Source organism: Mytilus californianus, unplaced genomic scaffold (genome assembly GCF_021869535.1).
Source record: "Mytilus californianus isolate M0D057914Y unplaced genomic scaffold, xbMytCali1.0.p SCAF_8, whole genome shotgun sequence".
Classification (NCBI taxonomy): Eukaryota; Metazoa; Mollusca; class Bivalvia; order Mytilida; family Mytilidae; genus Mytilus; species Mytilus californianus.
The window spans coordinates 29494078-29555025 of record NW_026262734.1 but is presented as its reverse complement, the minus strand read 5'-3'; the positions used below and the strand labels follow the sequence as shown (position 1 = coordinate 29555025).

The following is a 60948-nucleotide window of genomic DNA, read 5'->3' as shown; positions in this document are numbered from 1 at the left end:
TTGAATTTCATAGGGAAATCATCCAAATTCTCTTTTAAACAATTAACTTGAACGGAATCCAATAGTCTTACAGAAACTTTTGCATGATCTGACAATCTAAGTATTGGATCATCAACATGAAAATACAAATCATTTTCTATAAAATCCTAAGATACCAAACAGAGGTCAATTACACTATTATCATTATATTGGTAAGATGTAAATTTACCTTGGTAATCCCGAAATGTTCTACCATTCAATAGAATTCTTTACCTCTGGAACAGGACTTATTATCCTTACTCACTCGTGACTGTATGCTTTATTTTATCCGATTCATACTCCTCAGGTACTGGGACATAATCATTATAATCGTCATCATTATTACTTATTAAATCTTCAAGATTGCTTGTCCTTGTTTTAAAATCCCCTAAAATCATTACTTCACCTTTATCTTGATAAGTTGCTATTTCATCAGAAAGATTAGCCAAAATATCAAAGTCTTTATCTTTTAAAAAAGAAGAATTAATGAGGGGTATGTAAGCAAAACATAAAAATATATAGTCTTCAAAACCAAAAAAAGTGTTATCCAATATTAGCCATTGGTACTCTGAGCATGTATTTTACAGGAATTTTACACCCTTTCTTACATTTTTGTAGATTAATAAGACAATCAGAAAAACAAGCATCTTTAAATTAATTTTAATATTGGGAAATAGAACAAACATGCATTATATAACATCGTGATATATTTTAACAGATGTTTATAATGTATTGATAATATACATGCACTTGAAATGAAATGGGGGAAACACGATAAAAAAAAAGGCAAACAATTGGTGTTATTGCTTTTGATATCCTTTTGGTCTCAATAAATTATTTGAACAATTAAAAAATAAATGTGACCGGAATCGAAAATATATTGTTAATCAAAATCATTTACAGATACTTGAAACTATGCATTTCAATAAGGAAATATAAGCACTACATTCAGATTACTGTGATAAAGTGATCGTTGCACAACTGTTTTGTTTTTGTACAAGTGATGGATATGAAGAGGATTTTTCTTATGTTATTTTATGTATGTAATGGATTCATCTTTCGTGCAAAAAGCTATAAAATTAGTGAAAAGGGTACCGACATGTGCCAGTACTATAGTAAAAATCGTGTCGCAAAATGCAGAAGGTTACATTTATATATTCCTAGTTTAAAGGAATCTGTATTGGCTCTGGAAATAAGAATAAGTTATTTACCCTATATAAGCAGACAAACGTTTCAAAATATTTCATCGAACAAAATCATTCGATTAGCATTTAAGATGAATAATTCTATTCAAGCGATATCAACCGATGCATTTTCAGACCTTAGATATTTGCAGACGTTGGAAGTTTCATTTGAAAGTCAGTTAGATGTATTTAATTTTAAATCATCATTGGGAAGCTTGAACGTATCATTATTAAACGAATTGATTTTAGAAAGTAATGGTTGGACTTCACTACCGGGTAATTTGCTTGATAATTTAAGTGGAGCTAACTTGACAGTATTGTCCTTAAATGAAAATGATTTTGAAATAATGAATGCTTCAATATTTAAACCAATATTTGGATTGAAAAAGTTTTTTTGCGTAGAGTGCTCTTTAGCATATTTCAAGGTAGACGGATTGATGAAGGTGGAATCAATTGACTTGACCGGTAATAATATCTTCGAAGTACCAAATTTTTGTGACAATTCAGGAAAACATAGTCTGGCTCCGGTGTTAAAAAAACTGATACTTACAGACAATGCAATAAGACTTATTTTGCCATCTTCATTTAAATGCTTATTAAGTCTTCAAAGTTTAATTCTCGACGGAAACAGAATGAAAGAGCTAAAGAAAAACAGTTTTTCTATCTTGCCCAGTTTGATTAGATTATCTATTACACATATTCCAAGAATGGAAATTATTCGACAAAAAACTTTTAACAGTTCTTCCCTTCGCAGTTTACAACTTAGCCAAAACGGTTTTCGCTTTGATCACGTCCATGATTTGAATTATTTCCGGGGCCTATTTATAAACACATACAATTTGGAAAAATTGGATTTGAGTAAGAATTACTTGCCTCATGAACCGCAACATACTCTGGCGATGTTTTCCCCGTTGAAACAGTTAAGAACATTAAATATCGCAACTACTGGAATTGCAACGATCCCTGAAGGACTATTCCAAAATATGCCTTATTTGCAAAAGTTATTTCTGATTGGCAACAAAATAGCAAGATGGAACCCATCTACATTTAACAATATGACGAACTTACGAAAATTGCATTTGGACGGAAATCAAATTCACATTATAAACAGGACGTCATTTCCAACAATGATGTTAAATAAACTGGAAACATTTGAAATTTCCAACAATCCATTTTGGTGTACATGTGATCAAAGATGGTTTTTAGATAAGTTGCGATCAACAAACATTACTAAAAAGATGCCAAATTGGCCTACATATTACTCTTGTGCATATCCGGAGAATCTAAGGCATTCGTCACTTTCGAGTTATAGACCAACTGATGCAGAATGTGAAATTAGTTATTTTACATCCATTATTATAATAGCTGTTTGCTCTGTTTTGATACTTGTATTTTTCTTAGCGCTAATATTGTATAGATGTCACATAAACATTAAGAACTTACTTTATTTTGTTCGTGTTCATCACCGCATTAAAAAGGGTTATTTGAAACTGATGTCTTGCAACGATTTCGATTTTGACGCTTTTGTCGTGTATTGCGATTCCGATCGACAATGGGTTCATAGTAACTTGATAAAAAGATTGGAAGATAATGGATTAAAGATTTGTATCCACCATCGAGATTTCGAAGTTGGAGAACCAATCATAAATAATATTGAGAAATTTATGAACAAAAGTTGGAAAATTATCGTTGTTATGTCTAATGATTTCGCCAAAAGTGAATGGTGTCAATGGGAAGTGAACTTAGCTCTAGAAAGAAGACGTCGCCAAGGCATGAATGCGTTAGTCTTAATCATGTATCGTCAAATTGACTCAAAACACATGACAAGTGGGCTCAGAACACTTCTTAACACAACGCCACATTTAATATTTACAGAAGGTTTAGGTGAACGTATGTTTTGGAATGCAATTGTTAACGATATTAACAAGTCTTTGATGTTACCACCAGCGGCCATTTTATGAAACAGCTAAAGGCGTTTACAAAGCGATGTATATTTCAAATAGGGCATGTTTGAGTTTTATATGAATTTTAGTTGAAACTTTCTTCTTTCAGTCATTATTGTACATTTGTAGCTTTACAGAAACATATATAATAGTTATCTCGTTGTTTATATCCTTATATATAGCACTATCATTATAGTTTCCATATTTGTAATTATTCATCGTTAATAACGAGACGAAAGATGCAAAGGGGATAATCAAAACTTACAAGTCGAAGATCTCTGACAACACCGTGGCAAAAATAAGCGAAAAAACGACGAAAAAACAAACAAGTCCACAAAACCATACACAGAAAACTAAAACTGAACCACTCAAATCCCACTAAAACCGGGGGCTCCGTAAGAGTTGTCAGGTTCTGCTCCACGTGTAACATCCGTTCTGGTACTTCTTTACAATATATTGATAAGTTATATCAAGTGATTGAGTAACTATATAAAAAATAAGATATGCTTCTTTACAGCTGTATTGCCCACTCGGTATCCTCTCTGTCTTTTTGCATGAGAATATTAAAGTTAAAAATTTATAGACCAAATGTCATTGTAAGGGAAAACAAATATATCATATCATTTCAGCTTACAGTTCAAGCTGAATTTATACTTTTTATTTGAAATATAATCGTAGTATTGATACTTTTCTATTATTTCCAAAATAAATTAACCGTTTTATTGAATTATGATGTATTCCTGATGATCTAAAATCATCATGAAAGGGCAATATAACTCTATGTAATGCGGTACGTTAACCTATAGATGTTAAATTCTATGTCATTTGGTCTCTGGTTGAGTGTTGTCTTATTTGCAATCATACCACATTTTCTTATCTTTATATTAACTGACAGTTTCAGTCATGTTGACATGATTGCCGAGATCTAGTCCTGCTGATCAATTTTCCCTCAAAGTTTCGATCTACATTTGTAACTATTATACTTTCCAAGATAAGAGGTAAAACCTCCAAAAAATGGTAAAAAATCATCTTTAAAAGTTAATAACTCCAATAACGAGTCGACTCGGCTAAAGATTTCATCCATGATATCTTATTTGAAGATCTTGTCTTGCTGATCATTTGTGATTTTAAAGATTCTATCTATCTATTATGGTTTTTAAAATAGTAGAAACAAATGCAAAAAAAAAATGGGAAAAGTTGTCATTAAAGGGCAATAACTCAATAACTTCAATAAGGAGTCGACTGATGATTTCGATTGTGTTTGACTTATTTGTAGATCTTGATAAAGTTTCTATCTATCTATCATAATGTTTAAGACATTAGGGAAAACCGCAACAAAACATCGCCATTTAAGAGCAATAACTCCAATAATTAAGGAGTCGTCTGACGTTTTCATCCATGCTAACTTATTTGTAGATCTTGCAGGGGCGGATCTAGCCATTTATAAAAAAGGGGGGGGGGGGGTTCCTAACCCAGGATAAAGGGGGGTTCCAACTATATGTCCCTATTCAAATGCATTGATCGTCAAAAAAAGGGGGGGTTCCAAACCCCGGGACCCCTCCTCTCCCCCCTGGATCCGCCACTGTATTGTCTTGCTGCTCATTTTCTCTAGTTACAGTTTTAGGTAGTAAGATCTCAACATTCTGAACAATTCTGCCCCATCAGATTTTCTCTTTTCATAAGGTAATAAAACAAATGGCAGTTTACCCCTATCTTCTATGTTTAGCCATGTCGACCATGTTGTTTGGCAGGCTGGTCATCGGACACATTTTTAAACAATATACCCCAATGATGATTGTGAATAAGTTTACTAAAATTTGGCCCAGTAGTTTCAGAGAAGATTTTTGTAAGATATCAGACAAAAATGCAAAACTTTGGTAAAAATCGTCATTTAGGGGCAATAACTCCATTAACGAATTGTCTGACGAATTCGGCCATGTAACATATTTGTAGATCTTGTCTTGCTGATCATTTTTCATTATTAAAGTTTCTCTCTCTCTATTGTAATTTTCAAAATAATACTGAGGCAGAAATGGAAAAATGGTAAAATTTGACATTTAAGGGCCATTATTCACATAAGAAGTCGTCTGACAGTTTCGACGTAAATAGACAGCGAGTAGATGTCAACATCTTGAACATTTCCATCTCTGTCAGATTTTCTCTATTCATAGTTGTTTTCAAGATAATAGACAAAACTTGTAATTTACCTCATGCTCTATGTTAAGCAATGTCGTCAATGTTGGTTGGAAGGCAGGGTCATCGGACTCATTTCAAAACTAGATACCCCAATAATGATTGTGGCCAACTTTTTTTTAATTTGGCCTAGTAGTTGCAGAGAAGATTTTTGTGAAAGTTAATGACGACGACAGACGTCGACGACGGAAGAACGACGACAGACGCCAAGTGATGAGAAAAACTCACTTGGACTTTTGGGCAGGTGAGCATAAAAGTGACTTACCTGGTTCCATGTACTATTTATTTTTTTCGTTTTGAGAAATCAAGTACAAAAAGAAAAAAAAACAAAAAAAAAAAACAAAAAAACGAAAGTGTTTTAGTTTTTCGTAATTGAATTTATAAAACAAAAAACAAAACATCACTTGTATCAAATGTTTCTTTACGATTCGAAGAAGTCGTCAAATAAAAAAAGGGGACATCGTAGTAATATTACCTCGATTACAGTATTCGAGAGTTGATTGTATAGACATATATGAAGAATTTTTGTTTTTCATCAAACACTGGTTTTATTTAACTGAACACTATTGTAGGATCAATGAATTATTGTTAGGTTTTAGTATATATACTCAATTCAGTTAAACTACTCAACAGATCCTATACTCTAAGAGTTAAGCAATTCAATTACCCTGTTATCTTCTTTTCACATCTAACGGTATCTTTCGTATTGAATCGTTACGATCAAATACGAGTTGATCAATTTAGTGAAGAACAATGGCAATTTGACATACCTGATATGAGGGTCTGGATGGGGTCCTTCATTTCTGTATTTTTTAATTTTTTAGGTCTTTTTTCTGTATTCTTTATATTTTTGCCCATTATTCTCTATTTTTTATTTTTTGCCCTATTTTTTTTCTATTCTTTATTTTTTAGGCCATTTATTCTGTACATTTTGTGCATTATTCTTTATTCTGTAAATCCCATCCAGACCCTCTGATATGTGTCAAGAGTTTTTTTTTAAAAGTCGGGTACCAGCATAGCTGGCTTCGGGTGTCAATATGAAAAGTTACATTTGTTGATATTTTTAGAAAGCACTATTGGATCAAATTTTACAAAACCAGTCGTATTTTAACATTTGGGACTGGTCAAAATGTAGGGGGGTTCAAATTTTTCTATAAATTTAAAGCGGGGGGATCAATTTTTTTGCACATGGAAATAAGTAGTTTGCATACTTCAAGGGGGATCAAATATTTTAGGTAAGAAGAGCATTACAACAGTCGAATGAAAATATATTTTTACCACCATTGAACAAATTTATTTCATTACCATATATATGTATAACAATGTTTGCACTATATATGTAACTGATCAAATCAAATTACTGATCACACATCATCATAACCCTCAGGACCTAAAAGCTTATAACAGTTATAATGTCAAACGGGTCAGACTCATCTCTTGAAGATTCAATTTCCTCATCTCCTATACCTTGCATTTCAAGAGCTTCATAAGTGTCTGATTCTGTTTGATTTTGATTTTCATCTGACTTTTCAAGCGCATTAAATTTTGGCATCATGGAAAACTTGCATTTTTTATTGTAAACATTCTTCACCATCTCAACTGCTTCCGTTTCGAAAAAATCTGAAGCAGAGAGTTTTTTTTTGTATAGCTGCCATTTCCTATCTTGGTCGAATTGATTCAACCCCATTTGAAAACAATTATTCCACCTTGATTCTATATTTGACTGGTTATTTCAAGCATTATTGTCAAGTTTTGTTATAATCAACTTAACAGTTTGAGAGAAATTTAGTATAAATTTTAAACGAAATCTACAGCGATTCAAGTTGTGCAAAATTTCTTCAAAATATCCAAATCACGCCACATCATGAAATAATAGTGTTGACCAATAAATTCCCCAATAAATAAAAAAAAAAACCACTGAGTATGGCTTGCTCTACCTACTAATATTCATGGAAGAGCCCTTATCAAAGGCAATTTTCCCTCAAATATGTTTTTGGGACTCAATCCATTGAGAATATTTCATGTTTGCAATATTTCCGTGAAATAGCATGAAACTTGTACATACAAGGTAAGGGTGCATGTGCAGCTTCCCTAAATAGGAGTAATACCACCGTTGTTTTCCTCTATCAGTCTTTTTTTCCTGTTTACAAGCTTTAATTAGTAACCATGTAACCTCAAGTTTCCAAAATATTCTATAACACCAAATGAAAAAAGAACGGTGCTTTGAAACACCAAGGATATAAATAGTATGGGGGGGGGGGGGGGTGTCAAGAAAATCTTATATGTTTGATTTCAAAATGAACAGCCCCTCCTCCCAGGTAAAAAATGAGACTGAAGTCCCTAAAAACAAAGAACGCTAACAAATAAGAGTCAGTATGAGCAGAGACATATATGTCTCTGGTATGAGCCACTTTAAACATAATAAGAAATTTAATTTTAAAGATCTGTGTGATAATCAAAAACTAAATAAAATGAAACTAATGTCAAATTATCTTTATCAAAATGAACTTTTTTCCAATTTTATTCATTTGAAAATTCGCGCTTCCCAATTTTTTTTCATCCGGGAATTTGTTCTAAACTGACGTGTCTTTTGTTTTGGTATAACCGGAAGTTGACAAGTAAACACCTTTGGCAGTATCATCTGGCAGACAAGAACCTTTCCCTTTTCAAAATTTCAACAGTTTTAGGAGAAATGTACGTATTTTTGCTTAGTTTGGGTCATATGCAACTTTCGTAGTTTACCTTTAGTTTATAAATCATTTTGCATTTTAAATGTATTCCCCCAGATCTAAACTGAAAGTTCCGACTTAAAGTTACGATGATGCAAGAGTGTTTGTTTACCGAAAGTTACATTGTAAAACGACCTATCTGTCTGTACTACATAATTCACTAAAATTCCCAAAAATAAACAATTTCAATTCGGTCATCAATGATCATGATGATTTGACATCTTTGACATATATGGGCAGTTGTTTCATATATAGTTTATGACATTATGTTATAAATCACCTAGTCGAAATTATAGACAACTTTTGAGTTCGTTGCATTTCCGTCAAAAACTTTGGTTTTAGTGAACATCATTCGTGCATTTAGGGGCATCGTCACTTCCTTTCCCATGTTGAGCGAGCGGTTGCAAAAATATGTTGCTATATTGCATGAATTATTCGGCAAATTAAATTCTTATAATTGACAACCAGCACTGCTGTCATTAGGGAATTGTGATTAAGTATATACGGAACAAACATTATTTCTAGTTTATCCTGCACAATGACAATCACTAAGATGCTTGATGAATGTAAATAGTGCAGGGATACAGGCGATCCCCTCTATCTGGTAAATAACGTCATAAAGGCGCACATAATTGACGAATTTTTTCCGGTGAAGCACATAACTTGAAAGTGGTCTATTATGACGTCTTGAAAGGCTATTTTAAGTTTTTGTAGTGATGCCAGTTGTACATGTTGTAGGAAGGTGTCACAGTTATATAGTTAACACATATTTTTACAACTGTCGAACACTACATGTAGCTCTTGGGTCCTTATGATATTTTTTGACAATTGACTATTTCCCTTAAAAATTGCTGCCTAGCGATAACTGTAAAAGCTACTGTATCTAAAGAAACCACAGGGGCAGGGCTTAATTTAGAATGAAATGTGTAATTTGCTCTATACCCAGTGAAAATACAGGGGAAAAAAAACTGTTTTTCTTAGGCATCATGGGCATAGAGGACATTCAAATTTGATTAAGGTCCAAAAATAACATTTCTGAGCCCATGTTTACAAACCTGTTGGTATATTTTGTATTTCCATGAAATAGGTGTCTGTGATGTTGGAATGAAAGACAGCAATAGGATTTTTGCAGAGTTACAAAATGTACCATCATGACCATATTGGCATACAACACTTGACTTTTTGAAATCATACATGAACATTAAGGCTCAATCATCATGATCATGTTAATATTTGTAATCTTTTCTATTTAAACATCAATTTTTAGATACTGGAAATTTGCTATGTACATGTATTTCAACCAGTTTAGAATGTAAAGAAATATTATGTGTGTTCACTTCATGGGAAGGCAAAAACAACTAAACACAAAATTATGACAAAGAAAAAAACAAACTTCAAACAATTCTGGGTCTTTCAGCACCTACCGGTAGTTTGTTAAAAACCAACCATACATGTTAATGCCTTCAAATTACCGGTAATTTTTTGAACAAAATGTGTTTTATCATGTTTATATGAAGTATATATACATGTAGCAAAAAATTGTACGGGAAGAATACTTATGTCCATGCACTGTATATGTATTCTACTGAGAACCAGTTTAAATTATTAAAACATGGGGTCATGGTAAAGTTCATTCTCATGTACTTTTTGTAGTTACAATGTAACAGGATTTAAAAATCAATTTTAATAATGTTTGTTTGTTACTTGTTTTTGAAAGCTAAAAGTAAATCAATTAAATGTATCTAATGTCATTATGATATAGCCAATAGGTACAGTAGTCTCCACCTAATCAGATATCAGCTAAACAAATATATCAGCTATTGTAATATTATTTCAAAACCCCAAACCCTTTCCTATACCAGTCTTAACAATAAGCTTTTGAATCTACAGGCCCGAAGCTGAATTTTACGAAAAATTAAGTTAGATTCTATTGGCCTGTAGATAATTTTTACAGGCCAGACAGCATTTTTACAAGCCTGGGCTGGTGGGTCTGTGGTTGAGCGCAAAGACTGCTATACATGTATGTTTAATGTAAATTTTATTGTGTAATAGAATATCAGATATAAGAATTTCTCTAATTCTTCGTCAATTTATCCCTTTCTGCACCCATTGTATAAAAAAAATTTAATCAACGTGTGGTCCGTTTGATCTCAGTTCTTCATTGGTTAAAATCTGATTATGACGTAGAATTTTCTTGCTTTCCTCTGAATTTCCTATTGTGACGGCATGAAAAAAGGCGACCATGCCTGATGACGTCACATAGAAAGAACACATCTCTTTGCAGATCATTCGAAAAGAAGGAATAAATTTGCCTGCGTATTGTTTGAAAATCATTAGAGAAACAGATTCCACCACCAAATCTCGTGTAATACGATATTTATCCACTCTCGACAGTTAAATTTTAAATATTTGAAAATTTAACTGTCTCGAGTGGATAAATATCGTATCACACTCGATGCAGTGGTAGAATCTATATATATCTGCAAATCGGATAGGAATATTCATGAAAATTTGGACAAAACCACAGTGACAATCAGATATTTTTGATGTTTTTTCAATGTATTATGTCTACAATATATACATGTACATGTACGTGAAATATATGCTTATATTGGCTTCCTTGTTTCACAACTTTTTGGGCAAGGTCATGATCTAGAGGTTCATAAATGTATATATATACATGATATATATATATATATATATATACAATGTACATGTATAAACAAGATAAACTAAGATTTGCGGTTGAAGTTGTTGATATGGCAATCTTCTAGATGTACAATTATTGGTTAACATCATAAACATTGATTGTTAGGTTGCAATCTCATTGAGCATGCTGACCTTCACTCAATATTCAGTTGTAAAATATTGGTTGTCAAGTTTAAAAAAATATACATGTACACATGTTTTCTGTCACACGAAGAAAAACATAAGGGCCAGTAGGTCTTATAATTAAGTCATGTAAGTGTAGATGTGTGAAACATTTGTTACATTTTTTTTTGTACTTTAAAAATAGTGCAAGTTGGAAAATGTTAATTTAATAAAAATCAGGTACCGGATTAAGAAAGGGTAGTTCAGGTGACTGAACCACACTTTTTTTTTTTGTCTCATCTGTTAGTTCTGGAGAAGAAAATTGCAATCAAACTTTAAGATTCCTTTGCACATGTACATGTACAGGATTCTACAGTAAGGATGAAACATGTGTTATTATATGAGATTAATATAGTCATGATAGTTGTGTTTCAACTGTTTTTAAATACAGGCAATTTTTAAATCAATAATTCATACAAATGTGTATATAATCTTTGCAATAAAAATTAACCTAAAATATGAACAGGCTCATAAAGAATTCATAAATAGATGATAAAGTAAAACCTGAGTTACAAATATGGAATCAATATAAAGGCTTTGAATTGAAAGAGAAAACATGTAAGGCCAAGAAAAGAAGTATAGTTCCAATTGTATGCTGTTTTCATAGGTTTATTTAAAAAGCAATGACGGTTGATGTTTTAGTAAAACTTTATTATTTATTGTTATTCAATGTATTTACAGCTTGGTCAATCATGTCAATAGAAATGTGAAAAATACCACTTTGAAATTTTAAAATTATTTCCTGATAAATCATATCATCCATTTGACTGTATTTAACTTTTATTTTTCAACAGCCAGTAAGGCATGTAAGGATCAGCACTAAATATATTGAAAAATTAATGCATAACAAATAACAACTTTCACAATTCTGCATGGAAAATTGCTTAATAAAAACTAGCTTTCAAAATTAGTATTGATTTAGCTGTCAATAAATTATTTATTGATTTATTATTTGAATATGTAATAATTACATCATGTACATGTACAGTGTAGGAAAAGGACATTAAACTTACAGTTTGAAATATTTTAGAGGTTAAAAAATAATGTCAAGTTTGATATGAAATAAACAGCTTAACATCAGACAATTCCTAATTTTGGATCTCTGTATTCACTAAATGTATACAAATGCTATTCAAAATAGAATCTTTAAATTTTGGGTGACGTCAACGGTTTTTTAAGCCTAGTTAAAAAACAAAAAACTAGCTTCATTATACATTGTTACATATCTATTATGACATACTAGCCTACTATGCATGCTATATTGTAACATAACAGAGCACAGTTGTGTGAAATTTATTGCTGTTCACTCTAATAAATTGCAGCTTAAATAGTTTTTTGAAAATATGTCATGCATGATTTAATTTAAATAATGATTGAAATATTTAATTGTAGATAAGATGGCTGACTTTGATCCATGTGAGTGTATATGGAATCATGAAAATGCTATGCAAAGACTCATAAATATGGTTTGTACATTATTTAATTATAAAACGAAATTATAATAAAAAATTAAATATTAAAAAGTCAAGTGAACCAAAACCTGCTGGCAGTACATGCTGGTAGAGTCATCAGGATGGATACTGAAGTATGCTGCAGCTGTCTTAAAACATCATAAATCCATAGCTGTAAAAAGACCACAACATCCTGGTTACGACAAGGAAATTCTTTTACATGCTAACCACAATAAAAGAATTTCCTTGTCGTAACCAGGATGTTGTTGTCTTTTTAAATTTACAGTTTGAATTATAAAGCAAGTTTAATATTAGTACATAAATTATGCATGATATGTTCAAATTTGCCTTTTTGCACTAACTTGTTACCTTTATAGAAAATCAAAGTTATTCAAACCAATACTGCAAATAATTTCATTTTAAAAAAAAAAATACAGATTTAGTAAGTAAGTAAGTAAGTAAATTTTATTTAGAGTCGGGCATGATATGTACAATTCAACAAGGTAAACATGAGCTCTGTAGGGCTCTTATCCTACTTGATATTTAAAAACAAATAACAAATTATAAGCACATTTGACAAACTACACATACAAATAAAAACACATGCATAATATAATAGCTAAGCAAACATGCATAAATCAAAGCAAGCAAGCTAAAAAGAAAAGAAAAGCAAATTTTGCTATAACTGTCACAAAGACACAAGCTAAGCAAATAAATAAAACAAAAGCAAACAATAAACAGAACACAGGGCCAGAAGATTCCAGCTGTGAGACAGCAAAGTTATTGTCTACATGAGCTACAGAAGCAGTTTTCTGAAGGACACCATGCTGAAATAAAATGTTTGAACTGTTTCAAAGTTGAGAGGCTCCTTGCATGGTTAGGCAGGGAGTTCCACAACTTTGTGCCTCAAAGCTAAAACTCCTTTACATGAAGTGCTAAAATGCTACTACATGTAGCTTAAAAGTGGTATATATGTCACTTGCTTTCTTACCACTTATAACTAAGAATGTAGACATTAATTCTTATTAATATTTACAGTCATGGCAATGAAAATAAGCATTTGTTAATATGATACTCCTATAACAAACTTAATATAATAATCAATAGTAATAATTTTATTACACCTTTGGTTTAAAGTGCATTGATAGCACATGTTTCATAACGATTAATATTTTTCATACAGTACACCTGTAATAGTTGGTAACAGCACCACAAAGTCAAATGTTTTAGTCAATAAAAAATGAATGATTATACACTGATTGAAAAAAATAAAGACCTTCATGTGGCGTAAATATTTATTAAAAATGAAAATTTCTTGTTAAAAATATAATGTAACATACAGCAAAAATTTTTTTTTTAACTTTTTCAAATATTAGGAATTTTATGCATTTTGAATCTGAGATACATGCACATTGCATGTAGTTTTTAATGTTTATCCAATTAATTATATATTAATTAAACAGAGTTAATAAGTTTCTAGTCAATTTCATTTTCTTAACACTTCTTATATATTTCAGCTAAGAAACACACAGTCATACTGTACAGATAACGAATGTGTAACAGAATGTAAGTAGATATATATGTTTTCCATACTGACTGATTGTACATTGTGTTGTAAGTTAATAAAAAAAGTTGTTATATATTTTATTTTTGGTGTTTTAAAGGGAAATCACACTATTTATACTACTAATAATAATTCATTGAAATTTCGCATGTAGACAGATCATATTTATTAAGATATTTAAGGCGAAAAAAAAATTGGGGTCACCGATGTTGTTTTCGAGATATGACGTCATCAAAACTTAAAGAAACGCGTTATAACGAAATATAGAAATACCGCTCTAAATTGTTAAAAAAAGACAAACTTATTGAAAAACTATGTTTAACTGGAATAACAAAAACAGTCAAATGTAACTTGTACCTTATGAACATTTATTTGACTCGGTTTCCTTATTTTTGAAGACATGTGAACATTTCCCGCCATTTTTAATTGCTATTTATAATAGATTTTTCTTGAAATAAAAAAAAATCTACTGATGTTTTTCCCTTCAAACTTCTGCAAAAGTTGCAGCTTTAGGGAAGATTTTAAAAGCATAAATAAAAAAGGGGGTCACCGATGTTTTAAATCCGCTAAAAAGGAAATAATCTTTATTATTGAATTTTGGCGGGAACTATAACCTTTTAACGTTATAGAACGACGTTGCTGGCATAACAGCATTTCTTGCAACTCTTGGGTTGAATTAAACCTTTTCACTACAAAATATAATATCATTTTTGAACATTTTTAAGGTATTTTGATTATTCATTGATATCTTTATCAATCTATCGAATCGTTAAACATAGATACAATAACAGTTTATTATAAAGTAATTGTCAAAGTTGAAGTCATCGCATTTGTTGTATGGGGAAAACGAATGTTTGCCTCATGCCGTATTATAGAAATAATTTTCGGCTTCCAGATAAAGAATCTTCTACCTCGGAAGACTGAGGGTATCCGGGCTGAAAAGTAACACGTTCCTTTTAGACTGCAGGCAGAATAATTTCGTTACCATAATTTCACTAGCTTGTCCATTCGCACCGGGAAGATAAAACCTGAAATGCCGTGTTAAAAATGCCACAAACTCAGCACTTTAAAAGAAACCTATTTTCGGGAGGAATTTAAAATTGGTTCCGTAATTACACAACGCTTCATAATTTATTCGAACTGTGGAAACCAAATTTTTTTCTGAGTTCTATCATCCCGCACCCATTTTTCATACATCGTTTCATGTTCATTGTACATAATATGTTCAATGTTCATCGCCTGTGTATTAAAACTTTATGTACATGTATTACGTATATTCTATTACCGTTCGATTAATCGCTCAACGTTGGTATGTTATGAGAAATACAATGCATCTGATAATTTAGAGTTAATTGACAATAAAATACACATCGCCATATTGATATCAGGAACATATAATGTTCCCAGTTGATGTATTTAAAAAATCTTTTAATTTGTAATAAACGGATCTAGTTTTTTTTCTTGTTCTGCTACATCTATCCGTGTTTCTGTGGACATGTCGATATATTTTATCTAACTCTAGTTTTTTGTCGAGCCTTCGACTTTAGTCGAAAAAGCGAGACATAGCGATCCTACATTCCGTCGTCGGCGGCAGCGTCGTCCACAAATATTCACTCTGTGGTTAAAGTTTTTGAAGTTTTAATAACTTTCTTAAACTATCCTATTTTTTCCGTATTTTACTTATAAATTGACTTAGTTTTTCTGCTAGGAAACAATACATTCACTCTGTGGTTAAAGTTTTTAAGATTTCAATAACTTTCTTAAACTATCCTGGATATGTACCAAACTTGGACAGAAGCTTGCTTATGATCAAAAGCTTTTATCTCGAAGGAAATTTTGTCAAAATTTTGTACCTGTTTATCCGTATTTTACTTATAAATGGACTTAGTTTTTCTTCCAGTCAACATTACATACAGTATGCAGTTAAAGTTTTTAAAACATTTATTAGATCCATAAACTATCCTAGATTTATACCAAACTTGGACAGAAGCTTCTTACAATCAAAAGATAGTATCGAGAGGAATATTTTTATTGATTTTTTTTCTCATTTTTGTTGAGCCTGCGATTAACAGCAAAAGTAGGCGAGACACTGGGTTCCGTGGAACCCTTACGAATTTTTTTATCAGATGACAAATGAGAGTGTGGATAACATTTGATGTAGAATAAGAGTTCGAGTTCCAGCTAAATTTAGAGTTAAAGTTCCAGTTTTATTTTTTGTTCGAATGTTAATTCGAGTAAGAGTTCTAGTTAAAGCTCGAGTTCCACTTAGAAACTTCCGAGTTATACTGTAAGATAGAATAAATTCTGGTAAGAGTTAAAATTTTGAGATCTGAGATCCGATGAAATTAAAAGAAAGATTGCAGTTTCTAATTTCTGTTGGTGCACCTCTCTTTCTTGAATTGTATATTCTTTTATCACATTTATGTTTCAGTATTGTATAGCCTATATACTTTTTTTTTGCCAAAACTGATTAATGATACTAGGTACATGTAATTGGAAAATAACTGATTGATTGTGTGTGCCACTTTCAGCACTCTGCTATATCATGTTGGCCATTATTTTTTAAAGAACCAAGGTATCAAGAGTAAATCAGCAACCTTTGTATTAAACAAATGGTTGTCCTTTACAGTCATGATCGGAATCTGACAATCTCCCTATATCACTGTTTGTTGACATGCAAGTGATCACATTGAGTGATGTGAACACGAACCAACATCTGAACTACTAGTTTTTGTTTTGTTTTTGTTTTCGTTTTTTTCTTGATTTTTGCAAAACTTTCAGTGGCAAATATTACATGAATGTCAGCACAAAATTTTTTTCTATATGAGATGAATACTCTTTCACAAGACGGACCTTAATGTGATGGTTACAGATTAGCACTCTGAAAGACATGTTACTCTACATAAATACATGTGTGTGTATTAAATATTTCTCTTGTTGGAGTCTTGTAAAGCCAAATATACAGTGTGGATTTTTTGTTGTTGTTGTTGTAGGCAGTACGGTCATCAATAGTACAAAATTAACTAGGCATAGTGTTTGATATTCCCAGATTGCTCTGACGTCTAGCGGCCTTATTTTTTAACTTGCTGGTCGTACAGTTCGCTATAATTGACAGTTTGAAGAAATACTACAAAATATGATTTTTTTTTGTGCCCAAATTATGTAAGCCTGTACAAAGCATTAAAGGAAGATTGAGTATAATGTACTATATAATACGGTGCTAAATTTTCTTTGATTTCGACAGACAGCAACCGATGTAAAATTTTGTATGCTTCTTTTACAGTGATGTTTAACTGGCGTTATTCTTATATAACGTTTGATATTTCAACAAATATAATTACTCTACGAATCACTCGTGTTCATGTGTTTGTGCCCCCATACCCCCCGTCCCCAAAAAAAAAAGAAACAAGAGAGAGAGAGAGAGGCGTTTGACACCAAAGGAACATCGAAACTCATTGTTCTTATTTACATCCCTCTGTTGGACAGAAAACTACAAATTCCGGAAGCTGTACGCTTACATGCTGTTACTCTTGGTATATTGTTATTTTTTCCAGTATATTCCCACATACCGCATCGCGACGATACGCTGCCAACAGTTGGGTTACACTAATGACAGGACAATTGCCCGTATTGACCGGATGAGATATAAATAGTCAGAACTTTTTTGTTATTTGATAGATTATTTTAATATTTAAAGACCTTAGAAATATTAGACTATATTTTATGAATATTTAACAAAAAAAAGTTGACCGGACGGATTCCACACTCACTGATGTACGCTTTACATATATTGAACTGATCGACAAAAAGTGTTTCTAGTAATATCTCTTTTGTTTTACAATATTTTTCATACAACTAAGAAATCTGCGATATTAATAGTTATCTTACATGAAAATTTAAACTTCATAGTAAAACAAAATGTTTTTCTAAAAAAAAAAGTTGACCGGACGGATTTCACATTCGCCGATGTACGCTTTGATTATACTGAAATGATCGACAAAAAGTGTTATAAATATCTCTTTTGTTTTTAAATATTTTTTTTTCTTCGTGAAACTAAGAAATCTGCGAGATCAATAAATATGTTAATATAAGAAAATATAAACTTTCCAGTAAATAAAAAAAGTTTTTCTACAAAATAAAGTTGAGCTGACGGATTTCGCTACAAATAATAAAGACCAGATCAACAAAAAATGTTGATATTTCTCATATCTAACAATATTTTTCGGTGAAATTAATAAACCTTTAAGAAAAATAATTGTATAAATGGTATTGTATGTAAATATTAACTCAATAATAATAATAATAATAATAATAATATCTTTATTTAAAGAGAGTAACTCATTTGAATTAAACCCAATCGTAAGGTTATTCAAGACCATATCAAGACCACTTTCGTCTATTTTTTTGCCATACATTTTGTCCGTTTCGAGTAGCATTTTCATTTTTTGCACTTAAATCAAAACGTCATTCGCTTTCTCTTGATTTAGTGAACGTCCCTTTGAGCGGGCCGCCATTTTAGAAATTAGCAACCTTTACGACGGACTCGAAACGGCGACGTCATAATACGGTCACGACACTATAGTGGCGCTGAGAGCGATGCGTATAAACAATAGTGTGATTTCCCTTTAACGCCACTTTTAAGCACCGCTTTTGGGCTATTTCGAGGCGGCCGGTTTTTATTGGTGGAGGAAGCCAGAGTGCCCGGAGAAAACCACGACCTTCGATAGGAAAACTGACGATCCTAGTCAATTAAAATTGGAGTCGAGTGCACCCGCACAAGCGGGGTTCGAACTCACAACCTCAGTGTTGACTGGCTAGTGATTACAGTAGTAACTACTTAGACCACTCGGCCACCGAGGCCACAGTTGTTATATATAAATCTTTAACTTGAATTAGTCAAGCCAATTAGATGTATAAAAGGTTTATAGATGGTCATCTTATCATTTATTGATTATTAGATTTGAATAAATCTGTTTCATAAATTATATGTGTATATCACTTTTACTTATGCTGTAAACAAAAACAAAACTAAGCTTTAGTCTTCTTAGATAATTGTAGCTAAATAGGGTGAAATTCAAAGAGACATTTTGTGATAAGGACATTCATAATCCCCCCACAACCTGCATACTTTGCATGCATTAAATTGACATAAAATTACCTTAGATAATCCTCAACCCCTGTTAAAAAAATTAAACTTCCCATTCCTTACTCCCACATCCATTTAAATGGAATAGCCCCATGAAAGACAAAACTGAAATTGTTGTGCTCTTGCTCAATTTTTCAAGAATATCAGATTATTACATGGCATTTTTCATATTAGATGTATTATCAGCCCAAGGTTCAATATCAGCCCATTCCTTACTCCCACATCCATTTCAATGGAATAGCCCCAAGAAAGACAAAACTGAAATAATTGTGCTCTTGCTCAATTTTTCAAGAATATCAGATTATTACATGGCATTTTTCATATTAGATGTATTATCAACCCAAGGTTCAATATCAGCCCAAGAGCCGTAGGCTCGAGTGCTGAAATTGACCAAGGGCTGATAATACATCTGGTATGAAGAATGACATGCTGTGATCTTTTTATCATATGCTTCAATAATGGAGAAAAGAAACCGTTCAATATATCGATCCTGTAAGTAATTCTCAAGTAGAAGTTCAAAAAGTAAAAAGTTTACGGACGACGGACGCAAAGTGTAATACATCCGATATGAAATCTTTCTACCATATATATGCCTCAACAGAGGAGAAAAACAACAGTATAATATTATATAATATTTGTTTATATGACAATAAAAAAAAATCAACAAAACATAATGAAAAATGACATGTAATGATCTTTTTGTCATTTACTTCAGCAAAAACTTTAAAAAATGCATTTATTGTAGCATTTGCATTTTACATAATATTTTTTCCTGTTTCCAAATATTCCTAATATTTGTTTTGTGCCCTACTTTGTTATGTTTTTCACTGAAAACGTACCATTGAGGTGTTTTTTCCGGAATTTGCCGAGTGACGCCGAAATGCCATGCGATAACGTTATGGAAAGGCATGCGATAATATCCGGAAGCAGTTGATAATTTTTTCATATCAGCCCATTTTGGAAAATATGGAATTCACGTAAATTTAATGCTATTATCATACTGTAAAAATTATTAGTTATTTACTCTATGTATATGATAAAAAGAGTTTTTGAAATTTACATTGTTTTTTTTTGTTGGAGCTATTACATTTATTGACATCAAATCCGTTATCAACTCAATTTTTGTTTTGTATTATAAAACAATATACAATGTATACACATTGATATACTAGACAATGTGATTTCTGTTAAAAAACATAGAGTCATGTAAACAACAAGTAAACATTAGTAAAAAAAATAATAGACTTTAAATGTGTTTAAAATAAAATTTTATAGCTTGCTATGCTGTGTGAGTTTTTGTCATTGTTGAAGGCTGTACGGTGACCTATAGTTGTTAACTTTTACATCATTTGGTCTCTGGTAGATAGTTGTCTTATAGGCAATTGTGGCTCATCTTATTTTTATATTGTAGTGCCAGGAGCAGACAGTGCCCCCGATGGAGGGTTCAGCACTATGATGTTAATGATGATGGGGTGGATGGTTGTTGCCACAGCTTTATATCTCCTCCGTCCCAGAAGTCTCAGACAAAGAGGTGATATGAAACCAGAGAGGAATAATGTAAGCTATCAAATGGCATTATATATAAACCAGGTCACAAGTTTGGTCAAAAGAAATATTAACCATGTCGTTTGGGGGGAGGGGGAAGTCAGTTCAGGCGACCATAGAAAAGAAATATGGTTATCAATTCATGACTCAAAATCACTATATATATATATGCACACATGAAAAAACCCCAATAGCAAACGAACAGCTCAGTTTTTGCTGTTCTCCATATCTACGTGTCCAATTACAATTACCTGTATTAATATACTAAAAATTCATAAAAACAATAACAGAATTATAAAAAATATTGAACAGTACCGAATCCCTGCCAAAAATATCCAACTGGCGAGCTTTTACTGGACTGATCCTTGAAGATCCTTTTCAGAGACATCATGCCCTACTCTTACAGCCTTGAGATTTTTTTGTCTTCATGCACATGTTTCTGAATAGATTAATGATGATACAATGTAATCAGAACTGTTGTTGTTTTTCATTTCAGGACCCCAGTCCTCCACCTCCAGGACCATCAGTTTCATAGATAGTAAAGGATCATTAAATCTCCACGGACCAGTGCAAAAAAAGGACATTCTACTGTGATCACGGAATAAAATATAAACAATTTTCTACTTATATTATTAACGGTGAAATTGACCTTTTCCTTGAAGACCACTAGTTTTTAAATATTGACTCTTTTAAATTCCTTTTTAATATACTCGGGTTAAATTATGAATAAAAAAGATCATTCTTAACAGGAATTATCAAAGCAGGATATGAAGATAATTTAGTTCATAAATTTCAATATTTATATATATGTATATCTGATCTATTTTTGACTCCGATATCTATCCTGTTTAGTGCATTCCTTGTCATACATTTTTAATACTGCACAAAATAAACAATATCTTTTTTATGAACAATTACCATAGTAGCTTGTTATATTTTTTGTAAGGTTATGAGCATATTCACATTTCCTGTATCTAAATATAGAAAATAAATATAAAGCATTAAAAGTGCTAGAGCTTTTAGTAAGTACTTCATGACTGTAATACTGGTATAAATGAGGTCAAATTTGATAACTGGAATTTTCTATACATAGTGACTGTTATAAAGGTATCAAGGTATATTTCATTACAAGATCCTATGAATGTGAGTTCTAACATGAAATTGGCAGAGTGTTACTATTACTGTATAACCTGCCTTGCCTACATTATGAGAGGAATAATTTTTATTTTACTAAATATGGATTTGAAATTATATTTATCTGAAAACTGGTTATCATAAAACTATTTCTGGAATATCCATTGCAATGTTTTGTACATATATTTATGTAAAGTTTTGAATATATGTAAATAATAGCAGTTAGCTGTTTATTTAATATTTTTGTACACAAGAAACATAAATGATTTTTGTGAGACCCAGTTAGTAACCCTGTAATGTAGATTTGCCAAGGTAGTAGAAAAAACCAGTTCAATGCCATGTAATATCTTTGTTAATACCTGGATTTTATATATGATGATGGCTGATACTTTATTTTGTCCGGGTAGATTACTGAAATGAACGGACTTACTGGATGAACAAAATAACCTGACTCTATATGGTATTGCAGACATAGGTCTTTTGGCTTGATAATTCAGGAGTAAACAACGTTTAGGTCTTTGTAGACATTTCCTCAAAAACAAAACAAACTACATCTCTTAATGTCTTCTGTTGGGTTTGCTGTATTATTGACCTATGCCCTATATCTCCTTTTGTTTAAACTTATATTGTTTTTTTCTGCTGTATTTTGTGTCTCGTGTATATTTCCCTTTTGGAAGAAATGGGTTTTTTTTTATGCAGAGTATTTACCGGGAAGACCTGTATTTGTAAACATTTATATATGAACCGAGAGTAACATAACTAAAAGTCTATATAACATTAGGAATCTTATTGTTGATATTGTTGTTAAACCTTTGTACATGTAATACCTTGTTATAATTATTAATGATGATGGGATTTTAGTTCATTATCTCACAACGGTTATCCCGATTCAAAATCTGCGGAGACATGCAAATCCAAAGGAGCAAATAATGAAACATTTGCATCATTATATATGGAGTAAAATGTGGATCCTTTCCCATGGTGAATAATTCTTCTGGGAATCAGATCCAGATTTTACTTATCCACAGTTACAAACTTTTCATTAATTGCCCCTTGGTTTCGGATCGGGATACCCGGTATGTATCTTAATTGGATATTTTTTTGTGGAAAGCTATTCACAAATTTCACAATAGCTGTGGGTATCAACCAGTGCTTTGTGATTGATCATCCACAATACAGGGCTTATAGAGTGACCATTGGATGAAGTGGTTAATGAAAATGAAAATATTGTAACAAAGTATTACATTTGTTATTGTTGCTTGTTATTTTATTTTTTCCTATGCATATATGGTTGTACATCCATTAGGGTTTTTTTTATCGAAAAGTGTATTTCTTTATTGTTTGATGTTGTCATTTTAGAAAAAAATTGTCTTTGGAGTTGTCTTGTAGCAAAGTTCAATCATAAGTTTTGTTGAAATTATGAAAATAAATCGACTGAACTTTTCTTTGAATGTAATGACGGAAATTTTGTATTTCAAATGTGTTGTTATGCATTTTCATGTACTGCTACTGTCGTACTACAAAAGAGTAACCAATAGAATTTGAAGAATTTCAAAATTAATATTCTAGTCATATGAACGTTTTACATTTGTATTAAGCTTTCAGCCTTTTTGAAAAGTTCAAGTATTTTACCCTTGTAAAAAACCATTTAGAATGAACTAAATATAAAAGTGTAATTTTTTTTGGTGTTATTTCGTTACTTCTTTGCCAATGGTATCATGATTTCACGATTTATTTGTTTATGTTGGATAATTATTTTTATTACATTGTTGCTATTTTAGTTTAAAGATTATACATTGCATTCATGTTAAATCATCTAATGAAAGTTTTGGACATAACAGAGAAAAGCTTTTAGGGTTTTCCATTAAAACTTGTAAAGTGAAGAGAAGACACTTTAAAATTGATATATCAAATATTTACTCAAAAGACAAAAGCCATACCTGGCAAGCTTTTATAGTTCACACAAAGTAACCCTTGCTGATGTCAAGTGAAAACAGTGAAGCAGGACTATTGTTGTAGATTTGGGATTTACTTTTAACCCTGTCAAATAAAATCTGTTATATTTGAAAGTGAATCACTCATAATCACCAGCTTTCACTGAAAAATCACCACGAAGAGTGACTTTTGAGTGAATCATCTTTTGTGAACCGTTTGTGCGATTCCCTAATTTACGAAGAGTTTCTTTGGAGACTTTACTTGTTTTAATATAACAGTCTTAATGTGTAACACCATTATATTGTCATTGTTATTATAATTGTTAACTGTTGGGAAACCATGGGAATGTAACTGAGCTAGTGTTTGGTTTGAAAAAATACAATTTTAATAAAATCATTGGCTTTAGGCTTTTTTCATCACAGGTCAAGTTTATAAGGAATTCATTTTTCAATTAATTGTTAAAGAAGTTGGTCAAAGTATACAAATTTAGATTTTTCTTCATTTTGACTTTGTTGAGAGATGATTTTAATTTTCATCAATAAAAGGGGCTTTGAAAGCACTTGTTATGATATAGCCCTTTTTTTCGCTTATGTGGCGTCAAGCAAATAACATCAACCCTATGAAAGTAAATATTATTGTGAAGTTATTTTGATGGGCATACAGCTAACTGTACAAATTTGACAAAAGTTCTCTTTCCAAAAGCAAAATTGAGGAGGCAAACACATAAAAGAAGTTTAGGCTATAATCCTATTTATGCTTATTGATATGTTTTGTTCTTTGTGACATTGTAAAGAGCAGTATTACGCCTAAATTTAATTTGGTGATAATTAATTTTCTTGCAAGTGGTTTATTTCAATCTAATATAATGAAGAGCTGTTTAAAAAAATGTTTAAACAAAAAATTTTTTCGGTGGAAATTTGCTGTTCACCTTAGATTTCAATAGCTCTACATAATATTCAAATTTAACTGACTAGTTGCAAAAAATCAGTTAACACCTGTTAAAGTTTGGATGTAATTTTAACTTTTAAGTTATGGTCAGTTGCCAAGAAACTGTTTTAAGAGACCACTAAGGAAAGATACTGATGTTTGAAATGTATTTTTTTTTTCATAATATTTTCATACTCTGTGATATTATAAATTTCTGATTCTCATGTCATCAATAAAATGGATGTGGGAAAAAATATTATTGTTTTTTTTCAATTGAATACATTACAACTATACAAGGGATAAACATCAATAATACGTCACACAACAATTAAAGACATCAAATAAAAAACTACAAAAGGCCATCAGTAATATGCAGGTGTCCATGCTATAAAATAAGATCAAATGGATTCATGGCATGACAAGTTCAGAGGAAATGACGCAAGATTGATAAATTGATATAAAATATGACACATTCAAGTGTTTGCATTTACTAAGACATACCTTATATTTTTATAAATACCTTAATTTTGTGCCTTTGAATGATGACCGTAAGCTAATAAGAAAGAAAGGATATGGGGTATCCATCCATGATACAAAATTAGTACATGCACAGCAAAAAACAAAAAAAGCAAAGGACAAGCTATGTTATTGCTGTTTTTCATCTCAAAGTCACAGTAAGGCCTTCAATGCGGAGCAAAAAACTCTCACCTAACTGCAAGTTTAAGATGGCTCCTAGCACTGATTTGAGCAGAATTCTTTGCAAACTGACAATCACGCCACAACTATGAATTGAAGAACAAAGCCATGGAGTAACATCAATAAAATAAATCTGGCAAAGAAATCAAACATGTACTGTCATAATTTAGCCCAACAATCACACTGAAGTGTTAAAAAAACAGACATTCACAGGGCACATCAAGATATATGTTAGATAACTTGGAAGGAAATAACATGTATAGGGTAAATAATTCGAGTAGGCCATGTAAGATGTAACATCACTAACTCGGACCCGGACAAAAACAACATACCAGAAAATAGAACTGGTATATATTTAAAACTAAATAGTTCCCATGCATAGGTGAAAATATCAAACTATGTAGAATATATTTTGTTAATTTTGGTATAAAATGAAAGGTGATCCTTGTAGAACACCTTTTGACTGATAATTTTGAATACTGTAAATTCAGAAATTATTGCGTGCATTTATTATTGCGATTTTGTTATTTTGACAAAAATGCAATTTTTATTTTTGCCATATTGAGAAAAATCATGTTTAATTCATATAAAAAATTTCAAAATGCGAGTTTAAATTATTGCGATTATTTCCCTGTCGCATTTTTCGCAATAATGAAAACATCGCAATAATTTCTGAATTTACAGTAATACAAAAATGTGTGAATGAATTCTAAAATTAAGGGCATATACTGCCTGTTTCTCAGATATAAGGTACCTGGTTTGGTGTATCAATAGTTATGATAACTAGTACCCTCTGATATGTAAATAACGGTATGTTGACCCTGTCCCCCATAAATATTTGCCTAACTTTCTGTTTCCGACATCAAATGTTTTCTGTTGTGAAGCAGAAAAGTCGTGGGAAACCTTTAATTTCCTTCAATGGCAGACAACCTCAAAAGTGATGTACAGAAAGCAACAAAATTCCAGACAAATAACTGTTTATAATGTCCTGACTTTGGACAGGTATGTTATAAGCAACTTACTCCAGGCTAATTTATTTCAATACTCTACATCTAATTTTAGACATGAACTAAATAAGTGACCAGCTGTACGCTTAGTTTTGGAATTTTGTGTTTGTTTCCATTTTAGAGGTTGCAATACATATAAATAAGACTATTGCTTTGAGTTAGACTAAACGTCCTTATAAATAATATTGCGCTAAGGGTACATGCCATGTACATACACATTTCAATAGCTTTTATGGTAATAAGAAGGTTGTAGGTTGCAAGAGGAAATCAAAAGCTTCAAATCCAGCAGTTTTTGTCTCACTTTGATGAAAGTCGCAGAATGCGAGACATAAGGATTACTATCTGACAGAGGCGACAGCATAAACTATTTGTTAATTATAAGCTTAATTTATATTTCAGAAGGGAGAAGTGGATGCTTCATACCTTGTTTGCAGATATCTTATGTTACAAAGTTTCTGTCTGTCATATTTACTCATACATATGTCCATTCATTGTCCTTGACCTCATTTTTATGGTTCAGCCCTCCTTTGAAAAATATTATTGGTTTTTTTTTGTCATATGAATTTCATCTATGAGTAATAGGATAACTATATTTGGTATATGGGTTCCTTGTAACTCTACACATCTGTCAGACAGGGTTCACCTGACCTCGACCTCATTTTATGGATCAGTGATCAAAGTCAAGTTCATGTGGTCAAGTCAGTATCTCAAATACTATAAGCAATAGGTCAATATATTTGGTGTATGGAAGGATTATAACATGTACATGTCTGACTGGCAGGTTTCATCTGACCTAGACCTTATTTTTATGCTTCATTGGTCAATTTCAATTTTTTTTATTTGGTCTATTTGTCAGATACTATAAGCAATAAGTCAACTAAATTTGGTGTATAGAATGATTGTAACATGTATATGACTGTCTGGCAGGATTTATATTACCTTGACCTCATTTTTGTGGTTTTGTCTGTTTATCAAATACTATAAGCAATAGGTCAACTACATTTAGTGTATGGAATGATTGCAAGGTGAATGTGTGTGTCTGGCAGGATTCATCTGACCTTGACCTAATTTACATTAATTATTGATGTTAATTTTATTTGAAACTTATAGTTGAACCTTCACATAACACATTTTCAACATAAATTCAATCATGATAAGTAAAGCAGTCGAGGCATTTCAGTGTGTGCACTCTTGTGTTATATATATGTGTACTGAGGGTGAGGGTTTGGCACCCTGCAAACATGTTTAACTGCACCACATTCTGTATGTGCCTGTCCCATATGAGGAGCCTGAAATTAGGTGGTTGTTTTGTTGCTGTATATCATATAAATTTTTCCTTTATTTTTTTGTACATTAACCAGTAGCACATTAAATTAAATGCGTATTCAGAAAAAGAATGTGCTAGTTCACAAGGTTACAATCAGCAGGAAGACATGTCACCTTACTCAGAGACATTATTCTTACTACGAGCCTATCAGTCCATGCTATTACTCCTTAATGCAGTGCAAAGCAGAGGAGCAGCAAATGCCAATTTTAAAGTCCTTGGTTTGTCCAGATTGGTGATTGAACCCACGAACTCAAGCTCTCAAGTGGAGCAGGCTACCACAAGGCCACCAAGGCAGTCTCTACTACTATGAAAGTGTTTAACAACCTTACCTACCCACGAGTGTCGCACACAGTTGGCATCCAAAACGTCTCGTTTGTTTTTTTGGCAAGCCCACCTTGAACTTGACAAGAGTTTTCAAGAAGAGACTATGGACAATCAGCTCTAAATATTATGGACCTAATGGTAATCTGATTCTAAACTCATAAAGGTAAATTTTATGAAGACTGATTTTCTTAAATTCAGTTTCTGAATTTATATAGGATTGTAATTGAATGTGACATGGCTTTTGTCTTGGTGTGTTCTTTTGAATTCATATCTATATTGACATACATTTTCATAGGCATAGTCATGTGTAGCAATATTGCTTACCTTTAAGGGATCCTGATAATTCAAGATTTCCTAGGAGTTTGCTTTTTTCGAGTACTAAAGAAATTGAAACAAACATCAATCATGTTACATACATTTTAATATAAAAATTATGAACACAAACAAATATCATTAAAACAAAAAAACAAATAATATAAAGCTAAATAGATAACAGTTAACAATGTTTTCAAATATATATATCTTAAAACAAAAAAGAAAATTTTTAAAGGAATTGACAAACAAACAAGAACTACCATCAGAATTTCATACATCTACGAAAAAACAATTTTACTCCCTGTGTAAATTGAAAATATTTCTAGCTTAGTAAATACAATATTTTACATGTTTATTGAAAACATGCCACAAGTTTGGGAAACCATGATTTATCAATTAGTTGGAATTGGATTTGAACAAGATCTCAGAAATTGTGAGTACTCTAGATTGGTGTGTTTATAGCGCCATTCTGATAAGTCAAGTCTTTTCCAACTGATTTTAAATTTGTTCTTCTATTGTGCTGTTACACCACTGTCCCAGATAAGATGTTTAACCCTGCAATATTCTTAATATGCCTGTCCTAACTGTTGAAATCTCTCATGGTTTGCATTTGCTTCTGGTCAAAGCTGATATTTACTAATCCAAATTAGTATGAATAAACAATACATTAAGCTCTAAGCTACAGATGGTATAAAAATCAACAGCTTAAATGTACATATAAAAATCAGAGTTCTCCAAATCTTTTTTCCCTTTAGGTCCTTGAAGAAAATCTGCTGGTCCTCACAATTATTTCTATTGGAAAATGCCAAAATTGTGTTGCTTCTTTGCAAATTTTGGTGGTCTAAACCTTCTGACCACCAGTTTTCAAGAACTCTGAAAAATCATCTCATTTGAAATTCAACATATACATCTCCTTTCAATATTTTTGAATCAATTAAACTTATAGAGCCAGCCTATACCGCATAACAAATTCAAGGAAAGCACTAAGGTAAGGTAATAAGTTAATGGCCTTACACCATTCAAGACTGATTCATGGGTAAACATATTGAAGTACTGTTCTCAATGTTGATAAAGTGGATCCTTCATAACCACTACCAAAATGGTTCCTGAAATAAAATAAAATAGTATAAAGACATGGATCTCCACACAAATATATTAAATATGAAATAAAATTTTTTAAATATTTATCAATTATGGACTTTTGACAAGGTCAATACGTTATATTTGGACCTGTTCAGATTATATTGACCGAGAACGAAGTCTGAGTGTCAATGTAATCTAACAAGTCCATATACCGTATATCGGGTTTTTTTCGCATGTTTTTAATTTTCACTTTGTTCGTGGCACCTAAAGAAACGCAAAAATTTGACTCCACATAAATTTCCCTGCATATTTCTAGATTTATCGCTGTCTAAACGTTTCATACATTATACTGTTAATTGTCGAGTTGACACGAAATTGATACACAAACTCATGTCCCCTTAAAAGTGATATTACAATATCTTTAAAATCAGTCTTTTATGTTTAGGCAGATCACAAAAGTATGCATCATAAATTAAGATTTCTGTTTTCATAATGATTAAATTGACTAATCATACATGTCATCCCATTGTGAAGGTAATTAGCGACGATCAATTGAGTGTTGTCATAACTAAAACATTAAGTGTATTTTAGTTTGAAGTACTTGTATTTATTTGTTATCCCTTCTCTGTCAGTCAACCAAGTTTATGTTGTTTACATCTTTAACAATTCAATACGGTGATTTTTTTCGCGTGTATTTTCCCATTCAGCGAAAATTATACACAGTGAAAATTTAACCTGCCCATTTTGTCATCAAATCGCGAAAAAAAGCTGACGCGAAAAAAAACGATATACGGTATAATGTAATGACTGAGTGAAAGTCTTTAATTTATATATTACATATGTAAACAGAGACTGATGGGAATCGACTTCAATGTTCTTTCTGTGTATTTCACATTGTATTTTGCAAGATTTTTAATATTGACCGTCAATATATAATATAAATAGAAACATAGCGTATTTTACATTGTATTTTGCAAGATTTTTAATATTGAACATCAATATATATATATATATATAAATAGAAATATGGCGTCCATATACTTAAATACCCTTTGAAACACTTGATCATAATAACCAATGAAAAAATAAGAATGCTACACATGCAATACATATTTTATGACAGACACATACAATCACCCCTGTCCCCTAGAGCTTATTATTATAATTGCTAAAATGGATTTTACTTGACTGACAAAATGATATTGACTTATGTGTCATCTTGCAACAACCAGTTTTTTACTGTAAAAAAAAGTGAAAAGCTGACACTGCCAATAGATGCTCCAGAAACTGCACATTTATTGATTTACAATGAAGCTTTGGTCACATAAACTTGAAACATAGATTAAATTATATGGCGAGTAATGATTTTTACTCCTACTTCATGGTTCACTGAACCTGGATATATCATATTGTCAGTGGGTGCAGTGTCCTATCGTCACATCTTCTTGTTCTTATTAGATTAGTTTGTTTACAAACTGTAGTGTTAAAACTACTAGGTTTTGTATTCCCTATAAGTACTGTAAACTCGGAAATTATTGCAATGTTTTTATTAATGCGATAAATGCAACAATATCAGGATTGCAATTATAAAAAAAAACACATTCATAATTACAGTAGTGATATTCCTTCATAAAATCAGTGAATGCATACATTAATTTCTGAATTAACAGTACATTGTATATATTTTTAGTTCAATTATGATAACTAAACTCACCAATGATTTAAATAATGGAACAATTTGTACAAATCTATTCTCTTTCTAAATCCTTCTGCTTGGGGGATTAACTTGTGATAACTGTCAAAGAAGGATGAACCAAAACCTCCAAACATCTTTGATATTGATAAATCAAATTCTGAATGGCCATAATAACTTGCTGGATCAAAGATTACTACAAAATAAAATTATTCATTCAGAGACAAACAAAAGATGATGTGTCATGTGGATTGATTGTTGTTTGCTTTACATCCAGTGGCAAATATTTCATGCATGTTTCAGGACCAGTGTCTTCTGGACACTTTCTTCTTAAATTATAATCATGTCCTCAGAACAAAAATGCAAATGCTGAAATGTCTTGCCTGCTTTACTGATGACTGAATTTTATGTTAAAAGTCTGTGAAATCAAGATCTTACAACAGATATCTTGAAAATTCAATACATCAATGAATCATGAAAACCAGGTCAAGGTTAGCAGAGTAGGTAGATCTTGACATATTTTTTTTAATTTTAGTTTCCGCATAATAAAGACGGAACTGCTTTTTGAAAATAATTGAAATTTTTATTGGATGGCTTTGGAGCACAAAAGACAGATTAAGTTAAAAGAGTTTTCATGGATTTCACTTTTACATTCCAGAGATAGGGTTTTTGATCGTTGGAAATTTTTAAAAAATTTTGGTTTCTGGATAATAAATGGGACCCATTTTTTTAGATTATTTGAAATTTTTATGGAATCTTTTGGACCACTTAAGACAGGATAAGTTAGATTGTCGTCTCCATCATGGCCAAAAAAAACTGTGCTTGAATATTAGAAAACAAATTGAAATTTTAGTTTCTGGATAGTAAATGAGGAACCACTTTATGAAATTAATTGAAATTTTAATGGCATGTGTTGGATGCTAAAGACAGGTTCAGTTAAATTTTTGTTATTTCCACTTTTACTGTTTCATAATCATGGTATTAGATTGTTTAAAAAAAAATACAAAATTTTGTAGTTTCCAAACAATAAATGGAGAACTCAGCTATTTGAAATTGATGAAATTTTTATGGAATTTTTTTCTCTCAGTTGCTGCTGGCAGCGGGTATCTGTAATCAACAGATTACCCCATTAGTTCTTTTGGAATTCCCCGCTTGAGAAATTTAAAAAAATATTATCACAATATAAATAGATTTCTAAATGGTAACCTGGTTCTGAAGATGTTTCCCCAGCATTTCCTCCCCACAGATCACCATGTATCAATGCTGGTTTTATTTCCAATCCTTCAAAAAATTTAGGTAGTTTTGGTATTAGCTGTGACCATAGTTCTCTGGCTTCATTATTTCTATACTGAAACAAATATGTATATGTATAAATAAATATTCAAATAACTTTATTTTGCAACAGTTGATGAAGTATTTCTATTGCAACAATTGTATACCTTGTGAAAATATACACGAAAAGTTTGTTGCTTCCCGATTTTGAACTTTTCTCAAGGGAAAATATGCTGTTCATATAAACATGGTATAAGGCTATAATTATTCAAATAACCAAATTAAGCAACTAAGTGATATACAATCAAGTGGAGTAAACTGTAGTAAACAAGTGTCTTTACTTACATTCTTATTTAACAATTCCATCTGTAAATCAATCTTCCTTGCATACAGCTCCTGGGAAAATACATAATAATCATAATAATGTGATTCAATATCAAAAGATTTCTTTTGGATTTTTTGTGTCATAAGTTGCTGACTATTATATTCATATTGGGCAGTTACAAAATGCATTGTCAATATTTGTTTTTCTAGAAGTTTACTTTTTTTCATACATGAACATGATACATGTATTTGTTTGATAATAAATGTAGTTGACATCTTCCTAACTATATTTGGTCTATATCACAAAAATTAAGCATAAAATCTTTAAAATGTATCTGTAATGATCACAATATATAAGATAAACTGTTATCACAGAGATATGTCTCACCTTTTTGTAATTTTGATAATGCAAATGTTGAAATTAAAATAGCAATACTTTAACATGTAAGTTATGCAAATATTCAAATTCAATGAACCATGACTGAAGGTACATGGCTAAACAATCTCCATGGAATGAGATGTGCCAATGCTAATACAACTGCATACCAAATACCACTGACTTATTATAAGTTGTTCCCTTTAAACAAACCTAAACACAAACATTAACTTGTAAACTATGTAAAAGTTTCAAAGTCAATGAATCATGATCAGGGGTGGGGCTCTATAATCTCCATGGAAACGATATTTGCAAATGCCAATACATTTGCATACCAAATATCATTGACTTAACATTAGCAGTTCATCTTAAACTGATCTAATCACAAACTAATACATGTAAATTATGCAAAAGTTTCAAAGTCAATAGACCATGACTGAGGGGGCGGGGCCAAATATTCTCCATGGAAATGAGATGTGCTAATGCTTATACAACTGAACACAAATTAACATTGGCCTACCACTAATGGTTCCCCTTGAACTGACCTAATCACAAACTAATACATGTTAACTTAGCAAAATTTTCAAAGTCTATAGACCATGACTTAGGGGGCGGAGCCAAATAATCTCCATGGAAATGAGATATGCCAATGCTTATACAACTGCATACCAAATATCATTGACCTACCACTAGTGGTTCCCCATAAATTGACCTAATCACAAACTAATACATGTTAACTATGAAAAGTTTCAAAGTCAATAGACCTTGACTGAGGGGGCGGGGCCAAATAATCTCCATAGTAATGAGATGTGCCAATGCTAATACAACTGCATACCAAATATCATTGACCTACCACTTGTGGTTCCCCATAAATTGACCTAATCACAAACTAATACATGTAAACTATGAAAAGTTTCAAAGTCAATAGACCTTGACTGAGGGGGCAGGGCCAAATAATCTCCATGGTAATGAGATGTGCCAATGCTAATACAACTGCATACCAAATATCATTGACCTACCACTAGTGGATCACCATGAACTATACCTAATCACAAACTAATACATTGTTGACGCCGTCGCTGACGCCGGAAACAGCATACCTATGTCTCGCTTTTTGACTCCGTCAAGGCGAGACAAAAACTACATGTGTTATACCCTTATGCTCTTTTCAGAGCCATGGAGGCCATGTTTGTTGGTTGAGTGGGAGATTCAGGGGGAGTACTGGTAAGGGCATCTGCCCCCTTTGATTGGAAAATATATCTGTTTTTAGCTTAAACATAAACAGTTTTTTGGCTGGCTATGCTTGGCACTATTTCTTCTGTTTTATGCAATAAGGTTCATTCCCTTTCCCAATTCCTGTTAAATATAACTGAAATACTTACTAGCCATGTATCTTTCCACATATTGTCTTGTTTTAAAAAACCACAACATGTGTCTGTATAAAATCCAAATTTATCAATATATTTATAGTATTGACTTCGACCAACAAATTTTTCACCCTTTTTTCCTTTTTCCTCCAATTCTGCATTCAGTAAATGTAACCTTCAATAAACATTAATATTCATGTACAACAAAATCAATTTTTATAATACTAAAGACTTTAAGACTGTCTGTAAAAAAGAAAAACATTATTATGGGTATATACTAAATAAAAATTAGAAATGGTTCTGCTGCTGTACGAAAATGTTAACTGCAAAAATTTAAGTTTATCAGTAAAATACCCTCCAAATAAAATGCACAGCAGGGTGCAGCTTGATACAACCATAGATATAATAGCCATAGATAAAGTACTCAGAATTTGTCACACTGAGCCCCATGTAGTTTCCTTTGAAATATCAAAAGCAGGGCACTGCGCGTAGTGGCCTATGATGTAGATGATATTTGCCGACATCCTCCCAATAGACTAATTAATTATCATAATTATATTTAAATTATCGGGCACTCGTCTTATCAACCGATAATTAATATGTGTTACCTGTCTCAAGTAATAATATGCTGTGACACGGAAGCAATATAAAGCGTCTGGTTGTAAAAGTTGTTCGGATTGTAATTTATTTGGAGAAAATCGGTCAACAAATGAAAAGGTTATGCTGTTGTTGAAATAATAAAATAGAGAAATCATGGAAAATGGACTTAACAGGCATGTAAAATTAAATTGTCATAGCACTTGCATCGGTTGCACTTGCAAAATAAGACCTGTATGATTGACAAGAGGAGACATATCATTTACTGATGGTATACGTGGTTAAGAGGTCGAACCTGGTCAAATTTTTCTATGGCGAGTTAAAGAAATTTCTTTTTTATTGAGATTCAAAATAGTGTAATCATACTTTATGCCAGAAAGAAGAAATTATAATTTTTTAGAAAAGAAAAAAGATTTTTACAAGTGTTGAAACTTTCTGTCGTACCACGAAGTTTTAGAAAATAAAGAGAAAAAAAGGAGTACATTATAAACTTATTATAAACACCGTATGGTGAAGAAAACGTATGTAGTGGACACACTGAATACATTAAATAATTGGGAAATAGCTCAATCATGTCTCTGAATTTGTTTCTTCTATATACCTTTCCGCTTACCATTTTTGTGCTTGTTTTGCTATTAAATAGATGGTGGTATAATCTGATTGTCGATTTCATTTTTGAAGTAAACAATATATAGATTAAGCGTTATAATGGCTATGATAAAATGAAAATATAGGAGTTTTGTCCTGTGTCATTCATGGTTTTTTCCTCTTCCTTCTTACAATTGTGTTAGAGGTGTGATTCGTACTATAAATACAGCTATATATCCCTTCCAGTGCGGGACGTTTGCACTTTTACATAGGACGTTTGTGCTTTTTTAAATGGACATTTGCGCTTTTTATAAAGGACATTTGCGCTTTTACAATATTTACTTCTCATGACTTCCCTCCTATTTTATCCGAGCTTTGGACCTGGCAGAGTTAAAAAAAAAAGTCGTTTTTTTATTATGGTTGAAAGTCATTACGTAGCACATTCGTGTGTCTTTAAAAGTCTCCTGATTCACAATTTATTAGATATCGATCGACGGCAATTGCCAATGAAGGCTAATTAACACCAAGTGTGACATGTATATAAAAAGAGGGTGATAAAATTTCGGCAAATATCATCTGCTTTTGATGTGGGTCCAGTACTTTATCTATGGCTATTATATCTATGATACAACCCAGAGGTCGAACCCTGAACAGTTGGGGCAAGTATAGACACAAAATTGAATCTTGCTACAGAATTTGGATTGTGATTAAATATTTGACACAGCAAAGGTATCCGACACAGAATGAATGTGGTCTAAAACATAAAAATTTGAAATTGGACATTTTACCTATTATGGTCCTTTATTTAAAATCTAAATACATGGTTAGATTCAGCATATCAAAGAATCCCAATAATTCAATTTTTGATGAAATCGAACAAAGTTTAATTCTGGACCTTTTGGACCTTAATGTGGACCAACTTGAAAACGGGGCCCAAAAATAAAAATTTAGATACAAAGTTAGATTTTGCATATCAAAGAATCCCAATAATTCAATTTTTGATGAAATCAAACAAAGTTTAATTTTGGACTCTTTGGTCCTCAATGTGGACCAATTTAAAAAACAGGACCTATAATCCAAATCTAAATAGATATAAGATCTAGAAGATGTGGTATGAGTGCCAATGAGACAAATCTCCATCCAAGTCAAAATTTATAAAAGTAAACCATTATAGGTCACAGTACGGTCTTCAACAGGGAGCCTTGGCTCACACCGAACAGTAAGCTATAAAGGGCCCCAAAAATTACTAGTGTAAAACCATTCAAACAGGAAAACCAACGGCCTAATCCATATAAAAAACAAGAAATGAGAAACACTTATGAACCACATCAACAAACAACAACTACTGAACATCAGATTCCTGACTTAGGACAGGTGCAAACAAATGCAGCGGGTTTAAACGTTTTAATGGTACCAAACCTTCACCCTAAATACACAGTTAGATTCAGCATATTAAAGAACCCCAAGACTTCAAGACTTTGAATTAAACCCCATTGAAATTGGTCAAGAAATAAGCAATTTATACAAAGAATTAGAAGAGCATTGATTTGGCCCCTTTCTCCGAAACGATTAGGGCCATAACCCCAAAAATCAATCCCAACTTTCATTTTTTTATATGGAAATTTGTGGTACAATTTCATAGAGATCTATAAACTTATACTCAAGCTATTGTCCAGTAACCAGAAAATCCTTGTTTTTCAGCCCCTAATTCCTAAATGGTTTGGGAAATAACCCCAAAAATTAATCCAAACCTTCTTTTTGAGGTATGTAATCTTGTGGTACAATTTCATAGAGATTCATACACTTATACACAAGTTATTTTCCTGAAACAAAAAAAATGCTTTTTTGGCCCCTTTTTGGCCTCTATTTCCTAAAGAGTTAGAACAATAACCCCCAAAATCAATCCCAACCTTTCTTTTGTGGTATGAAACCTTATAGTATAATTTCATAGAGATCCATAAACTTATAATCAAGTTATTGTCTGGAAAACAAATGTATTTGGACGACGACGAGGTCATATAATATATATGGCCGCAAAATTTTTGCGATCAGATAAAAAGTATATCAGTCATTGTTTCAGATTTGGTGTTTCGTACTGCTTTATTTATTTTGATTCAGGTAAACATGGTAAAGGTTCTTCAAACATTAATGTGATGAATAAATTTAACAGCATGGAACTTAAGGATGGCACTAAATTACTTTCAAAGCCATATTCTTTTGTAATATCTACGTGTATTAAGTACAGAATTTCACTGTATTTGTTTGCGATTTACAAATTCTGTTCCTATTTCCGGTTAATGACAATCACAACTTTTCCCATTTTTTTTTTATGATTCTGGCTTATTTTAACACTTGTTCTGTGTTTTAGAATCATTTACAAACATTTTAAACTTCTACTTGATGATGGAAAACAGGTTTTTCAATGAAAATACCTCAAAACAATCACAAACCTGATTTGAAATTATCTGAGTTTCACTTTAAGTTTTCAACAAATGAAAAACAGTTTTTTTCCTGAATTCTTGTGAAGAAAGGTGTGCCAACAATGTACAAATATATATAATACACAGCCAAATACAATACTATAAAGTGGGAATTTTTCACCAGGTGTTCATTTTTGCTAATTTCGAAATATAGATAAAATCACGAAAATATCCCCTCATGTAAATTTGATTCTTTTAGGTCAATAAGAAGAAAAAAATCGCAGGAACAGATTCTGCCTATGATATCACCAAATTTAAACTCTGTAAAAAACAACCACTTTAAGAAAGGTTTGGAAGAAATAAATGGGGAATGTGTCCATTGGACACAGATGATGCTCCCGGTTGCGATTAGCGTTATAAAGGGACATTACTCAAGAACGGTAAAAGTGGCACTATCCAAATGTGTACTTGGTCTGAGTTTTGTGGTAATAAGCATTATGTATAAGTTTCAGAACATTTGGTTGATGCAAACTTAAGTCAGTGAACAACAAGAATGTGTCCATAGTATACGGATGCCCTACTAGCACTATCATTTTCTATGTTCAGTGGACCATGAAATTGGGGTCAAAACTCTAATTTGGCATGAAAATTAGAAAGATCATATCATAGGGAACATGTGTACTAAGTTTGTACTAAGTTTCAAGTTGATTGGACTTCAATTTCATCAAAAACTACCTTGACCAAAAACTTTAACCTGAAGCGACCAAAACCATTTACCTGAGGCGGGACAGTATCATATTCTATATTCAGTGGACTGTGAAATTGAGGTCAAAATTCTAATTTGGCATTAAAATTGGAAAGATCATATCATAGGGAACATGTGTACTAAGTTTCAAGTTGATTGGACTTCAACTTCATCAAAAACTTTAACCTGAAGCGACCAAAACCATCAACCTGAGGCAGGACAGTATCATATTCTATATTCAGTGGACTGTGAAATTGAGGTCAAAATTCTAATTTGGCATTAAAATTGGAAAGATCATATCGTAGGGAACATGTGTACTAAGTTTCAAGTTGATTGGACTTCAACTTCATCAAAAACTACCTTGACCAAAAACTTTAACCTGAAGCGACCAAAACCATCAACCTGAGGCAGGACAGTATCATATTCTATATTCAGTGGACTGTGAAATTGAGGTCAAAATTCTAATTTGGCATTAAAATTGGAAAGATCATATCGTAGGGAACAAGTGTACTAAGTTTCAAGTTGATTGGACTTCAACTTCATCAAAAACTACCTTGACCAAAAACTTTAACCTGAAGCTGGACTTACGGACAAACGGACGGACTAACCAATGAACAGACAAACGAACTGACGCACAGACTGAAAAACATAATGCCCCTAGGTGGGGCATAAACAAAATATCATATAAAGTTATAAAGGGACATAATTGAAGAACGGTAAAAGTGACACTACCCAAATTTGTACTTGATCTGAGTTTTGTGGTAATAAGTATTGCGTATAAGTTTCATAACATTTGGTTGAGGCAAACTTAAGTTAGAGAACGGAAAAGAAAAATTCAGCAATTTTTCCATTTGTAAAGGGGCATAACTCTAGAACAGTAAAAGTGACACCACCAAAATTCAAACCTGATCTGTGTTTTTTGGTAATAAGCATTGTGTATAAGTTTCAAAACATTTGGTTGAGGCTAATTTAAGTTAAAGAACAGAAATGAAAATTCAGCAATTTTTCCGTTTGTAAAGGGGCATAACTCTAGAACGGTTAAAGTGAAGCCACCAAAATTCAAACTTGATCTGTGTTTTGTGGTAATAAGCATTGTGTATAAGTTTCATAACATTTGGTTGAGGCAAACTAAAGTTAGAGAACGGAAACCAACTTTGGGATGTACGGACGTACGGAGGGACGGACGTATGTACGTACGGACAAGGGTAAAACTTAATGCCCCCTCCGCCACGGCAGGGGCATAAAAATTTGGCATTTTTCTATTTGTAAAGGGGCATAACTCTAGAACAGTAAAAGTGACGCCACCAAAATTCAAATTTGATCTGTGTTTTATGGTAATAAACATTTTGTATAAGTTTCATAACATTTGGTTGAGACAAACTAAAGTTAGAGAACGGAAATGAAAAATTCAGCAATTTTTTCATAATTTGTAAAGGGGCATAACTCTAGAACGGTAAAAGTGACGCCACCAAAATTCAAATTTGATCTGTGTTTTGTTGTAATAAGTATTGTGTATAAGTTTCATATCATTTGGTTGAGGCAAACTAAAGTTAAACAGAAACCAATTTTGGTATGCTACGGCGGGGCATAAAATTGGAGGGACAAGAGCATAGCAACACCTGCTCTGTGGAGGGAAGTGTTAACATTTGATTGTGGTGATTTAAACCCCACTCTGATTGGGGGTATAATAAAGTATTTCTTACCTTGCTAATTGTTCACCTAGTTTAGCTGAATATTTTGACAGTCCATGAATGTCTAGACATTCCATTAGAAATGCAGCCCCACCACTTGGTAAATCAATCACCTGCAAATTAGTGTATGTTATTTTTATAAACTGCATGAATGCTATTCCTTGTGGGCAGAAACAAATAAACTGTTAACACAGTTAATGTCTCGCCTTTTTGTTATTTTGATAGTAAAATGCAAATGTTGAAATTAAAATAGCTTCAACATGTAAGTTATGCAAAATATTCAAAGTCAATGAACCATGACCAAAGTTACAGGGCCAAACAATCTCCATGGAAATGAGATGTGCCAATGCTAATACAACTGCATACTAAATATCATTGACCTACCACTAGGGGTTCCCCATAAACTGACCTAATCACAAACTAATACATGTAAACAAAGCAAAAGTTTCATAGTCAATAGACCATGACTGAGGGAGGGGCCAAATATTCTACATGGAAATGAGATGTGCAAATGCTAATACAACTGCATATGCAATATCTTTGACCTACCACTAGTGGTTCCCAATAAACTGACCTAATCACAAACTAATACATACATGTGAACTAAGCAAAAGTTTCAAAGTTAATAGATCTAGACCATGACTGAGGGAGTGGTGCCAAATAATCTCCATGGTAATGAGATGTGCTAATGCTAATACAACTGCATACCCACTAGTGGTTCCCCATAAACTGACCTAATCACAAACTAAACCATGTAAACTAAGCAAAAACCATGACTGAAGTTACAGGGCCAAACAATCTCCATGGAAATGAGATGTGCCAATGCTAATACAACTGCATACTAATATCATTGACCTACCACTAGGGGTTCCCCATAAACTGACCTAATCACAAACTAATACATGTAAACAAAGCAAAAGTTTCATAGTCAGTAGACCATGACAGAGAGGGTGGGGCCATATAATCTCCATGGAAATAAAATATATGTTAATGCTACTACAACTGCATACCCAATATCATCGACCTTCCACTAGTGGTTCCCCATAAACTGACCAATCACAAACTAATACATGTAAACTAAGCAAAAGTTTCAAAGTCTATAGACCATGACTGAGGATGCAGGGCCAAATAATCTCCATGGCAATGAGATGTGCCAATGCTAATACAACTGCATACCCAATATCACTTTCCACTTGTGGTTCCCCATAAACTGATCTAATCACAAACTAATACATTGTTGACACTGCAGCCGCTGCCGCTGGAAACAGCATACCTATGTCTCATTTATTGACTCCATCAAGGCTAGACAAAAAAGAAATGATGCATTGTTAATGTATTAATGTTTGTTTCCTTGGTGGTAACCACAATAGCTGTATCCCCCAAAAATGTGTTAAAAATAATGATAGAATGCCTTTTATAGAACATGTAGAATCCATCTCATTAACCTGTTATGTTTGTTTGAATTGCTCAACCATTTTTTCATAATACGGAACTATAAACAACTGTCATACAAGTGGGACATTTAGCTGGCTATAAAACCAAGTCTAACCCACCATTTTCTTCAGAAAATGCCTACACCAAGTCAGGAATATGACAATTGTTTTTCACTCCTTCTGTTGATTGATAATGCTTGATTTCGTCAGTTTTTATGGACTTCCCTTTTTTGAATTTACCTTGGAGTTTGGTATTTTTGTTATATTTTTTTCGTAATAATGTTATTTGATTAATAACCAGCAAACACATATGGAATGGCATTTTTGAAATTGCTTGTACAATATAATTTTTTTACCTGCTATTATTAGATGATTTAAGTCAAAGATATCTGGAAGGACACATTAAAAATCCTTAAAATTACAAAGGATGCTCATTTCTTTACTCCAGTATCAAATTATGGAAATTTTTAAAAGCAAACTTGAAGATTTGGTTAGGAAGTTTGGCTGTACCTGTTGAGTTCTAATTTTTACTGCGATGTTGTTTATAAACCCAGAAATTTAGGTATGATCCATGTAAACTAAATGATCCTTTGAATAAACTTTTTTTAAAGGTAATCAATTTAACCATCAGTAAAATCTTTAAATATTATTTTTATTGCTATTAACATTGATTTTGTTTTTGAGAAATGAGAACTTATGATCCTATATCAAATTGATACTGTTTACTTGTATTTTTTTTAATTGAACAAGGTCATGCATTTTTAGATGTTTTACACTAAATCCTTTGGATGTGTAATGATTGACACTTAGTCTGGGAAATCATGATTTATTTGTTAGTTGTAATTGGCTTTGAACTAGCTTTCAGTAACTGGGAATACTCTTATTTTGGTGCTTTGAGTCTATTTTTGCAATGTTATTTATTTTAGTGCATCCTGCCTATCTATTGAGTTAAGCCCATTGCAACTGATTACTAGAGTTTGTTCTTAACCCCTGTCCCAGGTTAGGGAAGGGTTGAGCGCTCACAAACATGTTTAACCTTGCCAAATTCTTTATGTGTCTATCCCATATCAGGAGGCGGTAGTTCAGCGGTTGTCGTCGGTTGATGTCTGTACTATTTGCTTTTCGTAAATTATTTTTTTAAAGATTAGGCCGTTAGTTTTCTCAATTGAATTGTTTCACATTTTCATGTCAGCCTTTTATAGCCAACAATATGGTATGTTTTTTTTTATTATAGAAGGCCTTACGATTGACTATAATTGCTTACATCTACTTCATTTCACTTTTGGTGGATAGTTGTCTCCTTGGCAATAATACCACATGTTCTTATTCTAATATTGAGTTCCTGTATAACACAGAAAGAGGTTTCAACTTTTTGATCCCCAATAGATAACTTTCCATTAAAGCTGTTACTGTATGACATTTTAAGTCTCAACAGATAGACAAAGTGATTACTACAGGGCATCCATTGAACGTCATCAGAGCACTAACTAACTCGGATGGAGAGTTGTCTCATTGGCACTCATACCACATCTTCTTATATCTATATCGTACCCTGATTATTAATAAAATATAGTGTCAATAAATATTACTTTAATTGGTTTTGGCACTCTAACAACTTCCATAGCATGGATAACATCTAAACTAATGAACTCTCCATCAAACATGGTTCGTGCCTACAAGATAAAAAGCTAAATCAGGGAGCATAAGAAGTAGATTCTCATCCTTACAAATCTAAATTTGCTATGATCTAAATTTCAACTTTTTTTGCTTGCAGAAGACTTTTTTTTGTATTCCAATGAAAACTTTTTTGACATAATTCACCAAAACTAGTGATAAAATACTAGAAACATGCAAAAGTTATCCCCTTAGCAGATATAGGTATAAAATGATTCAACTAGAGGCGTCAATGAGATAAAGTAAATCAATAATATGTGAGCTGCGTTGGATAGAAATTGACCTTATGCAAATGAATATCAAGACATATGTTAACTTTTTGGGGGTTGCAAAAATCTCTATGCAAAGTCTATAACTGTTGGAAAATTGAGTTGATATAAGAACCCCTCAAAACAGACCAAAATTCATCTTTTATTTCGTATTTGAATGTTCCAAAATCAATCAAAGTTTTATACATGTACATGTTAACATGCACTTGCATAAGGTCGATTTCTATCCGACGCTGCTCATATTATCTGAATCAAATAAACTTCAATCAATTGAATAAGGGTAAGAAGTACTACTGTACCCTTGACAAATGCATTATCTTGACAAACTGAGCACATATCTTTCATTTTCTTGAGAAATCAGTGGGACTGGGACTATTTTTTTTGTTGGAATTTCTCTCAATCCAATATTTGAGGATCTGGATAGGGGTCCTTTATTTCTTTCTCATTCATTTTTTTTAAATTCTTTTTGCCCATTATTCTCTATACCTTAAATATTAAACAACCTATTATTCACTATCCTTTATATTTTTGGCCCTTTATTCTGCACTTTTTGCCAATTAAACCCCATCCAGACCCTCATACTTTGGTGGTTGATTGAAAAAATTTTCTCAACATTTGTATCCAGGGTTTAAGAAGAAAGTGTATTTCATCATAATAATGCAGAGAATATGTACCACATCACTACACATAATAATGATAATAATAACTAATAATTCAGAAATTTCAAATAAGTTACCTCCAACTTTTTATTTATCTTGACAAATATCCTGTCTCCATTATCTGTTGTTATGGTAACTGCCTCATTAATACATCCACCGCCATGACTACCCTGTATATTTACTTTGGTGTGTAGTTCTTCCTCTATAACATCCTTTAACTCTTTGTTAGACATAACAGTTAAGATCTGTAATTATATAATACAATGTTTATTTAAAAGTTCATAACATAACACTATTGAGTTACAACAAAAAACATAGGTTGTTGTTATTGTAGATAAAAATACATGAGTATGTTCTTTGTTAAGTTGGTGTAAGTTGTTATGAGATGAATGTATACATAGAACGGAAAGTCAAAGAAAAAATATTACAGGACAAATAGTCACAATTCTGTTTTGACATTATTTTTCTTTGAATATTTATTAACAGAAAATTAACATAAATGGAGAATGTGTCCATGGGACACAGATGATGCCCGCACTTGCATATAACATTATAAAGGGGCATAACTTAAGAATGGTAAAAGTGACGCCACCCAAATTAGAACTTGATCTGAGTTTTGTGGTAATTGTGTAAAGGTTTCATAACATTTGGTTGAGTCAAACTAAAGTTAGAGGACAATGGAGGATGGAAACCAATTTCGGGACATACGTACAGACGGACGGACAAGGGTTAACCTTAATGCCCTGTCTGCTACGGCGAGGAAGAGCATAAAAAAAGATGATTTGATTAACACCAACATTGCTAATCAAATCAGTTGCTGGACCATGACCGTACCTTGAGGGCAGTAAATTAAAACCATACTAACTAAATTGTTATACACATCAAGGATTTGTATAGTAAGAAGTGTACACATATATGCACTTTCACGGTACTACAATTTGTCAATACATTCGTTCATTTTTTAATTCAATGTATATCAATTTTTAAAAAATTCTGTGGACCAACAAAATCTAAAATCTTGATAATATAAAAATATCTGCCAATTTTTATCATTTTCACTATGTATCATTTGTATTTTTGGCTTATCATGCTGTTAATTTCAACAGCTCATATCTAGAATACAAAAATAGTTACCCCCTTTTTTTATTTTATTTTCTGGTATATTTTTATAAGCAGAATCCTTATGTGAAATTAAAAAATTCTGTGGAGTAGTTAATTATGTACTTTTTCTCTTGGTAGATTCCTCCTTTATCGATCCACCCATGTGTCACAGTATTAAAAGCCCTTAATTTCACTAGATTAAGATTAAAATTCTATAACAAAAAGGGTTATATACATTCCTTCATAAAATATTATTGTCCTAAAAATATACAGAGATGTCAACACCATAATTGAATTCTATTTACACCTATTACTGCAAGTTAAATATTTACACAATACATATTAAATTCATATATATATACACATATAATCTCGATTTAATCCCTGATGAGATAAAAGTTTAAAAACTTTGAAAACTTGGAGTTTGTTTATATATAAATCTATTTCCTTGAATCATTGTCTGGTACTTGATGGAGCACAGTTTTCTGCCTTTTTTTTCTATCTTTATTATTTTATTATGTACACTTTGCCTTAACTTGGATATCAAGATATTTTGTAACCAGTGTAATAGCAGCTTGTAAACGGTTGAAAATGTGTTTAGTTATAATCTAGGTGTTAACTACACGATTTTGACACCTTGTCCCACTCTAAAACACGATTTTGAGAAATTCTACACGAAAAATTTATTGGTTCCTGATTTTGAACTTTTCTTAAGTGAGACAATGGTGATCGGCCAATCAAAATGAATGTTTCCTGTGATTATATTACAGCCAATCATAATCGATGTTTCTCATAACTATGAGGCATTGCAAACATGGAAAATTGGAACTTGTTTTGAACTTTTGAGTTGTAACACTCTGTATGTCAGAATTGTAAAATTAAAAAAATCTCGATCATGGTAGAGAAATTTTCATCTCCAAGAAGGTTTTTATACAGCTTAAGAAGAAAAGTGTGGCTGCTTGACAAATTCAATGATCGGTATATCACAAGTCATGTCTATTGTGAAGTCTGAAAATTACCAATAAAAAAAGTTAGGGTCGTGGCGATAAAATGAGGGTTGGTCGGGAAACTGTAAGCACACATATTTTTTGTTTGGCCACATTCAGCATAAGAACAGATTACTTTAAGCACAGCGTTTTCCCATTCACATTTGTACTGTGGAATTCACTTCCACAAAACATGATCAGCATTAACCATGTAAACTCTTTGGATCTAAAGTCAGTACATTTAGACATCTACCCTGTTTGTAAATATATAAATGTGTTTATTTAAAAAAAATTTTGCACAAAATTATTTTTGATTATTGCACTCATAAAATTGTTTTCTTTTAATAAGTGTCTGTTTGCTATGCTCTGACGTATAGTCATCAAGGTGCTGATACATTGTCGTATGATGTAGATTGGAAATAATTCTGACATTTTGTGCTGCATTTTCCCAGAAAAACCCAAAAACAAATATGACCCTTCTTTTCCTACTTATCAGAGACATATAATACAAGAGATTCGCAACTCGGCGAAATCCTGTAAAAACATGCGGCCACTAGTTAAACCTCGCAAGATCTCCTTAGGTAATAAAAGTCATTAATAAAAGTATTAAAAGTACTCGAAGTAAGGACGAATGTTTAAGCATAACTTAAACTGTTTCAGTGTTAAATTTATCATAATTAATTAAATAATTTGAGTTCATATATAATTATTTATTTTAATGTAATTTTGATTTTAGATTTGTATTATTGAAAAAGAGACATAATTTGATATTGTATTAAAAAAAAACTTATATTAAATAATTAACACTTGCTAAATTGTGTCAGAGTTCATTTTATTTGATAGTTTCATAATGGGTTTCTATTGAATATACACCTGTCTCGGAGACATAATTTCACAGTGTGACATGTATATTAGGTTTGAATTATTCGAAGACCAGGTAAATCACGAACATGTTATAAATAATGAGTTTTAATTGACACCTTGTAAACAAGAAGTTGTCACACCACAGGTGTCCACACTCTTTCCAAAAATACAATTCACAAAATGTAAAATTAATTAAAATGGGAAAGAACTTAATTTATTTGTTAATTAATTGTTAATCATGATAGGCTTTGTTTTTTATTCTTGATATTTATAAATTATTAAAATTTTATTTATTTTTATATTTATCATTAATTGGGCTTGCATTGTGTTTTTTCTGTAGGATTGTCGGTAAATGTTTGATTTCTAAGTGTTGTTTGACAGTTTCATCATAGGCTTGCATTGAGTTGTTTTTTAAATGATTGTCGGTAAATTTATGGTTTCTTCATGTTCGAAGTGTGTATTGAGAATTAATATTTAAGAAAATTACAATTAATTTCTCATTTGAATAAAGCTTCATTCATGTGCACGCAATATGGAAAATTCCGATTTTATCTCGTGGGATGACAATCTAAATAGTTACGACTTAGATACACTCCAAGTTGAATAAACTGATGACGAACTCTTTGTTGATAGTGAAAGTGACGAAGACATAAGCGAGAGACCCACCAACAAAAACAATTGACAATACTGCATACATAGATGGATATGTGTGTCCTCGAAGCAACAAAAAATCTATAAAAAAACACAACATTGAAGTGGGAGCCGAGGTCATACATCAAAGCAACATGGAAGACACTATTTAAAAAGTATTTTATAACCTTATTTCCACGAGACAATCATTTATAGTGGTTTTTGTCGAGCCTCCGACTTTTGTCGAAAAAGCGAGACATAACGATCCTACATTCAGTCGTCGGCGTCGTCGTTGTTGTTGTCGGCGGCGGCGTCCACAAATATTCACTCTGTGTTTAAAGTTTTTGAAATTTTAATAACTTTCTTTAACTATCCTGGATTTCTACCAAACTTGGACAGAAGCTTGTTTATGATCATAAGATAATATTCAAAAGTAAATTTAAAAAAAAAAAAAAATCCATTTTTTCCGTATTTTACTTATAAATGGACTTAGTTTTTTTTCTGCCAGGAAACATTACATTCACTCTGTGGTTAAAGTTTTTGAAATTTTAAAAACTTTCTTAAAACTATCCTGGATTTCTACCAAACTTGGAAAGAAGCTTGTTTATGATCATAAGATAGTATCCAAAAGTAAATTTTGTAAAAAAAAAATTCCATTTTTTCCGTATTTTACTTATAAATGGACTTAGTTTTTCTGCCAGTTAACATTACATACAGTCTGCAGTTTAAGTTTTTAAAACATTTTTTAGATTCATAAACTATCCTGGATTTTTACCAAAATTGGACAGAAGCTACTTACAATCAAAAGATAGTATAGAGAGGAATATTTTTATTAATTTTTTTCCTCATTTTTGTTGAGCCTGCGATTAAGAGCAAAAGTAGGCGAGACTCTGGGTTCCGCGGAACCCTTACGAATTTTTGTCTTTTAATCATTTGTAGTGGTTTTTGTCTTTTTATTCTGGGGTAAAGAGATGGCAGTTTAAAAGTAAGATTGTTTATGTGTATACACCATTGAACCGTGTTGAAATGTCCTCAATACGATTTTAATCTAAAAATGAATTAGGTTCATGTTTTGAATGAGAAGCGTAATCTGACACGACAACAGATGCATGAAGCTCATTCACAATATTACGACCAGCAGAAGGTTTCCTTTACTAGGAAAATTTACTCCTTTTATTTAATTTACTGCATTCGTTCATCTTTGGCACCCTAAAAAGAAGAAAAAAAACAATGACTTCAGAATAGGAGAAAATAAACAACTTTTCCATAAACAGAATGAAAAATGAATAAATTGCCTAACAAAATGCAGGCTATAAATTTCATAGTGCACATAAATGAAGGACTGATTTAAGGAAATTTGTCCATGAACAATTTCAATATTTAGCCAGTTTAATCCAAAAAAAAAAGAAAAGAAAAAAAAAATTGGGAGTAATCAAGGATTTGTATCACTATTCAAATCCTTGGAGTAATATATATCCCCATAATATGACATATTTATTTGTAAATTTCTAGTTTTGACGAAACAGATTGATAAAATTAGCATAGCTGGCTTTGTGTATAAATAACAAAATAATAGTCACCTTTGTTGATGTTTTTAGAAATTACTGTTGGATCAAATTTTACGAAACTGGTCTTATTTTCACGACATAACATCTGAGAGTAATATAGCCCCATACAATTGAATATTTATTCGCACATTTCCAAGTTTTACGAGATAAAACGATAGTACCAGCACAGCTGGCTTCGGGTATCAATAAGAAAAAATCGCCACATTTGTTGAAGAAAAAAAACACTATTGGATCAAATTTTACGAAAATAGTCTTATTTTCACGAAACAACATTTGGGAGAATTATTGCCCCATAAAATTATATATTTATTAGCATATTTCCAAGTTTTAAGAAAAAAATTGGGAGATCAAATGGTGTCTACGGCAATAGGAGGTGAAGTAAAATGGGCTGAGTTTTAACTTTGTTTGTATTTGATTAATCTCATCATTCGAACACATTTAACAATAAAAAAATATTAGAATTAGTTTTTTGTAACTTTTAAATATACTTGCATGCTTTAGCTGTGAAAGGTATCGGCATTATCCATTAGAAAAATCGTGAGGCGTAGAACCCTTTTCACAACAATAGCGAGTTTTTACCCATAAATCCATGGGAATAATCGGCTTTCCGGTGGCCACGTCATTTCATTGGCTGTTATATAGACTCTACTAGAGTTGCGAATCTCTTGTATTATATGTCTCTGTACTTATATATTCTGAGTTTTCATCTATTTAAATCTAACTTTTGTTCTGTGGTCTCTTGTTCATGTAGTCCATTTAGACTAACCAATCTTAAAGTTGGAACTGATGCAAACTCAATGAGACCAGTCGTAAATATCCTCAAATAAGGTATAATCCACTAACTAATGGTTATTCCTGACCTGAATAACGTTAGCTGTTATCAATATCAGGTTAGGATAGAAATATAATTAATATGGATGGCTTGGATGTCAACTCAATTTGACAAATTAAAACATATTAATAAGTGCTTTAAGACAAAAGTTACAAACTGAAGTATTAAGAAAAAGGTAAGAACATCTTAACCTTGGAAACTGTAAGCATTAGATGATTTGTTAAGTTTCCTACCTCTGAAAACAACAAAAGGAATCTCTTTTGATTAAAGATAATTCCAAAGAGTCCCGAAAGTCAAAATAGCGGGAAATATGTAATCTGACATTAGTATCGGAAATGCTTTCCGGAAACAAAGATGAATTGGTCTAGCGGGTGAACCGACTCAGTTAAGCGGAATATTATATAATAAGCCCTTTCACAGTTATTGCAGTCATATTGAATAGGGGGCAGATTTTTTGTAATGGTGAGAATACTTTGAAGAATACGAGAAACATCATTGAAACAGAACACTTGCTTGGAAACATGCATAGAACGGTTTCCCGTACTTTCATACTATTTCCACCTCTACCCAAAAAAAACTGCCCTCTATTCAATATGACATCATTAATCGTTAAAGTGCCTATTTGGGGAGTTTGTGAGATTAGTTATTTAGGTTTGGACTACTCAAAAAAGGCAAATTTAATATTTGGACACTAAAATTACAGGAAATTTATATACGATCTGGGTAAACTTATCAATCCTTTAGATAACTTATTCTAAAAGGTTACCAATTCAACACTGTAATTAGATCTTTGAATAATTGTTTTTATTGGTATAAATATTGATTTTGTTATCAGTAAACTAAAATCATACTAATTAGTTTTGTTATACACATAGGCACTTTAATCATGTTTTCGGTCTACAATATGCCGCCAATACCTTTATCATGTTTATTTTTGCATTGCACAAGGTCATGTTTTTCTCTGACTGTTAATGACGTATTTATACTAAATCCATTGGATGTTGGATGTGTACTGATTGATATTTTAGTGTTAGATACATGATTTTTTTATTGGTTATTATTGGCTTTGAACATGTTGAACTAACTGTCAGTAACTGCGAGTACTCTCAGATCTGGACATAGCGTCCTTTTTGTTTTAGGGATGTGGGATGGATAAATACCCTGCCACGTCCGGTCTGTGTTTTTGTTTGGATGTTCAGCTTTGTATCGATCTGATGAGTTTAGCCTTTTTCAACTAATATTTTTATAGTTTGTCGTTATGTTGTGCTGTTTCACCACTGGTTATGGGAGGGTTGAGCGCTCACAAACATGTTTAACCCCGCCACATTCTTTATGTGCCTGTCCCAAGTCAAGAGCCTGTAGTTCAGTGGTTGTCGTTGTTTCATGTCGGTTATATTTGTTTTTCGTATATTGTTTTGTTATAAATTTGGCCGTTAGTTTTTCTCAATTGAATTGTTTCATATTTTTTATGTCGGGACCCTTAGTCAACCATAAATTAAGTGTGTGTTCTCATGTACTATGATTTCATTGTTTTTAACAGATTTGAACCATTTATATATATGTCAAGTTAGTATATCTAAGGAACGACTATACGGTATGGTTTTTTTTCTCATTGACGAAGGCCGTACGGTTGCCTATAATTGCTTAGATCCATTTAAATTGAACTTTGGTGGATAGTTGTCTCGTTGGCAATCATACCTCATCTCCTTATTTTTATAATGTCTGTCAAATATTAAGTGTGTGTTCTCATGTCCTATGTTGTCATTGTTTTAACAGATTCGAACCAAATTTATATATATAGATATAAGAAGATATGGTATGAGTGCCAATGAGACAACTCTCCATCCATGTCACAATTTGTAAAAGTAAACCATTATAGGTCAAAGTACGGCCTTCAACACGGAGCCAAGGGCCCCCAAAATGACTAGTGTAAAACCATTCAAACAGGAAAACCAACGGTCTAGTCTATACATATAAAAAACAAATATATGCAGATTAAAGAAAATAAAAATAAAAGCATAACACATTAATGATTGAAAAAAAATCTTGTACCTAGCTGTAAACATATGACCGATCATGACCATGTTACATGGTGTAGTTTTTTTTTAAATTGAACTTGAAAAAAAAATGTTTGTCCCTAAAAAAATCTACTCCCCTTTTCCCCAAAAAAGATTAATGGTCGATGCCTAAATACATAATGCGTCCAGTTATAAAAAGACAAATCTGTTAAGCGAATACAAGGTGTGTCGCCGTGACATGGCAATCAACTCCTGCTACACACCCATCATCTCTTATATAAATATAAGAAGATGTTGTATGAGTGCCAATGAGACAACTCTCCATCCAAGTCACAATTTGTAAAAGAAACCATTATAGGTCAAAGTACGGCCTTCAACACGGAGCCTTGGCTCACACCGAACAGCAAGCTATAAAGGGCCCCAAAAATGACTAGTGTAAAACCCATTCAAACAGGAAAACCAACGGTCTAATCTATATAAAAAACGAGAAACGAGAAACACTAATGAACCACATCAACAAACGACAACCACTGAACATCAGGTTCCTGACTTAGGACAGGTGCAAACAAATGCAGCGGGTTTAAACGTTTTAATAGGCGCCAACCTTTACCCTACCTGAAACAATAGTGTAACATCACAACATATATGCATGATTTCAAAGCTATACCCAGTAGAAAGTGTTAAAGCCATGAACACGGAAAAACGGTGATAATCAAAAGAATTGTAGTGATCATACAGCATCTATTCTTATTCTATGTTGGATCTATGATAATTGTTTTCCTGTTCGGAAATCGGCAGAAACATTACAAGTCTTACCGGAAAAACTTTCATTTTATTGTAAAAAAAATGGAATATAACTGTTTAATACTGACAAGACAAAATTGCCGTTTTCAGAAATGGTTGGCAACCGCTTTTTCTTTGACAACCAGGAGCTGAAAATTGTAAATTCATATATCTGCTTAGGCATGTTGCTAAATTTCAATAGACAGTTCTTGCACTCACAGAAAAGGATTTCTCAACAATGAGCAATTAAGGACACTTTCTTCCTTACTTGACACTCTCAATCGAGTTTATATTGAACATTCAAGCATGTTTATTGTTCAACAGTATATGGTGGCCTCTATACTTATATAATCGTTTGAAATTTTGGGATTTCATCGAGCCAATGACAAAGAACTCGTCCATAATCGTTTCTGTCGTTTTGTATTACAGCACATGGACTTGAGTTTACATGTGTAGGTAAAGTTAGTATCTTTGGTTTGCTTGATTGCTAGATGAACAATGAAATCATTATTATCTAAGGTACTACCTTCCTTTGGGCGGCGGCATCAATAGTTAAGCAGAGAAAATCAAATCAAAAGTAGGGACAGTATGATATAAACATTGTGAAACCTGTTTTACAAATCAGTTTAATAATATGTTTTCAATCTAATCTCAATCTATATCAAACAAACCTACAACATGATTGTGAATTAGCTTATAAGTGACACTAGATTTTAAATTTAAATTGATAACATATTTTTAAACGTTAAACGGTAAATTGCTTGACTATGCTACTGAGTATTTGTTAGAAGGTAGCCAATATTGTGCATACACTTTTCAACAAACACTCGGCATTCCCATGGAAACCAACTGTGCCCCTCTTCTTGCCGATTTGTTCCTTTATTCATATAAGGCTGACTTCATACAGGAACTTCTTAGGAAGAAGAAAAATGAAGTTAGCAGTATCCTTTAACTTTACTTTCCGCTATATAGATGATTTTCTCTCACTAAATAATTCAAAATTTGGTGACTATGTTGAACGCATCTATCCCATCAAACTTGAGATAAATGATACAACATATACATATCTTGACTTACATCTAGAAATTGACAATGAGGGTCGGTTGAAAACAAAACTTTACGACAAAAGAGATGATTTCAGCATCCCAATTGTGAACTTTCCATTTCTATGTAACAACATTCCAGCAGCGGCAGAATACGGAGTACATATCTCCCAGTTGATACGATATTCCAGGGTATCTATTTCTTATCATAATTTCAGTGATGGAGAGTTGCTGCTTACAAGGAAGCTATTAAACCAAGAGTTCGAAGTGGTAAAGTTTAAATCACCCCTTTGTTAATTTTACGGACGCCATCACAAGTTTGTTGACCGTTATGGAATGTCTGTTTAACAGATTACGACGGATATGTTCCAATTTTCGTAATTACAATCTCATCCCCTTTTCCCCGAATGTGACCTACTGAATAACACTTATCACCGGATTGTACACACATGAGCAACACGACGGGTGTCACATGTGGAGCAGGATCTACTTACCCTTTCGGAACACCTGAGATCACCCCCCAGTTTTTTTGTTAGGGTTGTGTTGCTTAGTCTTTAGTTTTCTATGTTATGTTTTGTGTACTGTTATTTGTCTGTTGGTCTTTTTCTTTTGTTAGCCATGGCGTTGTCAATTTATTTTTGACTTGATGAGCTTGAATATCCGTTTGGTATCTTTCGCCTCTCTGTTGCATGTTTACCAAGTAAGAAAGCAACAACAAAACAATATAAAGTACAGGCGTGCTAGACAATTACAGAACAACATCAAGACAGATGAAAGCAATAAAATACAAAACGAAACTATGACAGAAAACAAAGGACAATAGTGCAAAGAAAAATATAAAGCAAACACTTCAGATAACCGGAACGTCATGTATAACGATGGTGGAGATGGAAAATGACAGGACGGAGACTTCAGGAAAGAATGGGAAAGAAACTAGAGGCGCTACAGAGCCTGTGGCGCTCATCTTGGTATATGTGCAAATTCAACAAAGGACACTCTCGACATTGTAGACAAGACTATAATTCATGACAAAAACTCTGTTTTGTTGACCTTGTATTGCTGACCATTTAGTCTGTTTAGTTTCTCTCTATCTTCTTTAGTTTTTGCTGAAAACAAAAAAAGAGGGTAAAATAAGTAATCATTTTAGGGCAATCACTCCTATATAAAAGACTGATAGTCTGCTAACTATATACGGTAGGCTAAATTTGACTTGTTAGTAGATCTTGCCTTACTGATAATTTTTGTGATTTGAAGTGTCTACTTATCTCTTATAATTTTATGATAGAAGGCAAAGCACAAAATAAAAATGGTAAAAATCGTCATTAAAGGGCAATAACTCCAATAAGGAGTCGTAGGACGATTTCCACTATGTTGTCTTAATTGTAGATCTTGTCTTGCTGGTCATTTTTGATTTTTAAGTTTCTATCTATCTATTATAATTTTTAAGATATAAGGCAAAACGCAAAATAATGGTGAAAATCATCATCAAAGGGCAATAACTCTTAAAAGGAGTCAACTGACGATTTCGACCGTGCAGACTTATTTGTACAACTTGTCTTGCTGATCACTTTTGCAATTAAAGTTTCTCTCTATCTATAATAGTTTTCAAGATAATAGGCAAAAAAGAAAAAAAATGGTAAAATTTGTCATTTAAGGGCAATAACTCCTATAAGAAGTCGTCTGACAGTTTAGACGTATATAAACAATTGGTAGAGGTCAACATTCTGAACATTTTTGCCCTTGTCAGATGTTCTCTATTCATAACAGTTTTCAAAATAATAGACACAACTTGCATTTTTACTCTATGTTCTATTTTTTGCCATGGTGGCAATGTTTTTTGGCAGGCGGGGTCATCGGACACAGTATATAAACTAGATACCCCAATAATGATTGTGGCTAAGTTTGGTTAAATTTGGCCCAGTAGTTTCAGAGGAGAAGATTTTTGTAAAAGTTTACGGACTTCGACGGACGACGGACGCCAAGTTATGAGAAAAGCTCACTTGGCCTATTGGGCCAGGTGATCATGAGCTAAAAAGGAATTGGAAAAAAATGGAGTAGGAAAAAGATGAAAGCAATCGAAAGGACTTAAGCAAAGAAGATACTAGGGGAATGGACTGGAACAAAGATCACATTTATTTAGAACAATAGAATTTAACAGATTTCATAGAAACATAATGGGACATTGACCAAAACAGAACAGACGAATGGGAGAAAGATCATAATAGAACAGCAAAATTGAACAGAGAATATAATAATAGAACAATAAGGACCAAAACAGCCTAACAGGCGAATGGGAAAAAGATCACAACAGAACAGCAGAATTGAACAGGGATCATACAAGAACAGCAGAAAAGAAAAACGGATGATCACAGGGAAATGGAACAGGGGCCAAACCAGAACAACAGAAAAAACCAGATGATCACAGGGGAATGGAACAGTGGCCAAACCAATCACAGGGGAATGGAACAGTGGCCAAACCAGAAAATCAGAAAAGAAAAACAGATAAATACAGAGAAATGGAAGAGGAGCCAAACAAGAACAACATAAAAGAAAAAAAAAAACAAATGATCACAGGAGAATGGAACAGGGACCAAACCAGAACAACAGAAAAGAAAAACAGATGATGACAGAGCAATGGAACAGGAGCCAAACCAGAACAAATACCATAACACAGCGTGATATTAAAATAGAAGAATGGAATACGGCAGATAGAAATACCAGGGAATAGAACTAGAGCCTGTGTCCCTCACCTGTATCTACTGTGTTTTTGGAAATCATGTAAAATAAGGTTAAAATCATAATAAATAGTATTAGATAGCCTAATAATGATTGAGGTCAAGTTTGGTTTAATTTGGCCCAGTAGTTAAATTAAAAGCAGGTCATCCTATTTTAGTCTTACAATAGTTACTGAAGACCCCTTATCATTACTTAAATTAGTTTTCAAGTTGTGACCATTTGAAATTGTTTTTGTTTTTACAATTCCCCTTAGCGTTCTATAGTAAACCCCTATGTTATATTTTAGCCATGGCTGCCACGTTTGTTGGATGACAGGGTCATCGGATACATTTTTCAATTAAGATACCCTATTGAAAAAGTGGCTAAGTTTAATTCTATTTGGCCCAGTAGATTAAATGGAGAAGATTTTTGTAAAAGATTACAAAAATTTACGAAAAATTGATTATAAAGAGCAATAACTCCTTAAGGGGTCAATTGACAATTTTGATTATATCGACTTATTTGTAGATCGTACTTTGCTGAGCATTTTTATTGCTGTTTAAAGTTTATCTCTATCTATAATAATATTTAAGATAATAACCAAAAACTGCAAAATTTCCTTAAAATTACCAATTCAGGGGCAGCAACCCAACAACGGGTTGTCTGATTAACCCCAAAATGACTAGTGTAAAACCATTCAAACAGGAAAACTAACGGTCTAATCTATACATAAAAAAAAATTATTTGTAGATTAAAGAAAATAAAAATAAAAGCATAACACATTAATGATTAAAACAAATCTTGTACCTAGCTGTAAACATATGACCGATCATGACCATGTTACATGGTGTAGTTTTTTTTTAATTGAACTTGAAAAAAAAAATGTTTGTCCCTAAAAAAAATCTACTCCCCCTTTTCCCCAAAAAAGATTAATGGTCGATGCCTAAATACATAATGCGTCCAGTTATAAAAAGACAAATCTGTTAAGCGAATACAAGGTGTGTCGCCGTGACATGGCAATCAACTCCTGCTACACACCAATCATCTCTTATATAAATATAAGAAGATGTTGTATGAGTGCCAATGAGACAACTCTCCATCCAAGTCACAATTTGTAAAAGAAACCATTATAGGTCAAAGTACGGTCTTCAACACGGAGCCTTGGCTCACATCGAACAGCAAGCTATAAAGGGCCCCAAAAATGACTAGTGTAAAACCCATTCAAACAGGAAAACCAACGGTCTAATCTATATAAAAAACGAGAAACGAGAAACACTAATGAACCACATCAACAAACGACAACCACTGAACATCAGGTTCCTGACTTAGGACAGGTGCAAACAAATGCAGCGGGTTTAAACGTTTTAATAGGCGCCAACCTTTACCCTACCTGAAACAATAGTGTAGCATCACAACATATATGCATGATTTCAAAGCTATACCCAGTAGAAAGTGTTAAAGCCATGAACACGGAAAAACGGTGATAATCAAAAGAATTGTAGTGATCATACAGCATCTATTCTTATTCTATGTTGGATCTATGATAATTGTTTTCCAGTTCGGAAATCGGCAGAAACATTACAAGTCTTACCGGAAAAACTTTCATTTTATTGTAAAAAAAAAATGGAATATAACTGTTTAATACTGACAAGACAAAATTGCCGTTTTCAGAAATGGTTGGCAACCTGTTATCAACCGCTTTTTCTTTGACAACCAGGAGCTGAAAATTGTAAATTCATATATCTGCTTAGGCATGTTGCTAAATTTCAATAGACAGTTCTTGCACTCACAGAAAAGGATTTCTCAACAATGAGTAATTAAGGACACTTTCTTCCTTACTTGACACTCTCAATCGAGTTTATATTGAACATTCAAGCATGTTTTTTGTTCAACAGTATATGGTGGCCTCTATACTTATATAATCGTTTGAAATTTTGGGATTTCATCGAGCCAATGACAAAGAACTCGTCCATAATCGTTTCTGTCGTTTTGTATTACAGCACATGGACTTGAGTTTACATGTGTAGGTAAAGTTAGTATCTTTGGTTAGCTTGATTGCTAGATGAACAATGAAATCATTATTATCTAAGGTACTACCTTCCTTTGGGCGGCGGCATCAATAGTTAAGCAGAGAAAATCAAATCAAAAGTAGGGACAGTATGATATAAACATTGTGAAACCTGTTTTACAAATCAGTTTAATAATATGTTTTCAATCTAATCTCAATCTATATCAAACAAACCTACAACATGATTGTGAATTAGCTTATAAGTGACACTAGATTTTAAATTTAAATTTATAACATATTTTTAAACGTTAAACGGTAAATTGCTTGACTATGCTACTGAGTATTTGTTAGAAGGTAGCCAATATTGTGCATACACTTTTCAACAAACACTCGGCATTCCCATGGAAACCAACTGTGCCCCTCTTCTTGCCGATTTGTTCCTTTATTCATATGAGGCTGACTTCATACAGGAACTTCTTAGGAAGAAGAAAAAAGAAGTTAGCAGTATCCTTTAACTTTACTTTCCGCTATATAGATGATGTTCTCTCACTAAATAATTCAAAATTTGGTGACTATGTTGAACGCATCTATCCCATCAAACTTGAGATAAATGATACAACATATACATATCTTGACTTACATCTAGAAATTGACAATGAGGGTCGGTTGAAAACAAAACTTTACGACAAAAGAGATGATTTCAGCATCCCAATTGTGAACTTTCCATTTCTATGTAACAACATTCCAGCAGCGGCAGAATACGGAGTACATATCTCCCAGTTGATACGATATTCCAGGGTATCTATTTCTTATCATAATTTCAGTGATGGAGAGTTGCTGCTTACAAGGAAGCTATTAAACCAAGAGTTCGAAGTGGTAAAGTTTAAATCACCCCTTTGTTAATTTTACGGACGCCATCACAAGTTTGTTGACCGTTATGGAATGTCTGTTTAACAGATTACGACGGATATGTTCCAATTTTCGTAATTACAATCTCATCCCCTTTTCCCCGAATGTGACCTACTGAATAACACTTATCACCGGATTGTACACACATGAGCAACACGACGGGTGTCACATGTGGAGCAGGATCTACTTACCCTTTCGGAACACCTGAGATCACCCCGTGTTTTTTTGTTAGGGTTGTGTTGCTTAGTCTTTAGTTTTCTATGTTATGTTTTGTGTACTGTTATTTGTCTGTTGGTCTTTTTCTTTTGTTAGCCATGGCGTTGTCAATTTATTTTTGACTTGATGAGCTTGAATATCCGTTTGGTATCTTTCGCCTCTCTGTTGCATGTTTACCAAGTAAGAAAGCAACAACAAAACAATATAAAGTACAGGCGTGCTAGATAATTACAGAACAACATCAAGACAGATGAAAGCAATAAAATACAAAACGAAACTATGACAGAAAACAAAGGACAATAGTGCAAAGAAAAATATAAAGCAAACACTTCAGATAACCGGAACGTCATGTATAACGATGGTGGAGATGGAAAATGACAGGACGGAGACTTCAGGAAAGAATGGGAAAGAAACTAGAGGCGCTACAGAGCCTGTGTCGCTCATCTTGGTATATGTGCAAATTCAACAAAGGACACTCTCGACATTGTAGACAAGACTATAATTCATGACAAAAACTCTGTTTTGTTGACCTTGTATTGCTGACCATTTAGTCTGTTTAGTTTCTCTCTATCTTCTTTAGTTTTTGCTGAAAACAAAAAAAGAGGGTAAAATAAGTAATCATTTTAGGGCAATCACTCCTATATAAAAGACTGATAGTCTGCTAACTATATACGGTAGGCTAAATTTGACTTGTTAGTAGATCTTGCCTTACTGATAATTTTTGTGATTTGAAGTGTCTACTTATCTCTTATAATTTTATGATAGAAGGCAAAGC

At 32.4% G+C, this 60948-nt stretch overlaps 3 protein-coding genes across 4 annotated transcripts; 2 read left to right on the top strand and 1 right to left on the bottom strand.

Moving 5' to 3' along the window:
* The first annotated feature begins 973 nt into the window (after positions 1–973).
* On the top strand, positions 974–3872 carry LOC127711452 (toll-like receptor 13). Its single transcript, XM_052217521.1, has one exon. The coding sequence runs from the start codon at positions 1022–1024 to the stop codon at positions 3161–3163; it is 2142 nt and encodes a 713-aa protein (XP_052073481.1). The 5' UTR covers positions 974–1021; the 3' UTR covers positions 3164–3872.
* Positions 3873–7931: 4059 nt separating this feature from the next.
* Positions 7932–24896, top strand: LOC127712694 (small integral membrane protein 14-like). The gene is made up of 5 exons (XM_052219292.1): positions 7932–8032; positions 12331–12404; positions 13907–13955; positions 20511–20656; positions 21141–24896. Exons 2-5 carry the CDS (start codon positions 12336–12338, stop codon positions 21177–21179), a joined length of 303 nt encoding a protein of 100 aa, XP_052075252.1. The 5' UTR covers positions 7932–8032; positions 12331–12335; the 3' UTR covers positions 21180–24896.
* A 3501-nt stretch (positions 24897–28397) lies between these two features.
* Positions 28398–50757, bottom strand: LOC127710540 (fructosamine-3-kinase-like). 2 transcript variants are annotated; one of them, XM_052216476.1, is made up of 9 exons: positions 50715–50757; positions 44578–44745; positions 43488–43571; positions 40478–40578; positions 34440–34599; positions 32703–32753; positions 32292–32433; positions 31107–31281; positions 28398–29415 (listed from the first exon to the last, which is right to left on the bottom strand). In XM_052216476.1, exons 2-9 carry the CDS (start codon positions 44731–44733, stop codon positions 29340–29342), a joined length of 945 nt encoding a protein of 314 aa, XP_052072436.1. In that variant the 5' UTR covers positions 44734–44745; positions 50715–50757; the 3' UTR covers positions 28398–29339. The 2 variants fall into 2 exon arrangements, with proteins under 2 accessions (XP_052072436.1, XP_052072435.1); XM_052216475.1 differs by having other exon boundaries at positions 50673–50750.
* Positions 50758–60948: the final 10191 nt, after the last annotated feature.

Excerpts from the sequence above, each read along its gene's own strand:
- LOC127711452 (XM_052217521.1), top strand. The coding sequence starts at position 1,022 with ATGGATATGAAGAGGATTTTTCTTATGTTATTTTATGTATGTAATGGA.
- LOC127712694 (XM_052219292.1), top strand. The coding sequence starts at position 12,336 with ATGGCTGACTTTGATCCATGTGAGTGTATATGGAATCATGAAAATGCT. Across the intron at positions 13,956-20,510 it reads TAACGAATGTGTAACAGAAT|TGCCAGGAGCAGACAGTGCC; the intron begins GTAAGTAGATAT and ends TTTATATTGTAG. Across the intron at positions 20,657-21,140 it reads TGAAACCAGAGAGGAATAAT|GACCCCAGTCCTCCACCTCC; the intron begins GTAAGCTATCAA and ends TTTTCATTTCAG.
- LOC127710540 (XM_052216475.1), bottom strand. Across the intron at positions 32,434-32,702 it reads TGGAATTGTTAAATAAGAAT|TATAGAAATAATGAAGCCAG; the intron begins GTAAGTAAAGAC and ends TATTTGTTTCAG. Across the intron at positions 29,416-31,106 it reads TTCCATTATTTAAATCATTG|GAACCATTTTGGTAGTGGTT; the intron begins GTGAGTTTAGTT and ends ATTTTATTTCAG.